Source organism: Aquarana catesbeiana, linkage group LG02 (genome assembly GCF_042186555.1).
Source record: "Aquarana catesbeiana isolate 2022-GZ linkage group LG02, ASM4218655v1, whole genome shotgun sequence".
NCBI classification, from domain to species: domain Eukaryota; kingdom Metazoa; phylum Chordata; class Amphibia; order Anura; family Ranidae; genus Aquarana; species Aquarana catesbeiana.
The window spans coordinates 429466179-429538267 of record NC_133325.1 but is presented as its reverse complement, the minus strand read 5'-3'; the positions used below and the strand labels follow the sequence as shown (position 1 = coordinate 429538267).

Here is a 72089-nt window from a genome sequence, read left to right as displayed (position 1 = left end):
TGGAGGTTCTCATTAGATTGAAGGAGGCCTGGGACCTTGCTACATGACATAGCTAAAAATGTATATTTACAAGCAGAAAATTTGTGTTAAAAAATACCTTACTGACCTTTGAAAAAATAAAAAAAAACGAAATCTCCTCCTCGCCGCTTAGCGTGCACGCATGACGTTGGCGGGTATTTCAGCCGGGAGGGAGCCGTGGGCCACTCATAGGCTACCACCATCTTTGGGACAATCTTTATCCCCATTCCGCTAGACCCAGGTATGTGAGGGTTTTTCTAGGACTTTACATTCATACACATATGCTTACCAACCTACACATACAGACACTCACATACATACACACATTCACATATACTATACATACTTACATTCATTTTCACATACACTCCATACATACATGTTACCATTCATCCATTCTTACATACACATTACATTTATTCACATTCATTTGGTTCTCCTCTGTATGCATTGCAGGATCCCTATGGACACTCCATTCCTGGATATGCCCACTATTTAGTTACCCTACCATATCCTGGGTCCCCTACTTTTCACTTCGGTCCCCCTATGTGTAGTCCATCGTTCCTGTCCCCGGCTGGCTGGCCCCTCCACCCCCCACCTAGCCTGCCCACTCATTCTGGGCGTGATGATGGGGGGATTGCACTGGGCTGGGTTTCCCCGCCTCAACCCCGGAGGAGACTAACATATCCAGGCTATGTGCATCCAAATACAGTAGCAATGGGTATACACCCATTGGATACTCTATAGGTTAGTACCATCACTATATTTTATCTTTTTCCTAACTAGAGAGCCTATTGTACTTTATAGATATCTGACGTAGGTCAATTTACTCATTTATTTATTTATTTTCTATTTTTACTTACTTTTTAGCATCCTACTCCTGATGATTGGCTTTAAACGCCATGAAACGCGTTGAGTCCATACTCAAGGGTGCCAGGTTTACAGCATGTTTTATTATCAACTCATCTTACCATGTTGTTTATATTTATTATTACTAATTATGTACATTATCTCTTTATTATTGTTGTTTGTACCAATCATGTCCTTCTATGTATAAACATTAATTATGTGACTATTGTGCATCGAATATGATTATATCGTGCCTATATTGTACACAAGGAATATATTGTTTTGTTCATTTTAGGGACTACCCTTTGGGGATTGGTTGCAATCAATAGGTTAATGTTCTTTATTTGCAGAGACACAGGAGGCTTCACTTCCTGATTCCCTTACCGAAGATGGCTGCGGCAGCACCCGAGAGCCGAGGGATAGATCGACTTCGGGTGCCGACATCGCGGGCGCCCTGGACAGGTAAGTGTCCTTATTTTAAAAGCCAGCAGCTACAGTATTTGTAGCTACTGACTTTTAGAGCCCTGGGGCGGTTTGCAGGCGCTATTGCGCTAATAATAGCGCCTGCAAACCGACCCGAAAGTGCCGCTGCATGTATTCCTGTGTGAAAGCCCAGAGGGCTTTCACACTGGAGCGATGCCCTGGCAGGACGGTAAAAAAAGTCCTGCCAGCAGCATCTTCGGAGCGGTGAAGGAGCGGTGTGTATACCGCTCCTTTACCGCTCCTGCCCATTGAAATCAATGGGACAGCGCGGCTATACAGCCGGCAAAGCGCCTCTGCAGAGGCGCTTTGCGGTGGTATTTAACCCTTTCTCGGCCGCTAGCGGGGGGTAAAACCGCCCCGCTAGCGGCCGCATACCGACGGTAAAACGCAGCTAATAGTAGCGGTGTTTTACCTCCGACGCCGCCCCCTGCCCCAGTGTGAAAGGGCTCTTAAAAAAAAAAAAATTCGGCAGAATTCCACTTTAATGCACAACATAACACGAGTGATATCAGAAATAAATACAATAAAACATCTTAGGCATCAGAAACCACTCACTGATTCAGATCTAGGTCTAATCTACTTATATTTACATTTATATTGTGTCATCATTTGAAGAAGCTTGAGAAAAAACCAAGCTTACTTACCGACCAGCTCGCAGACAACCAATTAACCAGTTGCCGACCGCCGCACGACTATATACGTCGACAGAGCGGCACGGGCAGGCAAAAGGACGTACAGGTACGTCCTTGCCTGCCCGCGGGTGGGGGGTCCGATCGGACCCCCCCCCGGTGCCAGCGGCGGTCGGATCGAGGTCAGGGTCGATCAAAGGTGAGGGGGAGGCCACTCATTCGTGGCCCCCCCCTCGCGATCGCTCCTGGCCAATGACAAGCTTCCTCGGCTTCTGTGAATGTAAACAGAAGCAGAGGAAGTGATGTAATCTCTCCTCGAGTCGGTCTTTTCGTCCGGCGCCGAGGAGAGAAGACATCCAAGTAAGTGCACCAACACTACACATACAGTAGAACACGCAGGCACACTTGTCACCCCCCTGTCACCCCCCGATCACCCCCTGATCACCCCCCTGTACCCCCTGTCACTCTGACACCAATAGCAGGTTTTTTTTTTTTCTGATTTATTGCATTGGTGTCAGTTTGTGTCAGTTACAAGTGTTAGGGCAGTTAGGTTAGCCCCCTTTAGGTCTAGGGTACCCCCCTTTAGGTCCAGGGTACCCCCCTAACCCCCCTAATAAAGTTTTAACCCCGTGATCACCCCCCGTCGCCAGTGTCACTAAGCGATCGTTTTTCTGATCGCTGTATTAGTGACACAGGTGACGCTAGTTAGGGAGGTAAGTATATAGGTTCGCTGTCAGTGTTTTATAGCGACAGGGACCCCCATATACTACCTTCTAAAGGTTTTAACCCCTTGATTGCCCCCTAGTTAACCCTTTCACCAGCGATCACCATATAATTGTTACAGGTGACGCTGGTTAGTTGGTTTGTTTTTTGTAGTTTATTATAGTTTATTATAGTTTTAGGGCACCCGCCGTTTATTACCCTATAAAGGTTTAACCCCCTAATTGCCCGGCGGTGATAGAAGTTAAGTTTTTAGGGTCAGATAAGGTCTGCGTCGCCCCAGGCAGCGTCAGGTTAGCGCCAGTACCGCTAAAACCCACGCACGCAGCATACACCTCCCTTAGTGCTATAGTATCTGAACGGATCGATATCTGATCCGATCAGATCTATACTCCCCAGCAGTTTAGGGTCCCCCAAAAAAACGCAGTGTTAGCGGGATCAGCCCAGATACCTGCTAGCACCTGCGTTTTGCTCCTCGGCCCAGCCCAGCCCAGCCCACCCAAGTGCAGTATCGATCGATAACTGTCACAAAACACTAAGCACACATAACTGTAGCGTTCGCAGAGTCAGGCCTGATCCCTGCGATCGCTAACAGTTTTTTGGTAGCGGTTTGAATCAGTCGCTGACAGTCAGGAGCTTTTTTGCCTGTGAGTCTCACTAGTGTACCCCTAAATTTAGAGGCCAAAATGGCAAATCGAAGGTACACTAGTGAAGAGGCCTACACGTTTCTGAGTATGACAGATAGTGAAGAGGAAGTCACTCATCTGTCAAGTTCAGGCTCAGAATACGAACCTGTAGAGGACAGCGGCTCCATGACAGATAGCTCTGACGACGGAGTTGTGGTCCCTGCTAGGGTCAGGCGTACCAGACCCCGATCTTCTTCTTCTGTCCTTGAAGTGCAAGAACCGCAGGGCTCTCGTAGGGAGCAGAGAGGTACTAGTGCCGCTACTCCTTCTGGTGAACTGGCAAGCACCAGCGGCCTAGTACACCCTGGTCGTACATCCAGCACTGCAGTATCACGTGGTGACGTGGCGAGTCCCATAAGTGCAGTTCAAGCTGGCGAGGTGGCAAGCACAACTAGTGTCCCGCTGCCACCAATAAGACAAAGACAGGCCCGTCGTGCCCATAGTGCCCTTCCTGCTGCATTCGCCAATCCGAATTGGGTACCCACCACTTCTGCAGCACCCGTACTTCCCCCTTTCACTGGCCAACCCGGAATTCAGGTGGAAACAGTTGACTTTATGCCACTGGATTTTTATTCACTGTTTTTCACCGAAGATCTCTATAGATCTATTGTGGACCAAAGCAATTTGTACGCTGGTCAACACATCGCCGCTAATCCCCAGTCCTCCCTTGCCAGAGATTGGAGACCAATTACGGTCTCCGAATTTAAGATCTTTCTGGGCCTTTCCCTCAACATGGGCATAACCAAAAAGAGTGAGTTGCGGTCATATTGGTCCACTGACCCAATTCACCATATGCCCGTGTTCTCTGCCTCCATGACCAGGGCACGATACGAGCAGATTTTGCGGTTCATGCACTTCAACGACAATGAACTCTGTCGTCCTCGTGGAGACCCTGCATACGATCGGCTCTACAAAATTCGGCCCCTCGTAAACCACTTCAACCAACGTTTTGCAGACTTGTTTACCCCCCATCAAGTTGTCTGCGTTGATGAGTCCCTGATTAAGTTTTCTGGCCGCTTGTCCTTCAAACAGTACCTTCCCAGCAAGCGTGCCAGATACGGGGTCAAGATGTATAAGCTCTGTGACAGGGCCACAGGCTATACATGTAGATTTATGGTTTACGAGGGCAAAGATAGTCACGTAGAGCCGATCAACTGCCCTGACTACATAGGAAGCGCTGGCAAGATAGTGTGGGACTTGGTGTCACCCTTATTCGGAAAGGGGTACCACTTGTACGTGGACAATTATTATACGAGCGTGCCACTTTTTAGTCACTTGTTTGATCAGCAGATTGGAGCATGTGGCACCGTGCGACCTAATCGCCGGGGCTTTCCCCAGCGGCTTGTAGAGTCCCGTCTTAGGCTGGGGGAGAGAGCCTGCTTGAAGTATAATAATTTGCTCGCTATGAAGTGGAGGGATAAGAAGAATGTTTTCGTTCTCACCTCCCTTCATGCAGACACGACGACCCAAATTACTACGGCGACTGGTGTTGTGGAGAAACCCCTCTGTGTCCACGAATACAACCTTAATATGGGAGGGGTGGACCTCAACGACCAGTTGTTGGCGCCGTACCTAATTGCCCGTAAGGCCAGACGCTGGTACAAAAAAGTGTCTGTTTATTTATTTCAATTGGCTTTGCTGAACGCTCATGTGCTATACAGAGCTTCAGGACAGACTGGATCCTTCCTTAAATTCCAGGAAGAGATCGTCAGAGCCCTTCTGTTTCCAGACGGTGCTCCACCTCACCTTCCCAATCCAAATGCAGTAGGCCGGCTGCATGAGAGGCATTTTCCTTATGTCCTCGAGAGTACCCCTACCCAACGAGCCCCCCAAAGAAAATGTCGTGTCTGCAGAAAGCGCGGATTTAGGCGTGACACCCGGTATTATTGTCCCTCCTGTCCTGGCAATCCTGGTCTTTGCATTGGTGAATGTTTTGAACGCTACCATACACTAGTTGAGTATTAGCGTAGGGTACAGCACTGCACAGACTAGGACACACTTCCACAGGGTCTCCCAAGATGCCATCGCATTTTGAGAGACCCAAACCTGGAACCGTTACAGTTTTAAAAGTTACAGTTATAAAAAAAAAAAAAGTAAAAAAAAAAAAAAAGTAAAAAAAAAAAAAATACACAAAAAAAATATAAAATAAAAAAACCAAAAATAGTTGTCGTTTTATTGTTCTCTCTCTCTCTATTTTCTCTCTATTGTTCTGCTCTTTTTTACTGTATTCTATTCTGCATTGTTTTATTGTTATGTTTTATCATGTTTGCTTTTCAGGTATGTAATTTTTTTATACTTTGTTTTTTTTATTGTTAACCACCTTTGTGTTTTCAGGTACGCCATTCAGCTGCAGCGCGGATTTATTTATCTTGACAGCAACAGCGTTTGCTCCCACGATACATAAAGCCGTGACTCCAGCGCTGTCGGAGGTGATTTCACCACCACAGTTACATACTTCAGCATATATGCCGAAGCGTGGGGGCAGAAGTGGGTGGAGGAGCGATTTGCTCCTGCCTTTTGCGGGAGGATGCCCCCATGCTTCGGCATATATATATTTTAGGTAGGCACAGGTTGCGTTAAATGTTTTATTTTTTACTATGGTTTTTTTTTGTATTTGCTTTGCAGGTATGGTAAGTATTACTGTTATACTCTAATGTTACTTTGTTTTTTGTTAACCATCATTTGCTTAGCAGGTACGCCATTCAGTTGCAGCGCGGATTTATTTATCTTGACAGCAACAGCGTTTGCTCCCACGATACATAAAGCCGTGACTCCAGCGCTGTCGGAGGTGATTTCACCACCACAGTTACATACTTCAGCATATATGCCGAAGCGTGGGGGCAGAAGTGGGTGGAGGAGCGATTTGCTCCTGCCTTTTGCGGGAGGATGCCCCCATGCTTCGGCATATATATATTTTAGGTAGGCACAGGTTGCGTTAAATGTTTTATTTTTTACTATGGTTTTTTTTTTGTATTTGCTTTGCAGGTATGGTAAGTATTACTGTTATACTGTAATGTTACTTTGTTTTTTGTTAACCATCATTTGCTTAGCAGGTACGCCATTCAGTTGCAGCGCGGATTTATTTATCTTGACAGCAACAGCGTTTGCTCCCACGATACATAAAGCCGTGACTCCAGCGCTGTCGGAGGTGATTTCACCACCACAGTTACATACTTCAGCATATATGCCGAAGCGTGGGGGCAGTGGGTGGAGGAGCAATTTGCTCCTGCCTTTTGCGGGAGGATGCCCTCATGCTTCGGCATATATAAATGGTGCATGTATGCCCATCATTAGAAGTGGGTGGATGAAGGGAGGTATTCTAATGGTGGGCATACCCACCGATCAATATCTTTTTTTCGTTCAGCCCACAGGCTGCATGAAAAAAAAGTTTACAATATATGCCCAACAAGGACCAGCAACGTACTGGTATGTTGCTGGACTTTGAGTGGTTATACCAGAATGATGCCTGCAGGTTTAGGTATCATCTTGGTATCATTCTTTTCAGCCAGTGGTCGGCTTTCATGTAAAAGCAATCCTAGCGGCTAATTAGCCTCTAGACTGCTTTTACAAGCAGTGGGAGGAAATGCCCCCCCCCCCCCACCGTCTTCCATGTTTTTCTCTGGCTCTCCTGTCCCAACAGGGAACCTGAGAATGCAGCCAGTGATTCGGCCAGCTGACCATAGAGCTGATCAGAGACCAGAATGGCTCCAAACATCTCTATGGCCTAAGAATCCGGAAGCTACGAGCATTTCATGACTTAGATTTCGCCAGATGTAAACAGCGCCATTGGGAAATTGGGAAAGCATTTTATCACACCGATCTTGGTGTGGTCAGATGCTTTGAGGGCAGAGGAGAGATCTAGGGTCTAATAGACCCCAATTTTTTCAAAAAAGAGTACCTGTCACTACCTATTGCTATCATAGGGGATATTTACATTCCCTGAGATAACAATAAAAATGATTTAAAAAAAATAAAAATGAAAGGAACAGTTTAAAAATAAGATAAAAAATCAAAAAATTAATTAAAAAAAAAAAAAAAAAAAAAGCACCCCTGTCCCCCCCTGCTCTCGCGCAAAGGCGAACGCAAGCGTTGGTCTGGCGTCAAATGTAAACAGCAATTGCACCATGCATGTGAGGTATCACCGCGAAGGTCAGATCGAGGGCAGTAATTTTAGCAGTAGACCTCCTCTGTAAATCTAAAGTGGTAACCTGTAAAGGCTTTTAAAGGCTTTTAAAAATGTATTTAGTTTGTCGCCACTGCACGTTTGTGCGCAATTTTAAAACATGTCATGTTTGGTATCCATGTACTCGGCCTAAGATCATCTTTTTTATTTCATCAAACATTTGGGCAATATAGTGTGTTTTAGTGCATTAAAATTTAAAAAAGTGTGTTTTTTCCCCAAAAAATGCGTTTGAAAAATCGCTGCGGAAATATTGTGTGAAAAAAAAAAATGAAACACCCACCATTTTAATCTGTAGGGCATTTGCTTTAAAAAAATATATAATGTTTGGGGGTTCAAAGTAATTTTCTTGCAAAAAAAAATAATTTTTTCATGTAAACAAAAAGTGTCAGAAAGGGCTTTGTCTTCCAGTGGTTAGAAGAGTGGGTGATGTGTGACATAAGCTTCTAAATGTTCTGCATAAAATGCCAGGACAGTTCAAAACCCCCCCAAATGACCCCATTTTGGAAAGTAGACACCCCAAGCTATTTGCTGAGAGGCATGTCGAGTCCATGGAATATTTTATATTGTGACACAAGTTGCGGGAAAAAGACAAATTATTATTTTTTTTTTTTTTTTTTGCACAAAGTTGTCACTAAATGATATATTGCTCAAACATGCCATGGGAATATGTGAAATTACACCCCAAAATACATTCTGTTGCCTCTCCTGAGTACGGGGATACCACATGTGTGAGACTTTTTGGGAGCCTATCCGCATAGGGGACCCCGAAAACCAAGCACCGCCTTCAGGCTTTCTAAGGGCGTAAATTTTTGATTTCACTCTTCACTGCCTATCACAGTTTCGGAGGCCATGTAATGCCCAGATGGCACAAACCCCCCCCAAATGACCCCATTTTGGAAAATAGACACCCAAAGCTATTTGCTGAGAGGTATAGTGAGTATTTTGCAGACCTCACTTTTTGTCACAAACTTTTGAAAATTGAAAAAAGAAAAAAAAAAATACGTTTTTCTTGTCTTTCTTCATTTTCAAAAACAAATGAGAGCTGCAAAATACTCACCATGCCTCTCAGCAAATAGCTTGGGGTGTCTACTTTCCAAAATGGGGTCATTTTGGGGCGGTTTTGTGCTATCTTGGCATTTTATGGCCTTCAAAACTGTGATGGGTAGTAAGGAGTGAAATCAAAAATTAACGCTCTTAGAAATCCTGAAGGCGGTGATTGGATTTCGGGGCCCCGTATGAAGCTAGGCTCCCAAAAAGTGCCACTCATGTGGTATCCCCGTACTCAGGAGAAGCAGCAGAATGTATTTTGGGGTGTAATTCCACATATGCCCATGGCATGTTTGAGCAATATATCATTTAGTGACAACTTTGTGCAAAAAAAAAAAAAAAAAAAAAAAAATTGTCACTTTCCCGCAACTTGTGTCAAAATATAAAATATTCCATGTACTCATCATGCCTCTCAGCAAATAGCTTGGGGTGTCTTCTTTCCAAAATGGGGTCATTTGGGGGGGTTTTGTGCCATCTGGGCATTTTATGGCCTTCAAAAATGTGATAGGTAGTGAGGAGTGAAATCACAACTTTACGCCCTTAGAAATCCTGAAGGCGGTGCTGGGTTTTCGGGGCCCCGTACGCGGCTAGGCTCCCAAAAAGTCCCACACATGTGGTATCCCCATACTCAGGAGAATCAGCAGAATGTATTTTGGGGTGCAATTCCACATAAGCCCATAGCCTGTGTGAGCAATATATCATTTAGTGACAACTTTGTGCAAAAAAAAAAAAAAAATTGTCACTTTTCCGCAACTTGTGTCAAAAATTAAATATTCCATGGACTCAACATGCCTCTCAGCAAATAGCTTGGGGTGTCTACTTTCCAAAATGGGGTCATTTGGGGGGGGTTTGTGCCATCTTGGCATTTTATGGCCTTCAAAACTGTGATAGGTAGTGAGGAGTAAAATCAAAAATTTATGCCCTTAGAAATCCTGAAGGCGGTGCTTGGTTTTTGGGGCCCCGTACGCGGCTAGGCTCCCAAAAAGTCCCACACATGTGGTATCCCCGTACTCAGGAGAAGCAGCAGAATGTATTTTGGGGTGTAATTCCACATATGCCCATGGCATGTTTGAGCAGTATATCATTTAGTGACAACTTTGTGCAAAAAAAAAAAAAAAAAAATTGTCACTTTCCTGCAACTTGTGTCCAAATATAAAATATTCCATGGACTCAACATGCCTCTCAGCAAATAGCTTGGGGTGTCTACTTTCCAAAATGGGGTCATTTGGGGGGGGTTTGTGCCATCTTGGCATTTTATGGCCTTCAAAACTGTGATAGGTAGTGGGGAGTAAAATCAAAAATGTATGCCCTTTGAAATCCTGAAGGCGGTGCTTGGTTTTCGGGGCCCCGTACGCGGCTAGGCTCCCAAAAAGTCCCACACATGTGATATCCCCGTACTCAGGAGAAGCAGCAGAATGTATTTTGGGGTGTAATTCCACATATGCCCATGGCATGTTTGAGCAATATATCATTTAGTGACAACTTTGTGAAAAAAAAAAAAAAATTGTCACTTTCCCGCAACTTGTGTCCAAATATAAAATATTCCATGGACTTAACATGCCTCTCAGCAAATAGCTTGGGGTGTCTACTTTCCAAAATGGGGTCATTTGGGGGGGGTTTGTGCCATCCTGGCATTTTATGGCCTTCAAAACTGTGATAGGTAGTGAGGAGTAAAATCAAAAATGTATGCCCTTTGAAATCCTGAAGGCGGTGCTTGGTTTTCGGGGCCCCGTACGCGGCTGGGCTCCCAAAAAGTCCCACACATTTGGTATCCCCGTACTCAGGAGAAGCAGCTGAATGTATTTTGGGGTGCAATTCCACATATGCCCATGGCCTGTGTGAGCAATATATCATTTAGTGACAACTTTTTGTAATTTTTTTTTTTTTTTTTTGTCATTATTCAATCACTTGGGACAAAAAAAAAAAATATTCAATGGGTTCAACATGCCTCTCAGCAATTTCCTTGGGGTGTCTACTTTCCAAAATGGGGTCATTTGGGGGGGTTTTGTACTGCCCTGCCATTTTAGCACCTCATGAAATGACATAGACAGTCATAAACTAAAAGCTGTGTAAATTCCAGAAAATGTACCCTAGTTTGTAGGCGCTATAACTTTTGCGCAAACCAATAAATATACGCTTATTGACATTTTTTTTACCAAAGACATGTGGCCGAATACATTTTGGCCTAAATGTATGACTAAAATTGATTTTAATGGATTTTTTTTATAACAAAAAGTAGAAAATATCATTTTTTTTCAAAATTTTCGGTCTTTTTCCGTTTATAGCGCAAAAAATAAAAGCGGCAGAGGTGATCAAATACCATCAAAATAAAGCTCTATTTGTGGGAAGAAAAGGACGCAAATTTCGTTTGGGTACAGCATTGCATGACCGCGCAATTAGCAGTTAAAGCGACGCAGTGCCAAATTGTAAAAAGTGCTCTGGTCAGGAAGGGGGTAAATCCTTCCGGGGCTGAAGTGGTTAAACCTAACAGTATGCGTTAAAAATGGGGGTTTAGTCCACACGCATTTGCAAATGCATGCGTAAGCCACAGTGCCTCGCCACGGCACCCTAGTATCTGAGGTACCTAACACTAACCATGTGCCTCCACTGTGGGGACACTCATAAGTTAGTGTGGACGAGGGAGGGCTTGGTATGGATGTGTGGACGAGGGAAGGCTAGGTATGGATGTGTGGACGAAGGAGGGCTTGGTAAGGATGTGTGGACGAGGGAGGGCTTGGTATGGATTTGTGGACAAGGGAGGGCTTTTTATGGATGTGTGGACGAAGGAGGGCTTGTTATGGATCTGTGGACGAGGGAGGGCTTTTTATGGATGTGTGGATCAGGGAGGGCTTGTTATGGATGTGTGGATGAGGGAGGGCTTGGTATGGATGTGTGGATGAGGGAGGGCTTTTTATGGATGTGTGGATGGGGTAGGGCTTGTTATGGATGTGTGGACGAGGGAGGGCTTGGTATGGATGTGTGGACGAGGGAGGGCTAGGTATGGATGTGTGGACGAGTGAGGGCTTGGTATGGATGTGTGGATGAGGGAGGGCTTTTTATGGATGTGTGGACGAGGGAGGGCTTGTTATGGATGTGTGGACGAGGGAGGGCTTTTTATGGATGTTTGGATGAGGGAGGGCTTGTTATGGATGTGTGGACGAGGGAGGGCTTTTTATGGATGTGTGGATGAGGGAGGGCTTGTTATGGATGTGTGGATGAGGGGGGACTTGGTATGGATGTGTGGATGAGGGAGGGCTTTTTATTGATGTGTGGATGAGGGAGGGCTTGTTATGGATGTGTGGATGAGGGAGGGCTTGTTATGGATGTGTGGATGAGGGAGGGCTTTTTATGGATGTGTGGATGAGGGAGGGCTTTTTATGGATGTGTGGATGAGGGAGGGCTTTTTATGGATGTGTGGATGAGGGAGGGCTTGTTATGGATGTGTGGACGAGGGAGGGCTTTTTATGGATGTGTGGATGAGGGAGGGCTTGTTATGGATGTGTGGACGAGGGAGGGCTTTTTATGGATGTGTGGATGAGGGAGGGCTTGGTATAGATGTGTGGATGAGGGAGGGCTTGGTATGGATGTGTGGACGAAGGAGGGCTTACTATGCATGTGAGGATTTGTGGACAAGGGAGGGCTTACTATAGATGTGTGGACGTGAGGATCTGTGTACAAGCAATTCCACCCTCGTTCTTGTGATGATGGTGGTGCTTTCAATGTCCTGCGCTAACTTATGCTGCTTCTTTTGGCTTGACTTTGCAGAAGCTGTAGTTCGCCTACAGCATAGCTCCCAACTGTCCCTGATTTGAAACAAAGTCCCTCTTTCCTCCTAATTTGTCCCTCATTTTCGTCTGATCTATATACTTGCATAAAAAAGTATGCTTTTTATCTTTCAAAAAGTGTTTCCCAGTGCTAAACCATTCATCCAATTTCTAAATGACTGCATTTGTAAGGGAAGAGTAGTGGTAAAAAAAAAGACTTGTGGGTTTAACTACGGTAATCCATTTTTTTTTATTTTATAACACTCCTTAAGCCTAGGTTCACATTGGAGCGATTTGTCATGCGATTTAGTCGCAGCCTATTGGTGGCAATGGCACTGTTCCAAACGTTGCGACACCGACTTTGGGGCCGATTTGCAAAAGTAGCAAGGTCAGCGCGATTGCAGCTGCTACTTGATAGACATCTGGGTGTGGCTTCATCACAGATGTCTATTGAAGTCGCATCTGAAATCGGCAAAAGTAGTGCAGGAATTACTTTTGCAAATCGGTGTGGTGCCGCAAAATGGTTGTCGCACCAATTGGAACAGTGCCATTGCCTCCACTAGGCTGATCTCTCAAATTCCACGACAAATCGCTCCAATGTGAACCTAGGCTTAAGCATTCACGATAGGGTGTGTATCCTGTACCTACATACTTTTGCTAATAGGTGTCCCTCATTCTCATAAAGTTGGGAGGTATGTATTTTCAGATCATTTCCTTAGACTGCACAATGATTTGTAAAGTACTGGGTCCCCTTGACTGCTCTGTAAAGTTTAGTAAAAAAATGAACGTCTTTTTTTTTTTTTTTTATCTGACAGTCACTTCGTTCTTTGTACTTGCTCAAATATCCCCACATTTCATGCATTTTTCTGTAGCCGCAGCCCTGTGCTGCCAGCCGCTCGCCAACAACAGAAGGAAGGCATCCATATATACAGAACTGTGCCTATTCGGAAAGACCGCCCCCAACAGGCAGCAGCGAGAGGCTCAGCGTGTGGAACGCAGATGAACGGCGCAAGCTGACTTACTGACGTCACGCGCTGCGACGGAAGTATCGGAAGAAGTGAGGCTGTGCTTCTTCCATGCTGGTTGGTGATTGTAAGTGGATAGGGAGCACAGCAAGGCAAAATGTCTGCAGCTTTCAGGAAAGCGTTGAAGTCCCGGCAAAAGAACCATAAAGAGAGATCTCAGGTAAGATTGAAGAGAGGGTTCTGATGAGAAGGGAAGCTGTCTTTCCATTGCCTGCCAGCAGATCAGCACTGGCGTGAGAAATAGGACAGCCTCTCCCTGTTTATAGTCAGTACTGTTTCCTGAAATATCCCTCTGCAGTCACCTTCCAGTCCTCAATGTAATACAGGTCATATAATGTTTGGGAGTCCTTCCTTTTGCAGGGGACAGTCCTTGGTGTTGCAGAGAACAGGGCAGACTTAGAGCTCATTCACACCTTTTGTGTTTGATTTCTATGGGGGTGAATGAACCACAACAAACCAATGATCACACCCATATTTTTATTAGTACGCCACAAGTCATAATGGTTCAATGCTCCACACTTCAGTGCAGATACGTTGTGAACATGCATTGGGGTGTCATTCACAATGAATGGCATTATAGCACCCTGACATATGTTGTGTTACTGCATTGTGCAAGTATGAACAAGTTCTTGGTGTGAGTGCTGTTTTCTGAGCATTTTAGTGTAACGTCCTGGGCTCACAGGAAGTAGGTTGTATAATGCTTGCCCTCATTCTACCTGGAAGAAGAGCTGGGCTAAGACACTATCTGCTGGGGACAGTGCTGGAGAGAGGGTGAGTATAGCAGCAAAAGATGATTTTTATCTTTTTTTTTTTTTTTTTTTTTTTCATTTTTGGATGTGTATGACTTTACTTATTCTGTTATGTAAGGCCCCTTTCACACTATCGGACTGATTGGGTCCACTTGTCAGTTTTTCAGGCCCTCCAGTCTCCTCCATGGAGTTGTGGGTGTCAATGAACATGTATCCGTTGTCACACGCCAACATCCAATCCGTCTGGCGGGTGTAAATGGACAGGTGGCCCGTTTACATCTCACTGCCCATATAGTGGTCACCCAGTGGCTGAAGAGGATGCCTGGGGATCCTGGATGTAGCAGGGGAGAGGGAGTGCATCACCCAGCGCTGGAGAAGAGCTAATTTGTAAGGTAAGTGTTCCATACTGTGCCCTTTTTTTCAATGACAGCTTTCTAGGGATTTCCCTGTGGAAAGGGATCCTCTCATTTCCTGAGTCTACAGGGCAGGAACTGATAGGAAATCATAATAAGACATAAATGGTAATATGAAACTGATGCAGTTTTAACCTTACACTCCTCTATCCAAAATGGGGAAAAATGTTTTGCCTTATATATAGACTATAAAGGGTTAGTTCACACTTAAGGACATTTTCCACAAAACCCCCATTAACTGTAGCATAAAGTCCATGCACCCAAGAACATTACAGTCCACTCTTCAGCTTTTAAAAAAGTGCTTCTTTGACATTTCAAACCTGTAGGCTATACTCAGCCTGTCCACAAAAACTCTCAGTAGGCCACCTACCCAAATAGGATATTACAAGTGTGCTCCCAACACTGAAGTATCAAGTGCTTTAACTTGTTCAAAGATCTTGCACTGTGCATGCGTGGCCTTTGAACAAGGTGGTACACTCAATCCTTTGGTGTTGGGAGCACACTTGTAATGTCTTCCATTTAGGAAGGACCGAGTTGGGGGGCGTCATCCATTTGGAGTTTCTGCGGACTGGATTTGTAGGGCTTTATAGAATGACAAAGGAGCACTTTTTTTTTAAGAGCTGAATAGGGGTTTGTAATTTTTCTGGGATGCTGAAATGCATGGGGGAGGGAAATGCATCATGTGATCAGCATGCAAGTGAGGGGACCTTTTCAGGAGGAGAGGTTTAGCAAGTGTAACCTATGTGTATGTATATAATACATATGCATGTTAGGTGTGTATACTTTTATTCAGCTTGCTTTTGGGTTTACTCCTCTCACTATAGAAAGGAAATGATCCTAGTAATAATGATGTCTACGAGGCCACTTTATAAAACAGTGGTATAGCTTTATTGCAACCATACTGATGCTTAAATGTTCGTTCACACTGCGTGCAAACAGCCATCGGTTTTCACTGTGTTCAGGGGATGGTATGAAGCACTTTTCCTTTTTTTTTTTTAAATGCACAAATTGACACTTCATGTCTCGGCACAGCAGCGTTGTGACATGCGCTGTCATCCAGTGCGCCACAAAAATGCGGTATGTCTGCTTTTTGTTTTTATGAACTGCACCACAATGCACATGACACCAGCACTGTGGTGTAAACATGCCACATAGAAAACAATTTTCTATGTGCCCTTACAGTGATTGGCGTTCATCCAGTGCGGAACACTGCCAGTCATCGTAGATGGTATGAGCAAGCACCAAAAAATATATCCCAGCATACTTATAAAGGACGGTGCTATTCTTTAAAAATGTGCTTTCGCTTCACTTGATTTGGGACGCTAAAGCAAGCAAATCCCTATTCGTGTTAATAAATAGGGAAATAAATACAGGCAGTCCCCGAGTTATGAACACAATAGGGACTATAGGTTTGTTCATAAGTCGACGTTGTTCATAAGTCGACGTTGTTCATAAGTCGCAACACTACATTTGTAAGTGTAACTTCCGGTCAGAACACTGCATTCGTAAGTGTAACTGCCGCCTGTGCAAAGATGTGGGATGTTCCGAGCGCTTGTTATGTTATCTGTGGCATAGTACGGCAGTGTGGGATGTGTTCGGAAGTGCTCGAAAGGTATCCAGGACCCGCATGGAGCACAGGTGGCTGGCATTTGAGGCCGTTCGTAACTCGGGTGTTCGTAACCTGGGGACTGCCTGTAAAAGTGCCAGTAGGAGAAACCCAGTCACATGACCTGTCATCATGTGGCTTGCCTGTTCTCTGTATAGTACTGCAGAACATTTCTTGATAGAACACCCTGTGGCACACGTCCACACTATGGCCCGCATTTTATAAATGACTAGTGAAATAAACACTTACATGTTCCATTGTTATACACTCTCTGTTTTATATAGGGTCCTCCTTTAATTGTTTTCTTTATAATTATTTTAGCCTGGTTTCCGCAGAAATTTGGGGCTTTTGGAGAAGAAGAAAGATTACAAGCTCCGTGCTGAGTAAGTACATTGTTTTGGCTTATAGTAATTGTGCAGTAAGAAAATTTGTTTTAAAAAATGTTAGTAATTTGCTTCGTCCTGGTATTTTCAGGTGGGGAAATAAAAACAGAGGGCTGTCACACAGAGTGGTTTAAAAGGACTTACAGAATTACTCCCAAATGAAACTACATTCAATGAATGAACAGTCTGTGTTGCAGTGATTTCGACAATTTTGTAGTTTAGTTGCGAATGATTTACTTTTGCAAACCTAGCTACAGAATTGCCAACTTCAGTAGTTTATCCTGATTTCCTATACAGTGCCTAATGACCATGGCACACCAGTGTTTTGCAGTTGCATGGAATTATAGCCAATTACAGTATAGCAGAAACTCTGTAAACAGCCTCCAATAGTTTAAAGGGGTTGTTAAGCTATGCTTTTTAATTTTTTTTTTTTTTAAATTACAAACATATCATACTTACCTCCACTGTGCAGCTCGTCTTGCACAAAGTGGCCCCGAATCTTGTCTTCTGGGGTCCCCCGGCAGCTCTCACGGCTCCTCCCCACATCAGATAACCCCCTAGGAGAAGCGCTCTTCCGGGGGGGTTACCTTGCGTGTGCGCTCCCGAGTCCAGCATTTGCGTCCATAGACACGAATGCTGGACTTGACCCTGCCCCCCCAGCGCCTGCATCATTGGATTTGATTGACAGCAGCGGGAGCCAATGGCTGCGCTGCTATCAATCCAATCAAGAGCCGGGACCCTGTGGAGACAGCACGTCACAACCAAGGGAAATTCGGGGCTCAGATAAGTAAAAAGGGGGGGCTGGGGGGGGGCGGTCACTGCAAGGTGTTTTTTCAACTTAATGCATAGGATGCATTAAAGTGGAGTTCCACCTAAAAATGGAACTTCCACTTTTTGGAATCCCCCCCCCCCCCGGTGTCACATTTGGCATCTTTCAGGGGGGAGGAGGGAGCAGATACCTGTCTAATACAGGTATTTGCTCCCACTTCCTGGCATAGATCACCACGGCGTTCGCGGTGATCTACGCCACATCCGTTGCCTACTCTGTCCTCCCCCGCTGTCTTCTGGGAGACAGAAGACCGCAGGGACCAGTGAGGATGCGCAGCGCGACTCGCGCATGCCCAGTAGGCAACCAGGAAGTGAAGTCGCACGGCTTCACTTCCTGATTCCCTTACTGAGGATGGCAGCGGCAGCAGCCGAGAGCCAATGGACAGATCGGCTTCGGGTGCCGACATCGCGGGCTTCCTGGACAGGTAAGTGTCCACATATTAAAAGTCAGCAGCTGCAGTAAGTCAGCAGCTGCAGCTGATCGCGGCCGTTTACCATGTGATCGCTCCGTCAAATGACGGAGCGATCACATGTAAACAAACCGGCGTCATGTCATGACGCCAGTTCCTCCCTCCCCTCTCTGTACCGATTGGTACAGTGCGAGGGGAGAGGGGGAGGGATCGGATGGCAGCACCGCTGTGGGCTGCATGTGCAGTGCTCACAGCGGAGCTCAGTGACCAATAGTCACATCCATCCATCCCTCCATGCTCAGCCATCCCTGCAATACACTCTGCAATATTACCCTGCAATAATACCCTGCAGCAACACCCCGCACTAGTCTGCAACACCCCGCACTAGTCTGCAACACCCCGCACTAGTCTGCAACACCCCGCACTAGTCTGCAACACCCCGCACTAGTCTGCAACACCCCGCACTAGTCTGCAACACCCCGCACTACACCGCAATTTTTAACCAGTTCCCGCCCGCCGTCATATGACGTCCTTGACTTTGTGTGGGGATATCTGAATGATGCCTGCAGCTACAGGCATCATTCAGATATCAGCTTTTTCAGCCAGCGATTCCCTACACCATAAGAATGATCATAACGGCTGTTCCACTGCTTGATCGTTCTTATAAGAGGCGAGAGGGGATGCCCCCCCCCCCCCCTTCCCGCCCCCCTCCGGTGCTTCTACCGACTCCGCTACGATCGAAACCAGGATCGTTTTTTTTTTATTTCAGGCTTCCCAGCCTAGAGGTGAGATGTGGAGTCTTATTGACCCCATATCTCACTGTAAAGAGTACCTGTCATGCCATATTACTATTACAAGGGATGTTTACATTCCTTGTAATAGGAATAAAAGTGATCAAAAAAATTTTTTTTTGGGAAAAAAGTGTCAAACTAAAATAAATAAAGTAAAATGAACAATAAAAAAAAAAAAAAAAATTTAAACGCCCCTGTCCGTGTGCTCGCATGCAGAAGTGAACGCATACGTAAGTCCCGCCCACATATGAAAACGGTGTTCAAACCACACATGTGAGGTATCGCTGCGAACGTTGGAGCAAGAGCAATAATTTTGGCCCTGGACCTCCTCTGTAACTCAAAACATGTAACCAGTAAAAAATTTGAAAGCGTCAACTATGGAGATTTTTAAGTAGCAAAGTTTGGCACTATTCCACGAGCGTGTGCAATTTTGAAGGGTGACATGTTATGTATCTATTTACTCAGCGTAACTTTATCTTTCACATTATGCAAAAACATTGGGCTAACTTTACTATTTATTTATTTTTTTTTTTAAAGCACAAAACAGTTTTTTTTCCAAAAACAACGCGTTCGAAAAATTGCTGCGCAAATACCGCGCAAGATAAAAAGTTGCAACAACCGCCATTGTATTCTCTAGGGTCTTTGCTAAAAAAAATATATATATATATAATATTTTGGGGTTCTATGTAATTTTCTAGCAAATAAATTATTATTTTTACATGTAGGAGAGAAATATAAGAATTGGCCTGGGTGCTCCAGAACGCCTGAAGGTGCTCCCTGCATGTTGGGCCTCAAAATGTGGCCACGCTGTGTAAAAGTCTCACACATGTGGTATTGCCATACTCAGGAGGAATAGCAGAATGTGTTTTGGGGTGTAATTTGTGGTATGCATATGCTGTGTGTGAGAAATAACCTTCTAATATGACAATTTTGTGAAAAAAAAAAAAAAAGTAAAAAAAAATCTTGATTTTGCAAAGAATTGTGGGAAAAAATGACAATTTCAAAAAAACTCACCATGCATCTTTTCAAATACCTTGGAATGTCTTATTTCCAAAAAGGGGTCATTTGGTGGTTAATTGTACTTTTCTGGCATGTTAGGGTCTCAAGGAATTAGATAGGCCGTCAGTACTTCAGGTGTGATCAATTTTCAGATATTGGCACCATAGCTTTTGGACTCTCTAACATTCGCAAAGAACAAATAATATACACCAAGTTGTACTTATTTTTACCAAAGATATGTAGCAGTATAAATTTTGGCCAAAATTTACAAAGAAAAATTACTAATTTGCTAAATTTTATAACAGAAACAAATAAAAATTCATTTTTTTACCAAATTTTCAGTCTTTTTTTCTTTTATAGCGCAAAAAATAAAAAACCCAACGGTGATTAAATACCACCAAAAGAAAGCTCTATTTGTGTGAAAAAAAGGACAAAAATTTCATATGGGTACAGTGTTGTATGACTGAGTAATTGTCATTCAAAATGTGAGAGCACCGAAAGCTGAAAATTGGTCTGGTTAGGAAGGGGGTTTAAGTGCCCAGTGGTCAAGTGGTTAAACACTAAACCTTTTCTGACATTTGTTGTTTTCGAGTTAAAATCATTATTTATTTTTTTTTGCTAGAAAATTACTTAGAACCCCCATTATTTTATAATATTTTTTTTTTTTTTTTTTAAGTAGAGACCTTAGAGAATAAAATGGTGGTTGTTGCAATATTTTATGTCGCACTGTATTTTTGCAACGGTCTTTCAAGTGCAATTTTTTTGGAAAAAATTACTTTAATGAATTAAAAAAAAAAAAAAAAAAAAAAACAGTAAAGTTAGCCCAATTTTTTATTTTTTTTTGTGTAATGTGAAAGATTTTACCTCGTGAGAATCGTGATCTTTATTCTAAGCAAAAAGATTGCGATTCTCGTTTTGGCCAGAATCATGCAGCTCTACTTATTTGTGTTGGAGTACTGGCTGTCAGAACTGACCTCCCGTTTGGTTTTAGAAGTCTGCTGCATGTATGCGCAGGCACATCATACCTGTGACCTTTTTTGGGGCTAATTTAAATGATTTTATCTAGTGTTAGGGGGCTCTATACTCAATCACCATTCTAACATGTTAAAATAGGATTCCTTGTTATGCTGTAGTGTTGTGACAGTGACCACACATATTTTAGATGTCTGCATCAAAGAAGCTGGTTATTAGTTGCAAGTATCTGTAGGGTGCAGTTTATTTTCCCTAACTGTGGATGGCACCACTCAGCATATAGCTATGGTGGGTCTGTTATGTTACTTTTATACATTTATGTTACCGTTTTCAGGGATTTTAAGAAGAAAAGAAACACACTCAATGCCTTACGCAAGAAAGCCCTTGAAAAGAATCCAGATGAATTCTACTTTAAAATGACATCCTCACAATTGAAGGTAAATTATAATTGTTTAACATAACACTAGTGTACAGAAAAATTAAGTGCAGCAGCTGAACTGACTATATGTTATGATCTTGGTTTGGTTTCGGTAAAGCAGCTTTGCACTCTGTCTATAGTTTAGGAGAGAATCTTCTAAATCAGTGGTTCTCAACTCCTGTCCTCAGGACCCACTAACAGGCCAGGTTTGCAAGATAACTGAAATACATCACAGGTGATATAATTTGCTGCTCAGTGATTGCAGCATTCTAGTCTGCATCTCCCCAAGGTAATACTTAACTTCTGGCCTGTTAGTGGGTCCTGAGGACCGGAGTTGAGAACCACTGATCTAAACTATGTTTATTCAAGTGGAAAAGAGGACTGAACTACTTAGGCAAACCATGCATGGCTTGAATTTCAGCTAATTCCTACTGGATTGTCCAAATTTACCCTGCAGGGCTGAACAGATCTTAATGTCTATGGCTAACCTTACTCCTTAAGAAGTGGCATGTCTTTGAGGGGCTGCATTTTCCAACTGCTAAACATGTTCAAGAGGAAGTAAACCCCCCCCCTTGTTGGCTTGTACCTATAGGCAAGCCTATAATAAGGCTTACCTACAGGTACTGTAAATATCTCCTAAACTTGCACAGTTTAAGAGATATTTACTGGATACTGTGACGATTACGTCATCAGTGCATGCGCTCTGAAGGAATGGCCGTCCGTGCCGTTTCTTCAAGGCCTGTGCCGTGACTGTCATCGCAGCTCCGGCCAGTCACACACAGTGCCTGAGCCCACGAACCCGGAAGAAGCACCGGTCAGCGGCGTGTGTTTCATAATCAGCTGGTATACAATGCATACTAGCTCATTATGCCTTTGTGTTGCAGGTTTCTTTTTTGTTTTTTTCACGTGGATTTACAACCTCTTTAAAGCAGATGGTAAAAAAAGACATACAAGATGCACTGATATGTAATGAGATTATTTAACATCTACTAACCTATTGTAGATCTTAAAATATATTATCTTGCAAACTATTTTTAACCTTTGTAAATATAATATGCTTTTTTAAGCTAGGCTAAAAAGTACCAATTTCTGATTTTTCACAGCTCTCACTGAAAGTATGTGATTTAGCATTTTGATTTCATTATTTATTGAAGCATTTGTTTCTGACATGCCCTCAGATATGGATGTAGAGAAAGGTTTGCTTGTTCAAATTATGTCAGGACAGATTTTGAAATCTCATTGTTCTCTTCTAAGGATGGGGCCCATGTGATAAAACAGAAGTCAGAAGAAGTCACTGATGAACAGCTTAAAATTATGAGGACGCAGGACATTAAGTATGTTGAGATGAAAAGAGTATCAGAAGCGAAGGTGAGTCTCCTAAGCTTTAAAGCTGTTTTTACACTGACAGGGGTGCTTACAAGAGTCAGCTTTTATTCATATAAAAACCTTTTATACCAAAAGGAAAAAAAAGTTATGGCAACTGTTAAAATGTTAGCTGGAGTTTGGTTTTATTTTTTTAGTCACTTATGTAAAGTTCATTTCATTTTGGTAGTGCATCTAACAATACCTGCCAGAACCATACGTTTTCAGAAAGCACAGGACCAACAGAATAAACGGTGCTACTGAGTTTGTAGTGCCCATGACAATGTTTATCTAATATTTTTCCATTAGTGCACACAAACACACCATAACTTACAACAGATAAAACTGTATTGAGTAATAAATATTAGTAAATTTACCATTTATACTTTTTGGAAAATGACAAAAATTAAAGGTACACAGAACTGTAAATAAGAAACTTGTGCTAAAAATACTAAGCTGGCTTCGAACCTATGTGGTGTGGTAACACTATGTGCTTCATTGGTGTGTGTTTATAAAGGCAAACACTTTATCAGAAAACAGTGCTTTGCACAGCGTGGCAATGTGCTGTCATGCTTAGCGTTTAAATATTTAAAAAAGTGAAAAAAAAAAAGCACTGCCATGCATTGTAACAATGCACTGCAGTACATGTGTACAATACACAACAATGCTGCTGATTTTGTGCACCATAATGCGTGCCTGCTGGTGTGAAGGGGCCCTTAATGTGTTGGTGCACCAACACCCAACACATGTACTATGGATTACAATAGTGTGTAATATGTGTGTATGGGTGTTTTAGACCTTATTAACATGGTTGCAAATGGCTGTAGAGCATCAGGAAGGAACATGTTTCTACACCTGTGAGTCACAGATGTTTGCGAACAGCCTCAGGCAGCAGTCTGTACAGATTAGCTGTAACCGCACATCTGAAAGTTTACATGCATACAGGGATGGATGAGGGGCCCTGGATGTAGACAATTCGCCTAGGGTTTTTTTTTTGGGGGGGGGGGGGGGATTAGAGGTCTAAACAGACCAAATAGTAATGCAATTGAAAAATGTTGTGTTTTTTTTTTTACGTGCAATATTCATTACAATATTTGATGCCTGCCATGAAGGTTCTTGCTCAGGCCCCTGTTATATGGGGTGACAACTGTTAAAAAGAAGTAGAAGGGATGATATTAAAGCACCACTTCCTATATAGTGCTTGAGCAAACTAAACACAAGGCAAATTTTTGTGTTTGCAGAAAATTGAGCGTTTGAAGTCTGAGCTCCATCTGCTGGATGCTGTAGGAAAACCTTTAAACAAACATACATTCTTTTTGGACACCAAGAAAGAAGGTAAGATATATTTAATGTGGTTACTTAATGCTTGTGTTTTAGGGCCAGTTCTTTTATGCTAACCGGTAACTGGCTTCTGTTTGTGTTTTAGTGCGAAACTTTGACTTGGCAGCTCAACTAAACACAGCTCCTGAATTGGTGAACAGAGTTTATAACAGACCAACGCTGGAAACGTTACGCAAGCAGACAGTGAAGGGACTTGAAAACTCCAAACAGTTAAAGGTAAGAATGTTTGCCACTTAAATGTGTTGATTGATAGGCTTAATTTGCTTGCATGTAATAAAATTGTGTGGTAATTGCTTGCATCCTTTAAAAGTGACTAAATTTACTGACCACCTTGAAATACCAGATCTTTGGCTTCAGTATTTTGAGCTACTGATTTTAAAAAACTTTGTTCAGTCCAGTGACTTGGGAGCAGTTGACGTTTAAGCGAGGTACGCAATAGAAAGCTCTCTCAAGACAGGTTTCCTGCAGGATTAAATTCCTTCTGGCTATATGTTCAAGCGCTAATAGTCTCTACAGGACACAGTGGTGAAATAGGAATTGGCTGAGGGAACCAACCCAGGCAGTGGGCGAATGTGCAAAACATTTTCAGCATATTAGTCTCTGCAACAAAGCAGATTAGCCTTTTTCTTTAGAGACTGGGCTTTTTAAAATCACTTATACATTTTGACAGTTGTTTTACCTCCATCACTGTAGCCAGCCAAGCCAGAGGGTAATGCACATATTCTGGCTGCTCGACCTCAGAGGAGTAAAGGAATGCTGGTGTGTAAACTGGCTAGCAAGTGCTGTGTACTATAGGGGCCGTCTACCTACTTGCATGGATATGGGAAAATGAGCTTTGTGCTTTGGGAAGGATACTGAGACGCAACCAGGGTATATCCTGGATGTAATATTTTGGTGGTTTAACATGCTCCGCTAGCTACTCAGTACTTGAAGCAGAATCCTAGAGCAGTGAAACAAGAAGTTGCAGATATATAGGTTACAAATACAAAAGTTGTATGTCCAAGATATTTCCAGAACTGTTTTGTTATCTAAATTTTTTTCTTTTTCGTACATCACGGGAAACAGAGCTGCATAGTAATAGCTATGTGGGTTATAGGCCTACCTTCAGGTGATGGACACTAGCACACCCAAGACAGGAAGTCCCCTCCCCTATATAACCCCTCCCATGCCGGGAGTACCTCCGTTTTTTCGCCAGTGTCTAAGGTGTTGGTCACGGTTAAAGAAGCTCCGCTGGAGGATCTTTCAGGATCAAGCGACCTACGCTACCGGATCCATCCAAAGTACCTTTGCGGCCAAAGTAGATGGTACCCGGGCCTCGCAGAAAGAAGAACATCATCTTGTAGAGATATAAGCTAATGGAGGGACACAGAAGCGCTGGGGGAACATAGTGGTTGATGCTGGCCTTTCCAGGGACACATTTACTTGCATCAGGCGGAACGTTGGATAGCAGCATTGATTGCTGGACTATAGTTCTGCAGTGGATGCGTTTTTTGTGTATTACCTCTGCTTTTGTGCTTAGGACTATGCCTTCCAAGAATTCAGGGACAAAGGCTGCTAAGACGGGGGCGGGTTCTGCAAAAAAGACTTCACAGTGCCATCCTCTCCAGAAAATCCAGATGTGGCTGACCAGGGTGAGTCATCGAGCCTGTCGGGTGCTCCAGCCGTCTTCCCAGGGTGGAAGGAAATGCGGTAGGTCTCCCTCTCCCGCTCCCGAGTCCTCAGGCTGCACAACAATAGTGGCCAGTAGAGGATGATTCTCCCTCAGGGGGTAAAAAAGAGGGACAGACTGAGGAATCAACTGTGGAAGAACCCTTTTCAGCCTCGCAATCTGAAAAGTTACTAGTGCAATCCCTTACAGAAATGGTTCGTGCGGCATTTAAATTGCCCTCAACAGAACCAGCGGAAAGACATGTTTCTTCCCTGGGTTCCTTAAAGGCACCGCAGGCCAGACATGCGTTTCCTGTTCATCCTCTGTTAGAACAGCCTATATATGAAGATTGGGATCATCCAGATAAGCATTTTCTTCCCCCTAAAGAAATTCTCTGCACTTTATCCCATAAAAAAGAGAAATTCACAAAAAAGTGGAGTGTGCCAGCAGTTGACGCTGCTGGCCCCTGAGCTTTCCCTCTTGACCCTGACGGCGGAGGCCGTCGTGCCTGGCTAGAGGCTGATGCCCCTGGTGCTGGAAAGGAAGCCCCTACCCCTACAAAACAAGAGTCCCAAGGCCACCTTATGAGGGGGCGCCCCCGCTTGATCGAGTGGAGGGAAGGCTTCGGCAGTTCTCAGGAACTTGGCAAGAGGAGATCCAGGACAGATGGGTCATCTCTACTGTATCTCTAGGTTACAAGCTGAAGTTGCGAGAGTTTCCACCACCTCGCTTTCTGAGATCAAGTATTCCCAAAGATCCAGTAAAGAGAAGATTTCTATTTCTGGCACTAAGCCGGTTGTTGTCTCAAGGGGTAATCGTAAAGATTCCCACGGAGGAGCATGGCTTTGGGGTTCTATTCAAATCTCTTCACGGTACCAAAGCCAAATGGAGATGTCAGACCCATCCTAGATCTCAAGGTTCTAAATCAATTCTTAAAAGTCCGCTTCTTTCGCATGGAATCAATCCGGTCGGTAGTCTCCACCCTTCGGGGGGGGGGGGGGGGAGAACTGCTTGCATCAATCGACATCAAAGACTCATATCTGCATGTGCCTATTTTCCCCGTTTACCAGAAGTTCCTGCGGTTCGAGGTGGAGCAGCACCATTATTAGTTTGTAGCCTTACCCTTTGGTCTAGCTACTGTACCTCGGGTGTTTACAAAGATTCTGGCCCCACTCCTAGCCAGGCTGAGGGCTTGGGGTATAACAGTAATGGCGTACCTGGACGATCTGCTGCTGGTAGATCAGTCGGTAGCCCGCTTGAACCAGGGTGTGCTCAGCACAGTCAAGTATCTGGAATACTTGGGTTGGATTCTCATTCTAGAGAAGTCGTCCCTATGACCAGTGAAAAGGCTGCAGTACTTAGGTCTGGTCATAGATACAGACCAGAGGAAGGTATTTTTGCCTCAGACAAAAGTCACCTCCTATAAGAGAACTGGTCCAGGTGGTCAAGACGAAAAAGGATCCCTCCATTCGCCTTTTGTATGAGGTTGTTAGGGAAGATGGTGGCTTAATTCGAAGCCGTTCTGTATGCCCAATTTCTTTCAAGACGGTTGCAAAACAGTATCCTCTCCGCCCGGAACAAGAAGATCCAAGCTCTAGACTTTCCGATGTGTCTGGCCCCAAGGGTGCGTCAAAGCCTCTGCTGGTGGTTGATGCCCAGAAATCTGCAGAAGGGGAAGTCTTTCATTCCAGTTACCTGGAAGGTGGTAACAACAAATGCCAGCCTTTTAGGTTGGGGAGCAGGTGGTCCGTAATCAAGAAGATCTTGCCCATCAACATCCTGGAAATTCAGGGGGCTTGCCTGGCCCTGAGGGCCTGGACGCTCAAGCTACAGGATCGTCCTGTCAGGATTCAATCTGACAATGCCACAGCAGTGGCCTATATCAATCACCAAGGGGCACCAGGAGTGCCCAGAGGGAGGTGAACCAGATCCTGGCCTGGGCAGAGAAGCATGTACCTTTTTGCATATCTGTGGTTTTTATTCCAGGAATAGAGAATTGGCAGGCAGACTTGTTAAGTCGCCAGCAGTTGTCTCTGGGGGAGTGGCCTCTTCATCCCGACAACTTCCTGGCCATATGCCAAAGATGGGGGACCCCGGACATAGATCTGTTGGCGTCCAGGTTTAACAAGAAAGTGAACAACTTCGTGTCACGGACAAGGGACCCACTCTCATACCGGATGGATGCGTTGATAATTCCTTGGGATCAGTTTTCACTAATTTATGCGTCCCCCCCCCCCCCCCCCCCCTCCCACAATTCAGCTGTTGTCACGGCTTCTTTGCAGGATCAAGGTGGAAGGGAAGCCGGTGATTCTTGTAGCCCCGGTGTGGCCCCGAAGGTCCTGGTACGCAGAAGTCGTAAAGATAACTATGGGGGACCCATAGACCCTTCCACCTCGTCCAGATCTGCTCTCGCAGGGCCCAATATTCCACCCTTCCTTACAAACTCTAAATTTAACGGTTTGGCTATTGAATCCCACATTCTAAGGAATCGGGGGCTTTCTGGGTCGGTAGTATCTACCCTGGTTAATGCAAGGAAGCCGGCTTCCAGAGTCATATATTATTATATTATAGAGTCTGGAAGGCATATGTGTCTTGGTGCGAGGCCAAGGGTTGGCATCCTTGTAAGTATGTCATAAGTAGAATTCTTGCCTTTCTACAATTGGGCGTGGAAATTAAGCTGGCCTTGAGTACTATCAAAGGTCAGGTCTCGGCCTTGTCGGTATTGTTTCAAAGACCGCTGGCTACGCATTCTTTGGTTTGGGCCTTTATACGGGGGGGGGGGGGGGGCTGGGGTGTAACGTGGATCAATCCGCCAGTTAAGTCACCCTTGTGTCCATGGGACTTGATTTTGGTTCTGTCGGCATTGCGAAAACAGCCCTTTGAGCCTTTACGCCATATCCCCTTCGTCCTTTTGACTAGGAAATTGTTTTTTCTGGTGGCTATATCCTCTGCTAGAATGGTATCAGAATTGGCTGCTCTTTCTTGTAAAGAGCCATATTTGATTATTCATAAGGATAAGGTGGTATTGCATCCTCATCCAACCTTTCTGCCTAAAGTAGTGTCAGGTTTTCATTTGAACCAAGATGTGGTTCTCCCTTCATTTTTTTTTTTCCAGAACCTAGTTCTGCAGAAGAGAAGTCATTACATTCTTTGGATGTAGTGGGAGCAGTTAAGGTTTATCTGAAGGCTACTGCTCAGATCCGGAAAATGGATGTTTTATTTGTGCTGCCAGAAGGGCCCAGGAAGGGGCAGGCAGCATCAAAATCTACTATTTCCAAGTGGATTCAGCAAGTTATTGTTCAGGCTTATGGTTCGAAAGGGAGAGTTCCACCTTTCCAAATTAGAGCACACTCTACCAGAGCAGTTAGTGCTTCATGGGCAGTGCATCACCAAGCCTCCATGACTCGGATCTGCAAGGCCTCAACCTGGTCTTCAGTACATACATTCACTAAATTCTATCAGTTGGATGTAAAAAGGCATGAGGATATTGCCTTAGGGCGCAGTGTGCTGCAGGCTGCAGTATAGGTCCTCACGTCTGATGGCACCCTGCTTTTATTTTGGTGTCTCCCTCCCCTCAAATGGCATTGCTTTGGGACATCCCACATAGTTATTACTATGCAGCTCTGTGTCCTGTGATGTACGAAAAAGAAAATAGGATTTTTATAACAGCTTACCTGTAAAATCCTTTTCTTCGAGTACAACACGGGACACAGAGCCTCCCGCCCCTCTTCTTGGGATACTTATTGCTTTGCTACAAAAACTGAGGTACTCCTGGAATGGGAGGGGTTATATAGGGGAGGGGACTTCCTGTCTTGGGTGTGCCAGTGTCCATTACCTGAAGGTAGGCCTATAACCCACGTAGTTATTACTATGCAGTCCTGTGTCCCATGATGTACACGAAGAAAAGGATTTTACAGGTAAGCTGTTATAAAAAAAATCCTATTTTTGTCTGACTTTACTAACTATGTAACTGCAGATAAATTGCTTGCTTTTTCTTTTGAAAAACAGAAGCTGGCTAAACAGAGGCAGCAACAGTACTCCCTACTTAACCAAAGAATAGAACGAGAAAAAAAAATGTTTGTGGTCTCTCAGAAAATACAGAGCCGGAAAGATCTGCTGGTAAGGAAATCGCATTGCTGTTCTGTACCTGTTACAGTAGTCATGAAATATGCATAGTACAATGAGAACTTATTTTTTTGTGTAATGGAGTAGTCCTCTATCTTCAGATATTTCTCATGGGATATATATTTTTTCTTTTTTTTTTATCTAGAGTGGGTGCACTCCAGTACAGGAGGTTCAGCCTGCTACTTCTACCAGTGCTGTTCTCAACCTATGCTTGTTTAGGGTCCCCAAGACTGTCAAAACCTTTCAGTAAACCCTTTCTATCCCGTTTCCTTTACAAGGGCAACCATCCATCCAATGCAGGCTATCAGTCAAACTTTACCTGTTTGAGGAGAACTTTGTTAAAAGGTTGTAAGCTCTAATGAGCAGGTCCCTCTGATTCCTCCTGTATTGATTTGTGTTGTAAGTGTACTGTCTGCCGGCATGTTGTAAAGCGCTGTGTAAACTGTTGGCGCTATATAATTCCTGTTTAATAATAATATTAATAATAAAAGGTGGGCTGCCCTTGCTGTGTACCTAGCATATCCACGCCTTTAAAGTTTGTTTGTTTGTTTGTTTTTTTGTTTTATTTATATCTATACAAAATATTTTGCTTTTTCATTTCACTTTTAAACTGAATAGGTTGTTTTACACAGTGATTGTTTACAATCACTTTAAGCCTGTTGAGGGGGAACATGTGTAAGGTTTGCAGACATTTGGACAGCCAGCATTTCGGATGCTTGGGAGACAGAGGTTGTTTACAGTGAGCTACAAGCTAGAATTCCATTCTCAGCCCTCTCATTTATGTCTTCCAAAATGCCTGTGTTACTAGATACGTAAAAGATCTCCATGCAGCCCTTGCTGATCTTCTGGAATAAGGGATCATTGCCCCAGTAACTGTGGAGGATTGTTTTTAGGGGTTTTACAATCTGTTCAGTCTTTTAGATCCAAAGGGGGCATCTGCCCTATCACTGATCTCAAGGCACTAAATGTCTTCATTCAGGCCCATAAATTCGACATGGAATCCGCCAGGTCTGTCATGTTCTCTGTGGACATCAAGGATGTATGTCCCCTTTTTACCAGCGCATGAGCAGTTCCTTCGTGGCCCTACCACTTGGCTTTTTTTTTTTTTTTGTGCCTGTTTATCAAATCTCGGGGCCTAGGGCCTTTTGCTTGCCCTGCTTCACTCCCAGGGCATCTTTTGTGATATAGTGAAGGAACAGTTGTAAAAAGTTCTGGCTGACAATATGACTCAAAGTTCAGACCTTGTGAAGGTTTGGCTGGGTCCTGAGCCTTCAAACCCACCTTCAAGGAAAGGAAAAATACTCCCTTGTAGTGGGGTTGCCCCAAAGGTTAAATGCTCATTTTGGTTTAAGGGGCTGCTAAAATCTGTTTTTACTTACCTGATCCTCCACCCCCCAACAAATTGACTCATCATTTGGAGTATCTGGGTCTTCTAGACACTGGAGATATTCACTTCTCCCAGACTGAGACTATTTATCCCAGGAGTCACCTGGCTCTTCCCCTCTGCAGGGAGTTCTGGGACTGATGATTGCCTCCTTCAAGGCAGTCCTATTTGCCCAGTTCAACTCCAGGCCCCTATAACTTAACATCCTGTCATTGTGGGACAAGTCAATTCAGTCCTTTGACAGACTGAGTTGCCTCGCACTGAAGACTGGGTTGTCCCTGTTTTAGTGTCTCAGGGTTCCTATTCTGAAGTTGGGTAATCCCTTTCTTTTGATCTCTTGAAACATCCTCACGTGGATGTCATCCTGTTGGGATGGGGCGAAGTCCTAGACACCCAATTAACACTCTGGAACTTCTTGCAGTTTGGTTTTACCTGCAATGCTGCACACCCTGACTGGATGGCCATCCAATCAGGATTCAGTCCAACATTGCCACACGAGTGGTGTACATTAGCCATTGGGAAAGAACCAGATGTCTGGCCACGCTATGAAAGGTAGTAATGATTTTGTCCTGAGCAGAACTACTTCCAGTCTTGTCTGCTGTTTACATTGTAGGCATGGAGAATTGGAAGACGTACATCCTTAGCCAACAGCTAATGGACCTAGGTGAATGGCCCCTACATCCAAAGGTGTCCAGGACCTCGAAAGGTGGGGACATCGAATGTGGACCTCCTAGCTTTCAGGCTCAACCACAACTGGACAGAATTTATTTATTTTTTTCAGGTTCCAGATGTAGTACTCTGACGTGATCAGACTCCTGGTAGATGCTCTGTGGGCTCTTCCAGTTCATTTTGATCTTCTGTCCCAGGGACTGGTTTACCATCTTCCCTCATGGACACATTCTTACGATGGTAAAGGCTAGGGAGTCTACTTCCCACAAGATTTACAATCTTGCTTGGAAGGCATATGTTGCTTGGTACAAGGAAAGAAACTTTTATCTTAGAAAGTTCTCTGTGGGATGAATCCTGGCCTTTTTTTGTATATGGTCCTTCATCAGCATTTGGTCATGTGAATCATCAAAGGGCGATCCTGTTCCAGAGATTGCTGACTTCACACTCCTTAATTAAATCATCTGCACAGGATATCTCTCATGGTTTCCCCTGTAAGCCAGCCTGTGACATCGATCTGAATTCGGTTCTTCTGTGCTCCAAAAACCACTCTTTGTACCTATTGGGGATATTTCCCTTTTCAACTCTCAATCCTAAGGTTGTGTTCCTTGTTGCCATTACCCCGTGTGTCTGAGCTGACAGCTTTGTCCTTTAAAAAACCCTTTCTGGTCCTACACAGGGGCAAAGTTGGTATTGAGAGCCGCCTTCTTTTTTATATTGTTGTTTTAGCTTTTCACATCAACCAGAACATTGTGCTTCCGGCCCTCTTTCCTGCTCCAACTAATCGGAAAGCTTTACCTCCATTGCCTGGATGTAGTTCACGCTGTGCGTGTCTATCTCGCAGCCACTCCTTCCATTAGAAAGACTGACTTTCTTTTTCATCCCATATAGTCTCTGTAAAAGGGCACCAGCTTTCTAGTTCCATTTCAAGGTGGCTCAGACAGATGATCATTCTGGCTTTTGGTCTTCCGGCCTTACCTGTTAAGGCACCCGCAATTAGATTTGTGATTTGCTTTTTGACATCCGGCTGTTTCCCATATTTGCAAGGCTGCTTTCAGGTTTTACTGGGTGGGTGTTTAGGCCTTATTTTATGGCAGCTTTGGGCATAAGGTCTCTGTTTTTTAAAACTGCAGGAGATCCCCCAGTTTTCTTTTGGCCTGTTAGTCTTTTGTTCAGTTGGACATCCCAACAATCACTGAATTCTTGTGTCCCTCAAACGAGAGAGAAATTGAATTTTTGTACTTGCCATAAAATCTTTCTTGGACTCCATTGAGGGACACATCTGTGTCTTATGAGCAGGCTTTTGGTACCGGTTTCCACCAAATTGAGGCATGCTGGGACTACGATGGGTTATACGGGACTGTCCACTGTTTTTTTGTTTTATTTTTTGCCTGTGTTAAAATCCTCGTATAGGTGGTCGTATATCCCAGCAATCTCCAAATTCATGTGTCCCTAATAAACGAGTAATGGATGTTATGGTAAGTGCAAAAATCACATTTCAGTACATCTCCGTAATACAAGCGCAATTCCTCATATGACACTGATGTTCCTGTATATCCAAAGGTGATCTTCTTGAAATAATACGTGTGTGTGTGTGTGTGTGTGTGTGTGTGTGTGTGTGTTAAAGGGTTAGTTCACATTTACAGAAAAAATGTAAAGGTGAAGTAACACTGGACAACACCTCCTATGCCCCCCCCCATTAGACTGCGGACACGGTACAGGAGATGGTCAGAGACTGCGGACACGGTACAGGAGATGGCCAGAGACTGTGGACACAGTACAGGAGATGGTCAGAGACTGCAGCTTCACCAGTGCCAGTCAGATGCAGCCAGCCTGTGTCCCCAGTAGTGCAGCCAGCCTGTGTCCCCAGTAGTGCAGCCAGCCTGTGTCCCCAGTAGTGGCCTCTGGCCCCAGTAGTGCAGCCAGCCTGTGTCCCCAGTAGTGGCCTCTGGCCCCAGTAGTGCAGCCAGCCTGTGTCCCCAGTAGTGGCCTCTGGCCCCAGTAGAGCAGCCAGCCTGTGTCCCCAGTAGTACAGCCAGCCTGTGCAGGGGAAGAGAGAGGAGAGCTGCCGCCTGGTTGATTATAGCGCCGGGAACATCACAACTTTCATTTCAATAGCTGTGTTCCCCGCCACACATACAGCCCCTCCCCCTTGTCCGGGCACTTTGATAGACAGATCAGCCGTCAAATCCTGGGTCGGGTGATCTGTCTATCAAAGTTCCCCGGACAAGGGGGAGGAGCTGTATGTGACGGCGCACGGAAGGGAACACACAGCTATTAAAATTAAAGCAGTGATCTTCCCGACGCTCTAATCAAGCAGGCAGCGGAGGCTCTCCTCTCTTCTGCGCTATAGGACACCCCCTATAGGACCTCCTATAGACCTGGAAATGAAGCAATGCGTTCTAGGCTTGGTAGAAGGAGAGGGAAACCCAGGAAACACCCAAAGTCCCAACTCTGAGATGCCTATTTCAAGCAAGGAAGCTGATTGCCCAGAGATGGCAAGCGGCTCTACCTCTGTCCAGTATGGAATGGGAACATGGTGTGAATGAGATAATCCTGAAGGGAAAAAGCGATATATGTTGGGCAAGGTAGATTAAAGAAATAATAAGATCTGGAAACCTTGGTGGGATGCAAGAGGTATTAACATTTAAGTAAAGGGGAGTGTAAAAGTATAGAGAAGATGTGAAGTAATCTAATGAGATGTAAGACGAGTATAAATGAGTGTAAGGGGATAGATGAGATGAATGGCTGTGATAGTGAGAGGCGGCTGGATCAGTATAGAGAAGAGTTGTGGGTAATAGAATGGGATGTATGAATGATAAACCCCCATCCTGGAAACACTTGTGGCACTAGCTTCTAATAGATTTTTTTTTTTTACCCTTAGTGGTGGGGGGGGATTAAGAGGGGGGGGGGGTTGGAAATTGGGTCATGAATGTAATTTTGTATAATGAAAATGTTTCTATAAAGATTAAAGACTCTCATAGTTGAATTTGTTTTATTTAGGACAAAAGACATAAAGTGAAAGTGAAGAAAGAAACTGTAAATTCTGCAGCAATATACAAGTTTAAAAAGCAGAGAAAACGATAACAAGATCAAGAAAGAACACTGTTTGCTATTGAAGAGATGAATGAAGTCTTTATAGGAATGCATGTTTCTTTTCATTTGTGTCCAAAAATATTGTTATCATCTGTACAGGAGATATATACAATAAAAGATCATAGGTAAATTTACAGCATAGCATGTACATGGGTTTTTTTGATTTTTGTACTGTAAAAGTCGATTCACAAAATATCACAGGTTATCTTTCATTAAAGCTGAATTCTGGGCTTGTACACCTCTATTTTCATCTTTTCACTGTAGTAAGCAAAAGGAGTTCTTCAGGCCAACCTATGTCTCCTCGTATCTTCCATAAAGCTACCATTATACAGGCCATTCTTTTGATTGTCTAGCAGTAATGATCTGAGTAGTTCTGTAGCTGAGGACTGGAATTGTAAATGTCCCTTTTTATTAATCTGCAATTAAAAGTCGCCCCAAAAAAGATGTCTGTGGTAAACGCGAAATAAGGCATGACGCTGGTGTGTTCTTGGTTTGTTTTTGTTTTTTTTGTCACTCCTGTCCTGGCCAACTTGGCCTCTACCACAAGGATTGCTTCCGTCACTACCACACGCTAGTGAACTATTTAGTGTAGTGTACAGCATGACACAAAAATCAGCTGCCGCACTGATCCGTGTATTCTGACAGCAGCAGGGTGTTGCTCTCAGAATACATACATCAGTGCCTGCAGTGCTGCAGGGGGAGATTTCTCCATGCATTGGAAAAAAAAACATGTATGCCCAGCATTAGAAGCGTGGGGTGGTCAGCAGGCGGTAGCTCTTATGCTTTGGCATATACTTTTTTTGGCAAAGATTTCTTCAGCCACATTGATCGATGTGAATGGAGGAATCTGTTATGTTCTTGAAAGAATGCCCAAAATTAGAGTGGGGACATTCCATGGCTAAACTTCGAATCAACTTCAATTTCCCCACACTACTTACAAGGTTTATTATGGTCCAACCTAAACTCTTATCATAAAATCCTTAAATTAAACAACATTGTAGCCCATTCTTTCCAAATGTGGCTCAAAGTAAATAAAACCTTTAAACTATCATCAGACACCCCCTCTAGCATCCTTTCTAGGTAATTCTAGATTATCACAAAACCGTAACAATAACAACTCATTCCCTCACTGGCGAAAACAACAATCTGACCACTCTGAGATCACTGAACTCAAACAAGATGTTCCCTTCCTTTCCCTCCCTGCAATTTAAATACAATTTTCCCTCCTCTGAACTCCCAATTTACCTCCAGATCAAAAACTCCTACCCAGAGTATTACTCATTAGTCATCCAATCCCAAACAAGTTTATTTGAGCACATTTGTATATATCCCTTGAGAGACACGGGCTTGATTTCCCTGCTTTATGGATATCTTAATAATCTTACGATGCCTGAAAAATCTAGCCCAATGCTACACTGGGAAGCAGATGTAGACAGTCCTATCCCCATAGAAACTTGGAACACTATGATAGATAATCTTCGCAAGTGTAATCTAGCAGCTTCTTTTAGAGAATCTCCAATGACACTATTCTCCAGACTATATTTGACCCCCTTGAAAATCCACTCCTTTTATCCAGCGGCCTCTCCATGCTGTTTCAGGGGCTGCGCTGAACCTGGCACATATCTTTATCTTTTGGAGCTGTAAACACCTTGAACCGATGTGGAGAGCTGCTGCTAGGAAGATAGAATTCGTTTGTAAAAAAGAACATCAACCTCTCACCACAAATATGCATATTGTATGCAACAATTCCTGATATACCACCTTCTTGTATTAGACTGATTCACTCCTTATTCGGTTCTATTCAATGGATGATAGCCCTTAATTGGAAATCCAACAACTTACCATTGACTCGGGTCCTGTTCAGGATGGAATTGCTTACAAAAATCTGAGAGAATTCACCACACTTTGCATGATAGTATGCATACTTTCAACAAAAAATGTATTTACTGGATTTGATCATTTAAACTCCATACTGTTATGATTTGCTTATCCCATACCAACTCTTAGATACTTTTGCCAATACTTTCATTACCCTCCCATGGCTTTACTTTTCATCTCTACCCAGCATTACGATGTATGAGGTTATGTTTTCTCTTTCTCGCAACTGGCTATATATTTTGTATACCTGTAAAATATCAAAACATTACTGTTTACGGTTTCTGTTGTACATTACTATATATTTAAAGGATATTGACCGCAATGTTTTGTAACCTTTTCTTAAATCTCCCAAATAAAACTTTTGTAAACAAAATTAGAGTGGGTGGCTATATGGCAGAAGCTTCTAATTTTGAGCATACCATACATTTTTTCAGGCTGAACAAAAAAAAGAACATTACATGTATGCTCAACATTAGGAGTGAGGCAGAAACTCTTAATGCTGACCATGCACGTAATGTTTTTAGAGGCCCTAAAATGCCAGGACAGCTCAACCCCCCCCCCCCCAAGTGACCCCTTTTTGGAAAGTAGACACCCCGAGGTATTTACTGAGAGGCATGTTGAGTCCATGGAAGATTTTATTTTTTGACACAAGTTTTTAGAAAATGAGGAAAAAAAATAAAATTATGTATTTACACAGAGTTGTTTTACTGAGATTTTTCTCACACATGTCATGGGTATATGTGACATTACACCCCAAAACACATCCTTCAACTTCTGAGTATGGGAATACCACATGCATGTATTTTTTTTTTTTTTGGGGGAGCCTAGAGCCCCAACACCCAATGAGCACCATCATGCTTTCAAAGGGCATAACTTGTGCATTTAATTTCCTGACTACTCATCACAGTTTTGGAGGCCCTAAAATACCAGGATAGCAACCCCCCCAAAAAAGTAACCCCTTTTTGGAAAGTAGACACCAAGGTATTTGCTAAGAGGCATTATTGCATCTACTCCTTGAGTCTACAAGAGATTAATGATATTTAGATCCTGATCAATCTAAACATAATTTATCCCTGGAGGAAGTCGAGGTCCTTCAGAGAGATTTAAGTTTTTGTCCATTATATAATCTTGATGAATTTTAAAGTTCTCAAGGATCTTCAACTATTTGGACATAGGTTACTTTTGAAAACCTTTATATGGTTCTAAAACAAATTCATCAAGTGAAGTCTCTGGATCAGAATGCACTTGAGAACCTCGTAAGTTTGTTAGACAACAATGAACCACCTGAACTTATTGATAATTTAGACCTTGAATACCTCCTTAATGAAACCAATGTAACTCCAGTAATCAAATCAACTCTCAGAAAAAATCAGACATTTATCCTGCCCCTAGTACAAATTCAAATCTAGCAGCTATTCTCAAATTGACAAGTAGAGAGATTCAAGCCCTCAAAGTGAAACCCCAGGATGACATCAGTGAAAAGAAAGGCTCTGACTAACCAGATGGAAATTACTGTGAAACCATCCGACAAGGGTGGTAACATAGTAATTATGGACAATGCATACTAATGTGCATGAATATCTTGTGCAGTTGGGATTGGTATTGTCCAATTCCTCCTTTTGTAAATAAATGTAATATCAAGTTTTACGAGATAGTGGATTTGGCATACCTCAATAACAATTCCCAAACACATTTGAGAATTTGTACGTACCACCTTTCCTGTGGTCCCTACCTTTTTATGCCATTCCGTGCATAAAAACAAGAATAATCCACCCGGTAGACCTTTAACAAAGAACCTAAGTCGATATGTGGATGAATATCTCAGACCATATGTTCTTGGTCTTCCAAGTTACATTAGTGATACTCCACATCTGCTCCAGGTTATTGATGGGCTTCATATCTCTGAAAATGCTCTGCTTGTCTCGGTCGATGTTGAGGTTCTTTACTGCTCCATCCTGCATGACAGGGGCATATCTATTATCTGACATCTTTTCCAGCAGACCAATCAGACGGAATGGAGGCCTAATGAGTTCATAGTGACAGCCCTTGAATTCATACTCAACATATTTTTGTTTCAGGGCTCCCATTTCCTCCAGGTGCAGGGAGTGGCTATGGGCACCTGTTGTGCCCCCTCCTATGCCAATCTTTACCAGGGGGAATGGAAGTGAAACTTCCTGGCCTTCGATGATCTGGAATTTTCTAGCCATATTAGTTTATGGTATAGGTATATTGACGATGTCCTTTACAATAAGTTACATTTCTACTTCCATACCCTTTTTTGGACATCTTAATTACAAAGGGTACTGATGGAGCACTATCAAGTAGCTTTTTTCGCACACCTACAACAGGTAACACCATTTTACATTTCTCCAGATTTCATCCTAGACCCTTCAATCCCCTATAGTCAATATCTACGAGTATGTAGGAATTGCTCCAGCGACAGCTCCTTTAAAATGGAAGCGGATGCTTTACGTGATAGACTTTTGGCAAGGGGATATTCTAAAACCTGTCTAAGAAAAGCCTACAAATGTGCTACTGTTCCGTCTGGACAGACCTTGTTATATGCCTGAAAAATGTCTAAAGCCTTTACCACTATTTGATTAATAACCCATTACTGTGGCCAACATCACCAGATCAAACGGATTATGGACAAATATTGGCATTTATTAGGCATGGACCCCGAAATCAGTCCCCTTGTCTCTGAGAAACCTGCTATTACTAATAGAAGGGCAAAATCACTGAAAGACAAGTTGGTCAATAGGGAATTCAAGGGGGCTGCTAGAAAGGATCCATGTTAATATCCTGGGACCTTTCGATGCGGGGGTTGCAATTATTGCCAGTTCATGTGAACGGAAAAACAAGCTCGCTTGCCCAATGGTAGAATTTTCAAGCATTGCCACTATGCTAAATGCAAGACGATGGGAGTTGTATACCTGCTGACTTGCAAGTGTGCTTTTACGTAGGTAAAACGATACAGGAATTCTGGAAACGAGCATACAGACACAACTTAAGTATGAAATCCTGCAATCCAGATCTACTGTGGGGCCGCCATGTGACGGCTGTCCATAATGGCAGATTCCCTTGCATCCAATTTCTTATTCTACATTGCATACTTCCCCCTCTTCGAGGTGGCGACTGGAATAAGAAGTTACTTCAATGCGAACGCCGCTGGATTTTTAAATTAGGGGCTACATCTCCCCCTGGGATGAATGAGGCTACTAATTGTAAGCCCTTCCTAGAGGGATTTACCTCGGAAGGATGGGAGACATAGAAGAAAATACTGTATTCATAATACACTCAGTATGTGAATACATGCTTTTTTGTTAACTGTTTTTGTGTCTGCTGCTCCATATGTGAGTTTCCTGCTGTACTGCGTATATATATTTATTTTTGTTTTCCAAATATGACCTACTTCATGCTACTATAGCTGGGGACTATATTAATTATGGCGATTTAATAATAATGTCTGTATTCTGTTTTTGAATATAATATCATGGATATAAAAAACTTTATAATGTGAGATGGCTTTCTGTCAAGATGATTTCAATGTATTTCAATATCTGTGCCACTTAATGTTGAGGGTCTTACTGTGTGATGTTTCTTTGCACTATGTATATATGTGTATATTTTTGTACTACAGTTTATAATGATGTTGTTCCATGTTCCAGCCCTTCCATCCAGAAGTGTCTCCATGCCATTCTGCTTTCTTGCTGCTGATTTCCAATGCTGCCCACCCGGCACACGTAGGCCACCCATGCGGCTGCAGAGGGTGGCATGCTTTCCAACTTGGGCGCTCTCCTCTGGGTTGCTTAGCAGCCTGGGGTTGTGGCTATGCCAGGCCGTGGCTCCGCCCACTGATGTGTCGGTGGGTGCGGGATGTCGTCGCGCCCTATCTCGCGGACTGGGTGGAACGCTCGTCATCCTGGCAAGGGGGAAGAACGCCGCCGCGAGGTGGGCGTTCCTGGTGGCCGTGGCATTTTAGGAGCCTCTTAGCCCATATACCTGTCATCCATTCTCCTGAACCTAGGGTGTGTGGCTGTACCACCCTGTCTCAGGGATACACAGCACCAGCAGAGAATTCGGGTTAGTACTAGTGGGTTTTTATTTGCAATATGCTATTTTTTTTGCTATATGTGGAGATTGATGACCAATGCCAGGTCCGCGCCCCCTCTCCCCCTTCCTTTTGGAGAGAAGGGGGAGAGACAGGGTAATGGTGTTATAGGAATGTGTATATGTGTGTGTGTGTATATATATATATATATATATATATATATATATTTATTACTTGTATCATTATTTTTTTTTTTTTTTTCATTAGGTCTAGTTTGCAGCATACCAATACATTTTGGAATATTTTGCTCGGCTTTTATGTGTGTGTGTGTGTACAACCCTAGTACTCCTTTCCAGACTTAGTGTATGTAGCACACTCAATCCTGGACCAAAAAAAAGATGACAAGTGTCAAGCCGCTGCGGTGGCCAGGCTGTGTGTACAACCCCAGTACTCCTTTCCAGACTTAGGGTATGCAGCACACTCAATCCTGGACCAAAAAAAAAGGGTGACAAGTGTCAAGCCGCTGCAGTGGCCAGGCTGTGTGTACAACCCTAGTACTTCTTTCCAGACTTAGGGTATGCAGCACACTCAATCCTGGGCCAAAAAAGATGATGAGTGTCAGCGCCGCTGCGGTGTGTACAAACCCAGTACTCCTTTCCAGACTTGGGGTATGTAGCACACTCAATCCTGGACTAAAAAAAAAAAAAAAAGGTTGACAAGTGTCAAGCTGCTGCGGTGCCAAGGCTGTGTGTACAACCCCAGTACTCCTTTCCAGACTTAGGGTATGCAGCACACTCAGTCCTGGACCAAAAAAAAAGGGTGACAATGTCAAGCCGCTGCAGTGGCCAGGCTGTGTGTACAACCCTAGTACTTTCCAGACTTAGGGTATGCAGCACACTCAATCCTGGATCAAAAAAAAAATGACGAGTGTCAGCGCCGCTGCGGTGTGTACAAACCCAGTACTCCTTTCCAGATTTATGGTATGTAGCACACTCAATCAAAGAAAAAAAAAAAAAAGGATGACAAGTGTCAAGCCACTGCGGTGGACAGGCTGTGTGTACAACCCCAGTACTCCTTTCCAGACTTGGGGTATGTAGCACACTCAATCCTGGACCAAAAAAAAAAAGGTTGACAAGTGTCAAGCCGCTGCGGTGCCAAGGCTGTGTGTACAACCCCAGTACTCCTTTCCAGATTTATGGTATGTAGCACACTCAATCAAAGAAAAAAAAAAAGGATGACAAGTGTCAAGCCGCTGCGGTGGCCAGGCTGTGTGTACAACCCCAGTACTCCTTTCCAGACTTGGGGTATGTAGCACACTCAATCCTGGACCAAAAAAAAAAAGGTTGACAAGTGTCAAGCTGCTGCGGTGCCAAGGTTGTGTGTACAACCCCAGTACTCCTTTCCAGACTTAGGGTATGCAGCACACTCAATCCTGGACCAAAAAATAAGGGTGACAATGTCAAGCCGCTGCAGTGGCCAGGCTGTGTGTACAACCCTAGTACTTTCCAGACTTAGGGTATGCAGCACACTCAATCCTGGATCAAAAAAAAAATGACGAGTGTCAGCGCCGCTGCGGTGTGTACAAACCCAGTACTCCTTTCCAGATTTATGGTATGTAGCACACTCAATCAAAGAAAAAAAAAAAAAAAGGATGACAAGTGTCAAGCGTCTGCAGTGGCCAGGCTGTGTGTACAACCCCAGTACTCCTTTCCAGACTTGGGGTATGTAGCACACTCAATCCTGGACCAAAAAAAAAAAAAAAGGTTGACAAGCGTCAAGCTGCTGCGGTGCCAAGGTTGTGTGTACAACCCCAGTACTCCTTTCCAGACTTAGGGTATGCAGCACACTCAATCCTGGACCAATAAAAAAAGGGTGACAATGTCAAGCCGCTGCAGTGGCCAGGCTGTGTGTACAACCCTAGTACTTTCCAGACTTAGGGTATGCAGCACACTCAATCCTGGATCAAAAAAAAAATGACGAGTGTCAGCGCCGCTGCGGTGTGTACAAACCCAGTACTCCTTTCCAGATTTATGGTATGTAGCACACTCAATCAAAGAAAAAAAAAAAAAAGGATGACAAGTGTCAAGCGTCTGCAGTGGCCAGGCTGGGTGTACAACCCCAGTGCTCCTTTCCAGACTTAGGGTATGTAGCACTCAATCCTGGACCAAAAAAAAAAAAAAAAGGATGACAAGTGTCAAGCCGCTGCGGTGGCCAGGCTGTGTGTACAACCCCAGTACTCCTTTCCAGACTTGGGGTATGTAGCACACTCAATCCTGGACCAAAAAAAAAAAAAAGGTTGACAAGTGTCAAGCCGCTGCGGTGCCAAGACTGTGTGTACAACCCCAGTACTCCTTTCCAGACTTGGGGTATATAGCACACTCAGTCCTGGGCCAAAAAAAAAAGATGACAAGTGTCAAGCCGCTGCGGTGTGTACAACCCCAGTACTCGTTTCCAGATTTAGCACACTCAATCCTGGACCAAAGAAAAAAAAGATGACGTGTCAAGCCGCTGCGGTGGCCACCCTGTGTGAACAAACCCATTACTCCTTTCCAGACTTAGGGTATGTAGCACACTCAATCCTGGACCAAAAAAAAAAAAAAAAAAGGTTGACAAGCGTCAAGCTGCTGCGGTGCCAAGGTTGTGTGTACAACCCCAGTACTCCTTTCCAGACTTAGGGTATGCAGCACACTCAATCCTGGACCAAAAAAAAAAGGGTGACAATGTCAAGCCGCTGCAGTGGCCAGGCTGTGTGTACAACCCTAGTACTTTCCAGACTTAGGGTATGCAGCACACTCAATCCTGGATCAAAAAAAAAATGACGAGTGTCAGCGCCGCTGCGGTGTGTACAAACCCAGTACTCCTTTCCAGATTTATGGTATGTAGCACACTCAATCAAAGAAAAAAAAAAAAAGGATGACAAGTGTCAAGCGTCTGCAGTGGCCAGGCTGGGTGTACAACCCCAGTACTCCTTTCCAGACTTAGGGTATGTAGCACTCAATCCTGGACCAAAAAAAAAAAAAAAAGGATGACAAGTGTCAAGCCGCTGCGGTGGCCAGGCTGTGTGTACAACCCCAGTACTCCTTTCCAGACTTGGGGTATGTAGCACACTCAATCCTGGACCAAAAAAAAAAAAAAGGTTGACAAGTGTCAAGCCGCTGCGGTGCCAAGACTGTGTGTACAACCCCAGTACTCCTTTCCAGACTTGGGGTATATAGCACACTCAGTCCTGGGCCAAAAAAAAAAGATGACAAGTGTCAAGCCGCTGCGGTGTGTACAACCCCAGTACTCGTTTCCAGATTTAGCACACTCAATCCTGGACCAAAGAAAAAAAAGATGACGTGTCAAGCCGCTGCGGTGGCCACCCTGTGTGAACAAACCCATTACTCCTTTCCAGACTTAGGGTATGTAGCACACTCAATCCTGGACCAAAAAAAAAGGATGACAAGTATCAAGCCGCTGCGGTGGCCAGGCTGTGTGTACAACCCAAGTACTCCTTTCCAGACTTAGGGTATGTAGCACACTCAATCCTGGGCCAAAAAAAAAGATGACAAGTGTGAAGCCGCTGCAGTGACCAGGCTGTGTGTACAACCCCAGTACTCCTTTCCAGACATAGGGTATGCAGCACACTCAATCCTGGACCAAAAACAATAAAAAAAAGATGACAAGTGGCAAGACACTGCGGTGGCCAGGCAGTGTGTACAACCCCAGTACTCCTTTCCAGACTTAGCGTATGTAGCACACTCATTCCTGGACCAAAAAAAAAAAAGACGGCAAGTGTCAAGCCACTGCTGTGGCCAGGCGTTGTGTACAACCCCAGTACTCCTTTCCAGACTTAGCGTATGTAGCACACTCAATCCTGGATCAAAAAAAGGATGAGAAGTGTCAAGCCGCTGCGGTGGCCAGGCTGTGTGTACAACCCCAGTACTCCCTACCAGACTTAGGGTATGCAGCACACTCAATCCTGGACCAAAAAAAAGGATGACAAGTGTAAAACCCCTGCTGTGGCGAGGCTGTGTGTACAGCCCCAGTACTCCTTTCCAGACTTAGGATATGTAGCACACTCAATCCGGGACCAAAAAAAAAAAGATGACAAGTATAAAGCCCCTGTGGTGGCCAGGCTGTGTGTACAACCCCAGTACTCCTTTCCAGACTTAGGGTATGTAGCACACTCAATCCTGGGCCAAAAAAAAAAAAAAGAGATGACAAGTGTCAAGCCGCTGCATTGACCAGGCTGTGTGTACAACCCCAGTACTCCTTTCCAGACTTAGCGTATGTAGCACACTCATTCCTGGACCAAAAAAAGGATGACAAGTGTAAAACCCCTGCAGTGGCCAGGCTGCGTGTACAACCCCAGTACTCCTTTCCAGACTTAGGGTATGTAGCACACTCAATCCTGGGCCAAAAAAAAAAAAAAAAGATGACAAGTATACAACCCCTGTGGTGGCCAGGCTGTGTGTACAACCCCAGTACTCCTTTCCAGACTTAGGGTATGTAGCACACTCAATCCTGGACCAAAAAAAAAGGATGACAAGTATCAAGCCGCTGCGGTGGCCAGGCTGTGTGTACAACCCAAGTACTCCTTTCCAGACTTAGGGTATGTAGCACACTCAATCCTGGGCCAAAAAAAAAGATGACAAGTGTGAAGCCGCTGCAGTGACCAGGCTGTGTGTACAACCCCAGTACTCCTTTCCAGACATAGGGTATGCAGCACACTCAATCCTGGACCAAAAACAATAAAAAAAAAGATGACAAGTGGCAAGACACTGCGGTGGCCAGGCAGTGTGTACAACCCCAGTACTCCTTTCCAGACTTAGCGTATGTAGCACACTCATTCCTGGACCAAAAAAAAAAAAGACGGCAAGTGTCAAGCCACTGCAGTGGCCAGGCGTTGTGTACAACCCCAGTACTCCTTTCCAGACTTAGCGTATGTAGCACACTCAATCCTGGATCAAAAAAAGGATGAGAAGTGTCAAGCCGCTGCGGTGGCCAGGCTGTGTGTACAACCCCAGTACTCCCTACCAGACTTAGGGTATGCAGCACACTCAATCCTGGACCAAAAAAAAGGATGACAAGTGTAAAACCCCTGCTGTGGCGAGGCTGTGTGTACAGCCCCAGTACTCCTTTCCACACTTAGGGTATGTAGCACACTCAATCCTGGGCCAAAAAAAAAAAAAAAGATGACAAGTGTCAAGCCGCTGCATTGACCAGGCTGTGTGTACAACCCCAGTACTCCTTTCCAGACTTAGCGTGTGTAGCACACTCCTTCCTGGACCAAAAAAAGGATGACAAGTGTAAAACCCCTGCAGTGGCCAGGCTGCGTGTACAACCCCAGTACTCCTTTCCAGACTTAGGGTATGTAGCACACTCAATCCTGGACCAAAAAAAATAAAAAAAGTTGACAAGTGTCAAGCTGCTGCGGTGTGTACAACCCCAGTACTTCTTTCCAGATTTAGGGTATGTAGCACACTCAATCCTGGACCAAAAAAAAAAAAAAAAAGACGACAAGTCTAAAGTCGCTGCGGTGGCGAGGCGTTGTGTACAACCCCAGTACTCCTTTCCAGACTTAGCGTATGTAGCACACTCAATCCTGGATCAAAAAAAATAGGGATGACAAGTGTCAAGCCGCTGTGGTGGCCAGGCTGTTACAACCCCAGTACTCCTTTCCAAACTTAGGTATGTAGCACACTCAATCCTAGACCAAAAAAAGACAAGTGTCAAGCCGCTGGAGTGTGTACAACCCCAATACTCCTTTCCAGATTTAGGGTATGTAGCACACTCGATCCTGGAGCAAAAAAAGGATAAGTGTAAAACTCCTGCAGTGGCCAGGCTGTATGTACAACCCCAGTACTCCTTTCCAGACTTAGGGTATGTAGCACACTCAATCCTGGACCAAAAAAAATAAAAAAAAGTTGACAAGTGTCAAGCCGCTGCGGTGTGTACAACCCCAATACTTCTTTCCAGATTTAGGGTATGTAGCACACTCAATCCTGGACCAAAAAAAATAAAAAAAAAAAAGATGACAAGTGTCAAGCCGCTGCAGTGTGTACAACCCCAGTACTCCTTTCCAGACTTAGGGTATGTAGCACACTCAATCCTGGACCAAAAAAGAAAAAAAGACGACAAGTGTCAAGCCGCTGCAGTGGCCAGGCATTGTGTACAACCCCAGTACTCCTTTCCAGACTTAGCGTATGTAGCACACTCAATCCTGGATCAAAAAAAATAGGGATGACAAGTGTCAAGCCGCTGTGGTGTGTACAACCCCAGTACTCCTTTCCAGACTTAGGGTATGTAGCACACTCAATCCTGGACCAAAAAAGAAAAAAAGACGACAAGTGTCAAGCCGCTGCAGTGGCCAGGCATTGTGTACAACCCCAGTACTCCTTTCCAGACTTAGCGTATGTAGCACACTCAATCCTGGATCAAAAAAAATAGGGATGACAAGTGTCAAGCCGCTGTGGTGTGTACAACCCCAGTACTCCTTTCCAGACTTAGGGTATGTAGCACACTCAATCCTGGACCAAAAAAGAAAAAAAGACGACAAGTGTCAAGCCGCTGCAGTGGCCAGGGATTGTGTACAACCCCAGTACTCCTTTCCAGACTTAGGGTATGTAGCACACTCAATCCTGGACCAAAAAAAATTAAAAAAAAAAAGATGACAAGTGTCAAGCCGCTGCAGTGTGTACAACCCCAGTACTCCTTTCCAGACTTAGGGTATGTAGCACACTCAATCCTGGACCAAAAAAGAAAAAAAGACGACAAGTGTCAAGCCGCTGCAGTGGCCAGGCATTGTGTACAACCCCAGTACTCCTTTCCAGACTTAGCGTATGTAGCACACTCAATCCTGGATCAAAAAAAATAGGGATGACAAGTGTCAAGCCGCTGTGGTGTGTACAACCCCAGTACTCCTTTCCAGACTTAGGGTATGTAGCACACTCAATCCTAGACCAAAAAAAGACAAGTGTCAAGCCGCTGGAGTGTGTACAACCCCAATACTCCTTTCCAGATTTAGGGTATGTAGCACACTCGATCCTGGACCAAAAGAATAAAAAAAAAGACACGTCTCAAGACACTGCAGTGGCCAGGCAGTGTGTACAACCCCAGTACTCTTTTTCAGACTATGACTTTAGATTATGTAGCACACTCAATCCTGGACCAAAAAAAATAGGGATGACAAGTGTCAAGCCGCTGTGGTAGCCAGGCTGTGTACAACCCCAGTACTCCTTTCCAGACTTAGGGTATGTAGCACACTCAATCCTGGATCAAAAAAAGGATGACAAGTATCAAGCCGCTGTGGTGGCCAGGCTGTGTGTACAACCCCAGTACTCCTTTCCAGACTTAGGGTATGTAGCACACTCAATCCTGGATCAAAAAAAGGATGACAAGTATCAAGCCGCTGTGGTGGCCAGGCTGTGTGTACAACCCTAGTACTCCTTTCCAGACTTATGCCGCGTACACACGTGCGGAATGTCCGACAGAAGAAGTCAGACGGAAGCTTTTCATCGTATATTCCGATTGTGTGTATGCCTCATCGGACTTTTTTTTCGAAAATTCTGATGGACCTAGAAATGGAACATGTTTTAAATATTTCCGATGGAACCAATTCCTATTGGGAAAACCGCTCGTCTGTATGCTGTTCCGAAGGACCAAAAATGACGCATGCTCTGAAGCAAGTACGAGACGGAAGCTATTGGCTACTGAACTTGAACTTCCTTTTTCTAGTCCCGTCGTACGTGCTGTACCTCACAGCATTCTTGACGATCGTACTTTGGTGTGATCGTGTGTATGCAAGACAGTTTCAGCAGAACTCCGTCGGAGAAACCTTCAGAGTTTATTGCGACGGGAAAACCGGTCGTGTGTACGCGGCATTAGGGTATGTAGCACACTCAGTCCTGGATCAAAAAAAAAGGATGACAAGTGTCAAGCCTCTGCGGTGGCCAGGCTGTGTGTACAACCCCAGTACTCCTTTCCAGATTAAGGGTATGTAGCACACTCATTCCTGGACCAAAAAAAAAAAAAAGACGGCAAGTGTCAAGCCACTGCGGTGGCCAGGCGTTGTGTACAACCCCAGTACTCCTTTCCAGACTTAGCGTATGTAGCACACTCAATCCTGGATCAAAAAAAGGATGAGAAGTGTCAAGCCGCTGCGGTGGCCAGGCTGTGTGTACAACCCCAGTACTCCCTACCAGACTTAGGGTATGCAGCACACTCAATCCTGGACCAAAAAAAAGGATGACAAGTGTAAAACCCCTGCTGTGGCGAGGCTGTGTGTACAGCCCCAGTACTCCTTTCCACACTTAGGGTATGTAGCACACTCAATCCTGGGCCAAAAAAAAAAAAAAAGATGACAAGTGTCAAGCCGCTGCATTGACCAGGCTGTGTGTACAACCCCAGTACTCCTTTCCAGACTTAGCGTGTGTAGCACACTCCTTCCTGGACCAAAAAAAGGATGACAAGTGTAAAACCCCTGCAGTGGCCAGGCTGCGTGTACAACCCCAGTACTCCTTTCCAGACTTAGGGTATGTAGCACACTCAATCCTGGACCAAAAAAAATAAAAAAAGTTGACAAGTGTCAAGCTGCTGCGGTGTGTACAACCCCAGTACTTCTTTCCAGATTTAGGGTATGTAGCACACTCAATCCTGGACCAAAAAAAAAAAAAAAAAGACGACAAGTCTAAAGTCGCTGCGGTGGCGAGGCGTTGTGTACAACCCCAGTACTCCTTTCCAGACTTAGCGTATGTAGCACACTCAATCCTGGATCAAAAAAAATAGGGATGACAAGTGTCAAGCCGCTGTGGTGGCCAGGCTGTTACAACCCCAGTACTCCTTTCCAAACTTAGGTATGTAGCACACTCAATCCTAGACCAAAAAAAGACAAGTGTCAAGCCGCTGGAGTGTGTACAACCCCAATACTCCTTTCCAGATTTAGGGTATGTAGCACACTCGATCCTGGAGCAAAAAAAGGATGACAAGTGTAAAACTCCTGCAGTGGCCAGGCTGTGTGTACAACCCCAGTACTCCTTTCCAGACTTAGGGTATGTAGCACACTCAATCCTGGACCAAAAAAAATAAAAAAAAGTTGACAAGTGTCAAGCCGCTGCGGTGTGTACAACCCCAATACTTCTTTCCAGATTTAGGGTATGTAGCACACTCAATCCTGGACCAAAAAAAATTTAAAAAAAAAAGATGACAAGTGTCAAGCCGCTGCAGTGTGTACAACCCCAGTACTCCTTTCCAGACTTAGGGTATGTAGCACACTCAATCCTGGACCAAAAAAGAAAAAAAGACGACAAGTGTCAAGCCGCTGCAGTGGCCAGGCATTGTGTACAACCCCAGTACTCCTTTCCAGACTTAGCGTATGTAGCACACTCAATCCTGGATCAAAAAAAATAGGGATGACAAGTGTCAAGCCGCTGTGGTGTGTACAACCCCAGTACTCCTTTCCAGACTTAGGGTATGTAGCACACTCAATCCTGGACCAAAAAAGAAAAAAAGACGACAAGTGTCAAGCCGCTGCAGTGGCCAGGCATTGTGTACAACCCCAGTACTCCTTTCCAGACTTAGCGTATGTAGCACACTCAATCCTGGATCAAAAAAAATAGGGATGACAAGTGTCAAGCCGCTGTGGTGTGTACAACCCCAGTACTCCTTTCCAGACTTAGGGTATGTAGCACACTCAATCCTGGACCAAAAAAGAAAAAAAGACGACAAGTGTCAAGCCGCTGCAGTGGCCAGGGATTGTGTACAACCCCAGTACTCCTTTCCAGACTTAGGGTATGTAGCACACTCAATCCTGGACCAAAAAAAATTTAAAAAAAAAAGATGACAAGTGTCAAGCCGCTGCAGTGTGTACAACCCCAGTACTCCTTTCCAGACTTAGGGTATGTAGCACACTCAATCCTGGACCAAAAAAGAAAAAAAGACGACAAGTGTCAAGCCGCTGCAGTGGCCAGGCATTGTGTACAACCCCAGTACTCCTTTCCAGACTTAGCGTATGTAGCACACTCAATCCTGGATCAAAAAAAATAGGGATGACAAGTGTCAAGCCGCTGTGGTGTGTACAACCCCAGTACTCCTTTCCAGACTTAGGGTATGTAGCACACTCAATCCTGGACCAAAAAAGAAAAAAAGACGACAAGTGTCAAGCCGCTGCAGTGGCCAGGGATTGTGTACAACCCCAGTACTCCTTTCCAGACTTAGGGTATGTAGCACACTCAATCCTGGACCAAAAAAAATTAAAAAAAAAAAGATGACAAGTGTCAAGCCGCTGCAGTGTGTACAACCCCAGTACTCCTTTCCAGACTTAGGGTATGTAGCACACTCAATCCTGGACCAAAAAAGAAAAAAAGACGACAAGTGTCAAGCCGCTGCAGTGGCCAGGCATTGTGTACAACCCCAGTACTCCTTTCCAGACTTAGCGTATGTAGCACACTCAATCCTGGATCAAAAAAAATAGGGATGACAAGTGTCAAGCCGCTGTGGTGTGTACAACCCCAGTACTCCTTTCCAGACTTAGGGTATGTAGCACACTCAATCCTAGACCAAAAAAAGACAAGTGTCAAGCCGCTGGAGTGTGTACAACCCCAATACTCCTTTCCAGATTTAGGGTATGTAGCACACTCGATCCTGGACCAAAAGAATAAAAAAAAAGACACGTCTCAAGACACTGCAGTGGCCAGGCAGTGTGTACAACCCCAGTACTCTTTTTCAGACTTAGATTATGTAGCACACTCAATCCTGGACCAAAAAAAATAGGGATGACAAGTGTCAAGCCGCTGTGGTAGCCAGGCTGTGTACAACCCCAGTACTCCTTTCCAGACTTAGGGTATGTAGCACACTCAATCCTGGATCAAAAAAAGGATGACAAGTATCAAGCCGCTGTGGTGGCCAGGCTGTGTGTACAACCCCAGTACTCCTTTCCAGACTTAGGGTATGTAGCACACTCAATCCTGGATCAAAAAAAGGATGACAAGTATCAAGCCGCTGTGGTGGCCAGGCTGTGTGTACAACCCTAGTACTCCTTTCCAGACTTATGCCGCGTACACACGTGCGGAATGTCCGACAGAAGAAGTCAGACGGAAGCTTTTCATCGTATATTCCGATTGTGTGTATGCCTCATCGGACTTTTTTTTCGAAAATTCTGATGGACCTAGAAATGGAACATGTTTTAAATATTTCCGACGGAACCAATTCCTATTGGGAAAACCGCTCGTCTGTATGCTGTTCCGAAGGACCAAAAATGACGCATGCTCTGAAGCAAGTACGAGACGGAAGCTATTGGCTACTGAACTTGAACTTCCTTTTTCTAGTCCCGTCGTACGTGCTGTACCTCACAGCATTCTTGACGATCGTACTTTGGTGTGATCGTGTGTATGCAAGACAGTTTCAGCAGAACTCCGTCGGAGAAACCTTCAGAGTTTATTGCGACGGGAAAACCGGTCGTGTGTACGCGGCATTAGGGTATGTAGCACACTCAGTCCTGGATCAAAAAAAAAGGATGACAAGTGTCAAGCCTCTGCGGTGGCCAGGCTGTGTGTACAACCCCAGTACTCCTTTCCAGATTAAGGGTATGTAGCACACTCAATCCTGGACCAAAAAAAAGAATGACAAGTGTCAAGTCACTGCGGTGGCCAGGCTGTGTGCAACCCCAATACTCCTTTCCATACTTAGGGTATGTAGCACACTCAATCCTGGACCAAAAAAGGATGACAAGTGTCAAGCTGCTGCGGTGGCCAGGCTTTGTGTACAACCCCAGTACTCCTTTCCAGACTTAGGGTATGTAGCACACTCAATCCTGGGCCAAAAAAAAAGGATGACAAGTGTCAAGCCGTTGCGGTGGCCAGGCTGTGTGTACAACCCCAGTACTCCTTTCCAGACTTAGGGTATGTAGTACACTCAATCCTGTACCAAAAAAAAAAAAAAAAGATGACAAGTGTCAAACCCCAGTACTCCTTTCCAGACTAATATACCCCAGATAATATAATATAATATACCCCAGATCTCTCAGTAAAGAGTACCTGTTATTGCTTATTGTTATCACAAGGGATGTCACATTCTTTGTGATAGCAATAACAATGATCATTTTTTTTTTTAAAGAGAAAGTGTAAAAAAAAAAAAAGTATTTTAAAGCGTCCCTTACCCTCATGCTTACGGGCAAACGCATACATAAGTCGAGCGTGCATATGTAAATGGTGTTTGCACCACATATGTGAGGTATCGCCATAAACGTTATAGCAAAAACAATAATTCTAGTACAAGACCTCCTGTGGTAACCAGGAAGGGCCGGTAATCGGCTTTCCTCGGTTTGCAATGACAGGGAGAGCCAATTGGCGGCTCCCCTGAAAAATGGGTGGGGGGGGTCATCGCATCCCCCATCAGAGGTGCACACCACAGATGCTACTCAGTGCCCATCAGTAACACCTGTCAGTGCCCATCACAGATGCCAATCAGTGCCCCCAGTAATGATGGTCAGTGTCATCAATGCTGTATATCAGTGCCTAAAATGTTATAACAAACAGGAAGAAAAACTTTTTTTCTCAAAAATTTCGGTCTTTGTTTAGCAAAAAAATAAAAACCCCAGAGGTGATCAAATACTACCAAAACAAAGCTCTATTTGTGGGAAGAAAATGATAAAAATTTAGTTTGAGTACAGAGTTACATGACCGCGCACTTGTCATTCAAAGTGTGACATCGCTGAAAACTGAAAATTGGCCTGGGCAGGAAGGGGGTAAAAGTGCCCTGTATTGAAGTGGTTAAAGCTACCTTGTCAAGTAAAAAAAAAAAAAAAAAATTTGGGGGGAGTTTTTATTGAATTGTTCCTCTGTTTAACTCCTTATTAACCCTTAATTTACACTAATCAGCCTTATTAACTCATTCTTCTTCTCCATTTATTATTTTCCTGCAGATTTTTTTTTGTTTTTTTTTTATTTACTTCTATTTTATAAACTATTAATAAATAAAACTTTTTTTTGTTTATTATTATTTTTACATCTTTAACATATACCGTGTTTACACGTTTTAGATTGAAAAAAACATTTTATTTGCAAAATAACTTTTCAATGCTTTGTACTATGGCTAACAAGTGAAGTGTAAACAAAACAGTTGCGGTAGGTATTGGTAATTGGTATCAGCGAGTAGTTAAGAAGAAAGAAGACCTTAACAGCTTGCCGACCAGCGCACGACGATATACGTCGACACAATGGCGCGGCTGCGCAAATGGGCGTACAGGTACGTCCCCTTCAAATCATGGCATTGTGGGGATGCGCCCGCTGCGTACTCTGTGACAGTGCCCGCGGGACCCGCGGACTCGATGTCCTCCGGTGTCCCTTGATCGTGTCACGGAGAGGCAGAACGGGGAGATGCCTTTGTAAACAAGGCAATTCGCTATTCTGCCTAGTGACAGGACAGCGATCTACTGCTCTCTGTGATCGGGAGCAGTGATCGCTGTCATGTCACTTGTAGCCCAGCCCTCCCACAGTTAGAATCACTCCCTAGGACACACTTAACCCCTTCCTCGCCCCCTAGTGTTTAACCCCTTCCCTGCCCGTGTCATTTACACAGTAATCAGTGCATTTTTGCAGCACTGATTGCTGTATAAATGACAATGGTCCCGATGTGTCTGCCATAATGTCACAGTCCTGATAAAAATCGCAGATCGCTGCCATTAATAGTAAAAAAAAAATAATAATAATAATAAAAATGGCATAAATTTTGTAGACGCTATAACTTTTGTGCAAACCAATCAATATACGCTTATTGTGTTTTTTTTTACCTAAAATATGTAGAGGAATAAGTATCAGCCTAAACTGAGGAAAAAATTCATTTGTGATCGGGAGCAGTGATCGCTGTCATGTCACTTGTAGCCCAGCCCTCCCACAGTTAGAATCACTCCCTAGGACACACTTAACCCCTTCCTCGCCCCCTAGTGTTTAACCCCTTCCCTGCCCGTGTCATTTACACAGTAATCAGTGCATTTTTGCAGCACTGATTGCTGTATAAATGACAATGGTCCCGATGTGTCTGCCATAATGTTGCAGTCCTGATAAAAATCGCAGATCGCTGCCATTAGTAGTAAAAAAATATATGTAGAGGAATAAGTATTGGCCTAAACTGAGGAAAAAATTCATTTTTTGGGGATATTTATTATAGCAAAAAGTAAAAAATATTGCTTTTTTTTCAAAATTGTCGCTTTTTTTGTTTATAGCGCAAAAAATAAAAAATCGCAGAGATGATCAAATACCACCAAAAGAAAGCTCTATTTGTGGGGAAAAAAGGACGTCAATTTTGTTTAGATACAACGTCGCACGGCCGCGCAAATAAATAAATAAAACTTTTTTTTGTTTATTATTATTTTTACATCTTTAAAGTGGTGTTCCGGCCGAAATTATACTTTTTAAATAAATATACCTCTATAATACACAAGCTTAATGTATTCTAATAAAGTTAGTCTGTAAACTAAGGTCTGTTTTGTTAGTTTATAGCAGTAGTTTGTTATTTTATAAACTTACAGCAGGCCATGGCCATCTTAAGTGTGGGCATCTGAAGCCAGACTGTATTTCTTCCTGGATCTCATCCTTGCAGATCTTGCACATGCTCAGTGCAGCACAAGCAGTGTAATAGGTTTCAGGTCAGTTTTCCATAGCAACGGCAGTTTTTAGAGGAAGTTGCCGCCCTTTCCCAGAAGGCATTGCAAACAGGAAATGATGCGATGGGCCGCGGCCAGGGAGGAGGAAGTGAAAAATGAATACAGCAGATATACAGTAGGTGCTGAGAAAAAAAATAAAAAAATATCCAATTTGTTTACAGTGCACAGTTTAGTGAGGGATGCTGCAGAGTTGTAAAAGTGGGTGGAACTCCACTTTAACATATACCGTGTTTACACGTTTTAGATTGAAAAAAACAAAAAACAAAAGAAACAAAAAGGTATTTTATTTGCGAAATAACTTTTCATTGCTTTGTACTATGGCTAACAAGTGAAGTGTAAACAAAACAGTTGCGGTAGGTATTGGTAATTGGTATCAGCGAGTAGTTAAGAAGAAAGAAGACCTTAACCGCTTGCCGACCAGCGCACGACGATATACGTCGGCACAATGGCACGGCTGTGCAAATGGGCGTACAGGTACGTCCCCTTCAAATCACGGCATTATGGGGATGCGCCGCCACGTACTCCGTGACAGTGCCCGCGAGACCCGCGGACTCGATGTCCCTTGATCGTGTCACGGAGAGGCAGAACGGGGAGATGCCTTTGTAAACAAGGCAATTCCCTATTCTGCCTTGTGACAGGACAGCGATCTACTGCTCTCTGTGATCGGGAGCAGTGATCGCTGTCATGTCACTTGTAGCCCAGCCCTCCCACAGTTAGAATCACTCCCTAGGACACACTTAACCCCTTCCTCGCCCCCTAGTGTTTAACCCCTTCCCTGCCAGTGTCATTTACACAGTAATCAGTGCATTTTTGCAACACTGATTGCTGTATAAATGACAATGGTCCCGATGTGTCTGCCATAATGTCACAGTCCTGATAAAAATCGCAGATCGCTGCCATTAATAGTAAAAAAAAAAAAAATAATAATAATAAAAATGGCATAAAACTATCCCCTATTTTGTAGACGCTATAACTTTTGTGCAAACCAATCAATATACGCTTATTGTGTTTTTTTTTACCTAAAATATGTAGAGGAATAAGTATCGGCCTAAACTGAGGAAAAAATTCATTTTTGGGGATATTTATTATAGCAAAAAGTAAAAAATATTGCTTTTTTTTCCAAATTGTCGCTCCTTTTTTGTTTATAGCGCAAAAAATAAAAAATCGCAGAGATGATCAAATACCGCCAAAAGAAAGCTCTATTTGTGGGGAAAAAAGGACATCAATTTTGTTTGGATACAACGTCGCACGACCGTGCAATTGTCAGTTAAAGCGAAGCAGTTCCGAATCGCAAAAAGTGCTCTGGTCAGGAAGGAGGTAAATTCTTTCAGGGCTGAAGTGGTTAATATCACTTAAATGGTCATTTTTTTATATTACATTACATTTCTTTAAATTTGATTGAAGCAAAGAGTATTATGTCTTATTTTATCGCCATCTTGTTTGATAAACTAATGTGATCTTTTATTCTAAGCAAAAAAAAAAAAAAAAATGTGATTCTCATTTTATCCAGAATTGTGCAGCTCTACAGCTTACCAGTCCTTGGATGTCGTAGCTGCATTCGTTTTCTTTTTTCAGGCTTTTTTTTTCACCCGGTGATCCTGTGACAATATTCATCTACCATACTGTATCTATAGAGAAGCAGGGTTGTCACAGTAGGCTGCTCTGCTGATTTTGACTACAAAAACCTCCTCCCTCTTCATTTTAATAACATAAGGTGAAGTTGTTGTGTAGTTCACTGAAGACTGGAAAGCTGATGGCATTGTTTGAGATTTCAGTTCAGTGAAAAAAAAGGTACACACTGGATATCTTGTAAGATCAATAGGTATTTTTCAGTACTTGCAGAAAAAAACAAACATCTGGCTGAATTTGATAAAACTAAGACTACATTCAGACAGCTGAATGAAGGCCCCGCACTAAGGAAAGGGACCCCTGACTGCTGGATGCTTGGCAACCAAGCGGGGCGTCAACCTAATCAGGGAGTCAGAGCGGCTCCGCTGGGATTGGCTACAATGGGACGAGGTGATGGGGTGGAGCCTAAACTCTAGAAAAAGCTAGGCAGGGGCACGTCCCACTACTTCCGGAGAATTTGAAGTCACAAGAGTTGGCCTCCCCTGCGTTCCTGCAGAACTTGCCATGGACACCGACGCCTTGATTGAGAGGGTCAGGGATCTGCTCGAAAGGGACCAGGCGGATTGGCTTCTGCCTTTACTCTCCGGTGAGTCTTCTTCTCTGGCCCTCATCTCCCCACCCGTGGGTGCTGCCGAGGCTGGCATACTGACAGCTCCAAGGGCCCACAGGGCCACCCGTCCACCCTTCAGGCTGAGCCCCAGCCCCCCTAGGACCGTATCTCGTGCTTCTAGGGAGGATAGGGGAGCCACTGGCACTGATGGTGCTGGCTCCTCTGCTCACCCCCAGCCCCGAACTTCTCGTGGATCCTGGCATACTCCCAGCCCCGGCTGTGGCTCTCCTGGGCCTCACCAGGCAGCTCAGCGGCGTCTCCCCTGCTCTAGGAGCCCCACTGAAATCTGCCTGTCACCGTCGGGTAGCCACTCGGGCTCGCACCGCACCCCCTCCAGAGACTGTAATGCCCTGTACACACAGTTGGATTTTCCGACAGAAAAAGTGCGATCGGATTGTGTTGTCAGAAATTCCGATCGTGTGTGGGCTCCATCGGACTTTTTCTGTCAGAATTTCCGACACACAAAGTTTGAGAGCAAGATATAAAATTTTCTGACAACAAAATCCGATTGTTTAAATACCGATCGTGTGTACACAAATCCGACGCACAAAGTGCCACGCATGCTCAGAATAAATTAAAAGACGAAAGCTATTGGCTACTGCCCCATTTATAGTCCCGACGTACGTGTTTTACCTCACCGCGTTCAGAACGATTGGATTTTCTGACAACTTTGTGTGACCGTGTGTATGCAAGACAAGTTTGGCCCAAAATCCGTCAGAAAAAATCAGACGGATTCGACGGATCTGATTGTCCGATCAATGTCCAATCGTGTGTACAGGGCATAACAGGTGCTCAGTTCTCGGCGCCCGGCAGGGCGGGAGCTGCTGCTTGTCTCCCCTCTGACAATGCTGTGCGGCGCGTAGGCGCCATTATCGATGCCGGGGCTCGCCCCTCCTCACGGCGGGAAATATATGCTGCATAACATCTGGCTGAATTTTATAGAACTAAGACTACATTCAGACAGCTGAATGCGTGCAGCTGCTGACAAGGATCAGTAGATTCTTGCTGGTGGTTGTAAATGTTGCAGCAGCTGTCAGTTTCTCATTCTGTACAACTCAAGGGCCACGCTGTTGCTTTTCGCAGTCCTCTAGACCCCAGAGGTCTCCATAAAAAGGACCTCTCATGCCTTATTTCTATTATAAGGGATGTTTACCTGTTTTGTTGTGATAGGAATAAAAGTAATAAAAAAAAATGTAAGTGCCCTCGTCCTGGCACACAGAACTGAACGCAAATGTAGGTCGCACAAAAACATGTAAATGGTGTTTGCACCATACATGTGAGATATTGCAGCAAACGTTATAGTGAGAGCAATAATTCTAGCTCCAGACCTCCTCTTTAACACTAAACTGGTAACCTGTAAACACTTTTAGGCTTCACCTATGGAGATTTCACTGTAGTATGGTGCCATTTCAGAAGCGTGGCATGTTAGGTATCTATTTACTCAGTGTAACATCATCTTTATACTGTACCAAAAAAAAACCAAAATTGGTTATTGTGTTTTTTTGGATTAAAATTAATTAAAAGGATTCTAACGTCTTGGTTTTTTTCCCTTTAAAAATAACAAACATGTCATACTTACCCGCTCTGTGCAATGGTTTTGCACAGAGTAGCCCAGATCCTCCTCTTCTAGAGTCCCTCCCTCATGCCCCCACCACAGCAAGCAGCTTGCTATGGGGACTAGACATGTGCAATTTGTTTCGTTCCGAATTCAGCTAACGAATTTCGACAAATTCGTTAATTCAAAAATATCCAAATTAACGAAAACCTGTTTAACAAATTTTTCCGAATATTCGAAAAATTTGTAAATTCGTAAATTTGTACATTTGCACATTTGTAAATTTGTACATTCGCACATACGTAAATTCGTTCATTCGTAAATTCACACATTCGTATATTAGTACATTCGCACATTCGGAAATTCGGAAATCTGAAATAATAATTACCTCATAATAACTTAACTATTACTAACTATTAAATTATAGGTATTGTAATTTCCTTTCAAATTTGGCTGTTAGTGAACGTAACAAATACAAAATTTATCCGAAGTTACGTATTATCCGAAATAACGAATGCCGTATCTAAACGAATGGAATGTGATGAATTAATAATAATAATAATAATAATAATAATAATAATAATAATAATAAATAAAAACTTTTTATTATTATTAATTTGTTCTGTTCCATTTGTTTAGATGCGGCGTTCGTTATTTCGGATAATTCGTAACTTCAGATAAATTTGTATTCGTTACGTTCACTAACAGCCAAATTTGAAAGGAAATTACAATACCTATACCTAATTTAATAGTTAGTTACTATTTCAGATTTTCGAATTTTCGAATTTCAAAATTTCCAAATTTTCTGTACGAATTTACAAATGTATGAATGCATGAATTTATGAATTGTTATCATAACAAATTACCCGAAAAACGAAAAAAAAAACCCCAAAAAACGAATGAAACGAAAACGAACAAATTTTTTGGCAGTGCACATGTCTAATGGGGATACCCGAGCCGTGCCGCAGATCTGTATGTCAATTCAGACATGGAGTTGTGGTTCGGCTCCGCCCCCTCTCTCTCCTGATTGGCTGACTTTGACAGCAGTGGGAGCCAATGGCGCTTTGCTGCTGTCTCAGCCAATCAGTAGGGAGAGTCTCGGACAGCCGCGTTTCTTGTGCAACATCGCTGGATAGAGATGGGGCTCAGGTAAGTATTAGGGGGGCTGAAGGAGTCTGCTGCACACAAAAGGCTTTTTATCTTAATGCATAGAATGCATTAGGAAAAAAACCTTCTGCCTTTACAACCACTTAGGCTCAGTTCACACTGCTGCGATGCAGGAAACCCTGCGAATCCAGTGCATTGCACCTGATTCGCAGGCAGTTCACACTGCCCTCTGTGAATTGCTGCGGGTGTCAATACAAAAAAGTTAATGACACCCCCAAATTGGTTCGCAGTTCCCAGTGTGAACTGAATTCAGACAGGAATGGGATTGCATGGGTGTGAACTCCCATGCAATCCGATTCTGGTGTGGATAAAAAAAAAAAGAAGGGTCCTGCACGAGTTTGGTCTGAATGTGATGCAAATTCAGCCATACAGTTTGTATGGCTGAATTCACATCGCACAGACATCGCATGTGATCTGCACAGCAATGTGGTGTGAATCACATGCGATGTCTGGCATCCCACCAGTGTGACCGGCCCTTAACCACTTCAGCCCCAGAAGGTTTTACCCCCTTCCTGACCAGGCCATTTTTTTTGGTGATACGGCACTGCATTACTTTAACTGACAATTGCGCGGTTGAGTAAAGTGCAGCGCAAAGGATGCAAAAAGCAAATTTGCAAAAGTAAATGATATAAATGTGACTTAAACATAAATATATAAAAGAAACAGAGTTTCATACATGGTGAAATGTGAATCAAACAAAGAAAAAGTGAAATTTCTGAAAAAAATGCTAGTATGGTGACTATACCAAAAGTAAAGTGAGAGATAGAAATTAGGGTGTTAATGTTGAACAGAAACACATCAAATAAACAAGGATTAACACATAATGAATGTGAGTCCAAACTCTGGTCCTAGATCTGTATCAATCAATCAACCTTGGACTGTCACCGAATAGTGACTTGAAGGCTCCAATCATCGTGAGGAGGGTGGAAGGTAAATGCCAGGAGGGATGTATCATGCAATAAAAAGATGGGCTAACATAGGGTGATACCGTATAAAAAACCCTGGGTGGACCTCCTGTTTGCATCGCTCTTTGCTATATACATGTGTTTTTCTACTCTTCCAAATGTGAGTGTTTTATTCTATTTTTAATAAATTGCCTTTTTTATACGATATCACCCTATGTTAGGCCATCTTTTTATTGCATGATACATCCCTCCTGGCATTTACCTTCCACCCTCCTCACGATGATTGGAGCCTTCAAGTCACTATTCAGTGATAGTCCAAGGTCAATTGATTGATACAGATCTAGGACCAGTTGTTTCCAACAGATGTGTTCAACCTAATAAGCTCTGCAGACTTGGGTGGTGTAAGCCCCGCCAAGTCAATAAGATCTGGTAAGCCTCCCCCTGTTTACGGTGGTGGTACTTCTGTTTTTTCCCTTCACAGTTCATACCGGTGATTGGAATCCCCATTATGTCTAACGGGACTGCACATCTAATTGGATATCTTTGGACTTTATAATTCACCATTTTTGCTTTTTGGACTATTTTTATAGTGCAGTTATTATACTAGCACATTATTATACTAGCACATTATTATACTAGCACATTTTTCAGAAATTACTCTCATTTTTTCTGAGTTTGGACTCGCATTCATTATGTGTTAATCCTTGTTTATTTGATGTGTTTCTGTTCAACATTAACACCCTAATTTCTATCTCTCACTTTACTTTTGATGTAGTTGCCATACTAGCACATTTCTCACCATACTAGCATTTTTTTCAGAAATTTCACTTTTTTTCTTTGTTTGATTCATATTTCACCATGTATGAATCTCTGTTTATTTGATATATTTATGTTTAAGTCACATTTATATCATTATATATGCTATAAACAAAAAAAAAGACTAATTTTGAAAAAAAAAAACAATATTTTTTATTTTCTTCTGTAAAATATACCCAATAAAAAGTCTTAACTGCTTGCCAACCGCTGCACGACTATATACGTCGGCAGAATGGCACGGCTGCGCATATGGACGTACCTGTACGACCCCTTTAAATCACGTGCCCGCCGCGATCTCCGTGAGTGTGACCGCGGGTCCCTTGGACTCATTGTCCGCCGGGTGCCCGCGATCGTGTCACGGAGCTGCAGAACAGGACACTGATCTACTGCTCCCTGTAGTCGGGAGCAGTGATCAGTGTTGTGTCACTGGTAGCCCACCCCCCCCCCCACAGTTAGAATCACTCCCTAGGAAACACTTAACCCCTTCAGCGCCCCTACTGGTTAACCCCTTCGCTGCCAGTGTCATTTACACAGTAATCAGTGCATTTATATAGCACTGATCGTTGTATAAATGACAATGGTCCCAAAATAGCGTCAAAAGTGTCCGATGTGTCCGCCATAATGTCGTAGTCACAATAAAAATTGCAGATTGCCGCTATTACTAATAAAAAAAATTATAATAAAAATGCTATAATTCTATCCCCTATTTTGTAGACGCTATAACTTTTGCGCAAACCAATCAATATACGCTTATTGCGTTTTTTTTACCAAAAATATGTAGAAGAATACATATCGGCCTAAACTTTGGAAAAATATATTTTTTTATATATTCTTGGGGGATATTTATTATAGCAAAAAGTAAAAAAATATTGCTTTTTTTTTTTCAAAATTGTCGCTCTTTAAATAAAAACAGCAGAAGTGATCAAATACCACCAAAAGAAAGCTCTATTTGTAGGAAAAAAAGGACGGCAATTTTGTTTGGGTACCACGTTGCACGACCGCACAATTGTCAGTTAAAGCGACGCAGTCGAAAAAAGTGGCCTTGTGTTTCAAATACTGTGTGACATCAAAAATTGCAATGACTTCTTTTTTATTCTCTGGGTGTCTGCAAAAAAAAAATACAGGTTTTTACTTGTGAGAAGTGTCAGAATTGACCTGGGTGGGAAGTAGTTAAAGTGGAGTTCCGCTTTAAGGGAAAGTGACCCCCTGACATGCCACATTTGGCATGTCTTTTTGTGGGGGGGGGTGGAAACCTATTTTTTAGAGGGTTCCAGCTCCCACCGTGGCACTGGAAGGAAGTTCACCTTTCCCCCCTCCCTCTCGGCAATCATCTGGGACATGTCACAGGTCCCATATGATTGCCCAGCCAGTCACAGTGCGCAGCGTGGCTCATGCATGCGCAGTGCGTGTCTGGCTGTGAAGCCACAGCCGGGTGCCCACAGTGACAATGCCGGCAACTGTGGAGATCAGGGGGAGAGGAGCGGGGCTTCGTTCCCCTGCATTGCTGGACCGTTTGACAGGTGAGTGTCTGATTATTAAAATCAGCAGCTGCAGTATTTGTACCTGCTAACTTTTCTTTCTCTTTTTTTTTTAGTCGGAACTCCGCTTTAAAACAGTAAATTGTACCACACTGCTAGTCACAGGACAAGCTTTGGTCACTCTCAGGCCCTGGCGGGTCAGCAGATTTCCAAGTCAGGTCTAGATGTTGAAGATTAGACCCTGAAGACAGATGTACATGGTGAAGACATCACAGTACATGGCCCTGATATAGGCGTGCGCACAGGGTGTGCTGGATGTGCCTGGGCACACCCTAATCACCTTGTGCACATTATCACTCTGTGTGCTGGTAGGGAGATGGAAAAGATCTCCCTTATCGGTTTATGTATTTCTCTTTCACTATGCCGGCAGGGAGATCAATGTGCCGAGGTCACATATATGTAGACACACACGTGTGTTTGAGTTTTGGGATGCACACCCTAATCATACAATAGGCTGGGCACACCAATGGGCACAGATATGGGAATTACACTCAGTACTGTCTTTATATGCCCATAAAATGGCAGAAATCCTATAGAGGATACAGTACCTTTAACACAGTCCAGGCACCAACTCACCCCCTCCTCATTCTTATCCCCACAGAACAGAGCGAACACCGACCTCCCCCGGTAAGTCTCCACCTCCCTACAGTACTCCTCATAGCCGTACACCTTCACCTCCGTGTGGGCAGCCATAGCTGTACTGTGCTGACTGGGAACTATTCTATCACAGATCCGCTGGAAGCCACTTCCTACCACTGTGACTCCCTACACCTATATGGGCGGGGCCATCACTGATCACGTGTAGATATCTTTTTATCACAACAAACCATCAAATAAACAGCTTTACCTGATTTTTGCACGATAGCAGCTAAAGCATGTGTCTAATTATTATATATTTGTAAAGCTATACTAACTGAATGAAACACAGACGGCAATCTTTAGTTAGGTACACCATAAGTTGATACTGTAGTTGAAAGTGTACTAAAATCACCTGACGCGTGACCCATTTAGCCAGCCTTTTTCCAGGTCAGCGGTCACCTTGCGCATGTGCAGAGGCGTTACAGTGGCTAACGCAGTAACATGCCCTTAGGTGGCGCACAGGCAGCCATCTTTATTTAGGGACGTATTGGTGGTTCTGTTTATTAGCGTTAAACTAAACAAGAATATCTGTGTTTCTATTTCCAGGTTCAGTTGAAAAAATACACTACTGCGTTTTGTGTCTCTTGTCTTGTAAGAAAGCGATCCCTTCTGATTGGACAGTCCTGGTATTCCCGCCTCAGGACGATTCCCAGCAGGTTTGGTCCATTGGTTGCCCTGTAGTGGCTGCCAGTTGTCATGACGCTGGATGTAGCAGTTGACTGAGGTGAGGAAGATGGTGTGGAGGTGACACATGGGGGGGGGGGGACTGAGCTTCTAAATGGCACTACTGAAGTCACAGCTTTGTGATGGAGGACTGTACTGTGATATCTCCCCCTGGGTCCCTCTATCTCTTCCCTCCACTCATCTGTATTTGCTTTGAACATTCTGTAAAAAGGATCTCCTATGAGGGGTGCAGTGCACACAAGTACAACATTGGATGTATGATGCTTCAGTTTTCTACTCCTCTACACTCCACCTAACAGTGGTAGTAAACTCAAGTTTATAATAAAGCTTACCTATAGGTAAAATTAATATTGCCTAAACCTGTGGTCGGTAACCCGTCCATCACAGCTATGTGACAGGTAGACCGTGACCCGACATGCCCACCAGCTCCTGCCACCTGTGTGATCTTCATGTGAAGCTGAGCCGCAGAGTGGTGCCAAGTGTGCTTCTCTGCCTGACACCAGTCTACATAGAATACAGAGAGGGGGAAAAAGTATTTGATCCCTACTGATTTTGTACATTTGCCCACTTACAAAGAAATGATCAGTCTATAATTTTAATGGTAGGTTTATTTTAACAGTGAGAGACAGAATAACAACAAAAATATCCAGAAAAAAAGCATTTAAAAAAAGTTATAAACTGATTTGCATTTTAACCACTTCCCGCCCGCCACATAGTAATATGACGGGCGCAAGGTGGCTCTCTCGTTCTGGGATGGCGTCACTCGCCACGTTTGTGGTCCCTGGGATCTCGGTAAAATGCCAATGGCTAGCCTCTTTACCCATGTGATCAGCTTTGTCCAATCACGGCTGATCACATGTAAACAAGGAAATGCCGGTTACCAGCTTATGCAGAGTGTGCAGAGAGGAGAGCCGATCAGCAGCATTTCATTACAGGGGAGACCTGTGCTGATGCCTGTCAGTGCCCCTTAGTGATCCCAATTGGTACCCATCAGTGATGTCAATTAGTGCACATCAGTGATGCCAGTCAGTGCTGTCTTTCAGTGCCTGCTGATCAGTGTCGCCCATCAGTGCCCATGAGTGCTGCATATCAGTGCCCATCAGTGCAGCCCCATCAGAGCACATCAGTAAAGGAGAAGATTTACTTACAGGCAGTCCCACGGTTGCTGGAACGCATAGTTGCTGAAATGCACAGTTGCTGAGGATACATGTTTTTACATGTTCACATAAATGTTATACGTTTGCATAAAGATACATGGTCATGTTTGCACAAGGATGCATGTTTATTCATGTTTGTTCATGTTTGCATAAATGTACATGGTTTTACATGTTTGCATAAAAGATACATGATCATGGTTGCACAGAATGCATAGTTGCACAGAGGGTACATGGTTTTACATGAATGATTGCATAAAGACGCATGTTTAGGGCATGCTTGCCCTTTGATCATGAATAAACATGATTATTCATGATCACATTAAGATACGTGATCGCTTAAGGTGATATAATCACATAAAGATACGTGATCGCATAAAGATGCATGTTTATACATGTTTGCTTGGATATACATGATTATACATGATCACATAAAGGATACATGGTCGCATAATGATGCATGGTTGCATAAAGATGCATGTTTGTTTGTATAGATTTACATGGTTTTCATGGTCGCATAAGACACATGGTCGCATAAATATACATGCTTAAACATGTTTGCTTAAATATACATGATCGCATAAAGAGGTTTGATCGCATAAAGCTGCTTGATCGCATAAAGATGCTTGATCGCATAAAGTCACTTGATCGCATAAAGATGCTTCACCGCATAAAGATGGTTGATCACATAAAGATACATGATTGCGTAAGGTTACATGGTTGCGTAAAGATACATGTTAATACATGTTTGGTTAAGTATACATGGTCATTCTTGATCACATAAAGATACATGGTTGCATAAAGATGCATGTTTAGACATGTCTGTGTAGATACGTGTTGCGTAATGTTGCATAAACTGCATGCTTGCTTATTGCGAAGATGCTTGTTTCCATGGGCATATGTTACATAAGTGCGTGTGTACAGCGCACACTTTCATATTTTTGCCTAAGTGCATATTTGCATGAACACATGCTTCCATAAACGCTTGTTTTCTTAGAGGCATATTGCTTAAACACATGCTGGCATGTTTTTCGTTTGTGCTGCATACATGCGGTTATTTACATTAAGCTGTATACATATGTACTTGTTTTTCTGGGACTATTTACCTATGTGCTTACTTGCATAGGACTACATGCATATGGGCCTGGGTGCTTGTTTGCCTGAGGGTACATGCGTATGAGATTATTGACCCTGTACTGCATACATGAATGCATGAATGGCAAGAATACTTGTATACCTGCATGCTTGCATACCCAGGTACTTGCATACCTAAGGGGTTGCATAGAGATAAACCAACATTATTTTAGGCCTGCATCCTTGCAGGACTGTTTATTAGGTTGGATAATATAGTCGCTGCATTATTTACCTGTTATAAAACGCTTCCAGAAAAGAGAGGCAGCCAGGGTCCACATCCCCCGATGGACAGTGGTTTTGAGTGCATCTAAACCACTGTGATGTTTGGCTTTGCAGGGTGTCCTGGCACATTTACTGTTTCAGACTGCAGCCACATCACCTTGTTCATGCCTAATCTCGGTTGATCGAAGCCTAAGCAGGATCTAGCCTGGTTAGTATATAAATGGGAGACTGCCCGAGGATACCAGATGCTGTAAGCTTTCCCCACTGGGGTGAGGGAGGCATCTGAGGCTGCTGGGCTTTGAGAGTATCTCAGGCCAGTAAAACTTAGGGCAGTCTCTAAGTGTTCCAGCTTTAACAGGCAGAAACCTGGTAGGTTAAGTGCTCCTCTTGGGACTGTCTGGGTCTGTCACAGAGTCGACAGTCTTTTGCCTTGCATATGCTCTTGGAGCAAAAGTTATGGGCTAATTATTGTGAGACAATTCAATGGTAGCCATTCCAAAGCCAAACAGGGACATGAGGTCTATCTTAAGAAGCTCAAGCCACTGAACATCCTTCTGTTTTCAGAGAGACTAGACTGTTCAGTGATGACCTCTCTGCAAGAAGTAAATTTCGGGGCCCTAGGGGGGCTTTCCATAAGCGTGTGTAAACACACATTTTAATGGGGCGCTTTGATTCCAGGCTCATCAAAGATTTCAGTGATAGCAGTGGAAAGCCTTTTTTGTGTGAATCTCCCCTTTTGGGTTGACCACAGCTCTGGAGGGTTCTCGACGCATCTAGCCCCAGTGCTGGGCTTGCTGAAGACACCTCAAAAATCTTTGCTCAAGAAGCAGTTAATTCCAGGGGTTCCTTTGATGTATTACTACAGGACGAAGCTGTGTTTAGGTCAAAGCACCTTCTCTACATACAGCCCTATTCCAGGTCTTGGTAGGTTCATTCTCGGTCTAGAACTTGAAGATCTAGACATTGCATTGCTGGAAGGCTCTGCTTCTGTGGGAATACAGAGCAAAAAATTGGTGCTTTCTTTTTCAGGAATTTGGAAAATAATAACCACTGATGTCAGTCTCTCTAAGTTGACTTGAGGCTGGCTATAGTTCAGTGATCGTGGTCTCCACAGGAGAGAATATTGTCCAATAGCTTAGAATTTTTGGCCAGTACGCCTTGCTCTAGATTATAGGAGAAACCTGTTATAGGTCCAATCTGGAAATGCCTATGCAGGCATATGTATGTGTGTGTCATGTGACCCAGGGAGATGTACCACATTCTGTCTGGGACAGTGTAAGAACTGTCTCTATCACCAATACATACAGTATTCCAGGTATAGGATCGTGGCTAGGGGGACTCTGTAGGGGAATGTCCTAGATTCCAAATTCTGCAACAGTTTGGGACAGGTGTGTCCGGGACAAGAGTTCCACTGCCAATAAGGGTACATGTACTATTTTTTTCCCCGTTTTGGATTCTGTCACATCCATTGCGAAGAATCCGTTAGGTGGAACACTGATATTAGTGTTGACCAAATTAGCCCAAGGGGGCTTGGTACACAGGCATAATGGGTCCTGCGGGAGTTGCTCCTTTGGACACTCCCAGTCCAGTGGGACCACCTGATGGTCTTGAGACCTGTATCTTAGCACTGTTGAGCCCCTGGAAGCCAGCTTTGGGGAACTTCAATTACAGGACTTAAAAAAAAATTTTTTTGCCTGGTGTGAAGCTAGGAAATGGCACCTGCAGGAATATGTGGGTGGGAGATTTTCAGTTTTCCTTCTCCAATCAGTAAAGGAAAGGGGTTTGGCCTTAAGTACCGTTAAAGGTCAGAGTTTGTCCCTATCAAGGGGCCATTGTTTCTCACTCCTTGTACCTCAAACAGCATGTAACTTGGACAGTCCCGCCTGTCAGGCCATTTTTGTGTCCTTGGGACTTGAATTGATTTTGACTGTCCTTTATAGAGGCCGTTTTTTTGGAACCAATCAGGAGATTCTATCCTTTTTTTATCTCAGAAGGGGGCTTCTGTGGTTGCTATCGCTTCACGAAGTGTCAGAGGAGTGGAGTGTCAGAGTTGGCGGCTCTTTCATGCAAGGAGCCAGTCTTGGTCTCGCATTATAAGGTGATGTTGCGTCCTCATCCATTTTTTGCCTAAAAGTGGTTTCTAGTTTTTCACTTGAATCAGGACAGTGTCTTGCCCTTTATCGCTACCTGCTCTAGAGGTACTTCAGGCGCTCAGGGTCTACTTAGGCTGTCGGCACAGGTCAGGATTCCTGGTTGTGCTACCAGAAGTGCCCAGGAAGGGCAGGCAGCATCCGGGTCAAATATTTAGCAGTGAATCTGCTATGTTATCAATGATGCCAATGGTTTAAATGGCAGAAAAAAAATACTTTTTTTCTGGGGAGAGATTCTCACCATAAAAATTTTTATTTTATCAAATAAGAACATGACAATTAAAGTTGTTGCAAATGGTACATAACATTATAATAATAAACATTTAAAAGGCATATAAAATAGGCTTCGATCAGATCTTGATGGCCTGTTCCAGCCGACCCCTAATGTGTTCACGCTGTAGGTCTGGGGAGGTCATCACATTGAGCCGCTAGTCAGCCTGTACAACTTTAAAGTGGAGTTCCACCCACTTTTACAACTTTTCAGCATCCCTCACTAAACTGTGCACTGTAAACAAATTGGATATTTTTAAATTTTTTTTCTCAGCACTTACTGTATATCTGCTGTCTTCATTTTTCACTTCCTCCTCCCTGGCCGCAGCCCATCGCATCATTTCCTGTTTGCAATGCCTTCTGGGAAGGGGTGGCAACTTCCTCTGACACTGCAGTTGCTATGGAAACCTGACCTGAAACCTATTACACTGCTTGTGCTGCACTGAGCATGTGCGAGATCTGCAAGGATGAGATCCAGGAAGAAATACAGTCTGGCTTCAGATGCCCAGACTTAAGATGGCCACGGCCTGCTGTAAGTTTATAAAAAAACTACTGCTATACACTAACAAAACAGACCTTAGTTTACAGACTAACTTTACTAGAATACATTAATCTTGTGTATTATAGGGGTATTTTTTTTAAAAAGTATTATTTCGGCCGGAACACCACTTTAAGTAGGGGAATCAATTGGGAAGGGGGAGGGTAACAAAAAAGGTAAAGCAGAAAATAGAGGGCAACATAAGTAATGTTCTACGTCCGCATATTACTTAATTAAGTGAACAAATTATTTCAGGCTGTGGGGTAAGTTAGAGTTTGCATCCTTTTAAATAATTGGAAGCTCTAAGGTGGGATATCCAAGTCTTCCAATTTCTACTAAATGTGGTAATGGAGTGTTTTTTTTAAGCAAGCATTAAATTCAAATTGTGCTTGGGTATTCAATCTGTTTATAACAGTAATAGATAGGATGGGTGCTTCTTTAAATTTCCAGAGGTTAGCTATTGTAAGTCTTGAAAACACAAACAGAGAAAAGGTGCCTCTACGTGCAGAAGTAAATATATTTTAATATCCCAACGGGGTTACCCACTTACAAGATATGAAGACAAATAAGGCACATCGTAGGAGTATGTGGGTGAATGCGTTCTGCAGCATTGGAAAGGGTCGCGGCGGGAGGAAGTCCTCAAGCTTGTTCGTGTATGACACACCGCGGATCAGTCACCGTCAGCAGCAGAGTGAGGCGCTGGAGCGCCGATGGAACTGGCGTAATCCGAGGAGAGAAGGAGAAGACCCGGAAGTGATGTCAATGCTGAGAGACAGCAAACCAGCCTGGACCGCAGCGCAGAGCGGAGCAGATGAGGTCAAAAGAAAGGGACATGTTTCGGAACTCTGGATGATTCCTTTATCAACCTATGACCATAGGAATAACTATACACAATTTATATTCAATGGGATGGCCATGGACGGGAACAATAATAAGGAAACAGGAAATGGATAATATAAATAGCGTTCTAACAAAGAAAAATTGTTTATGGAAAAATGTGTGTATAGAAAATGTATGTATAAAAATGTATTTAGCATTTTATAAAAAGGAATATAAAATGTTTAAAATTGTTGGAAGATTAAAAAACACATATATATGGAGAAGACCAACAGCAATCAATAATAAGCTATAAATGTGTGTGAAAACCAATGTGTTGTGCAGGCTTGTAGGTGCTGTACATTGTGTTCTAAAAGTAAGCATGTGAGCCTATGTGTACACACACATATATACAGATACATGCACATATACACTGTAGTATTACATATCATAAGTAAGTGCATACTCTAAATGTAATAAACGTATGATGACACACAATAACAAAATCATGAAATAACGCTAGAAAAGAAAATGAAAAGTGTGGGGTATATAAAATCTCAGAGTATAGCACTGACTTCAAAGTCCTCATTTAACCCTCCAGGGGCCAAAACATTTAATAGAAAAATCCAGTACATTTCCCTATGACAAAGTCTTCTGTAGCGCCCAGCTGGAGGAAGGTCCCTAGGCAAACATGTTTACTTCTGCACTTAAAGGCACCCTTTCTCTGTTTGTGTTTTTATAGATATTGCTTCATTCTGTAAAGCTGCAGCCATTAGTGCTGAATAGGGATGAGCCGAACACCCCCCGGTTCGGTTCGCACCAGAACCCGCGAACGGACCGAAAGTTCGCACGAACGTTAGAACCCCATTGACGTCTATGGGACTCGAACGTTCGAAATCAAAAGTGCTCATTTTAAAGGCTAATTTGCATGGTATTGTCCTAAAAAGGGTTTGGGGACCCGGGTCCTACCCCAGGGGACATGTATCAATGCAAAAAAAACTTTTAAAAACGGCCGTTTTTTCGGGAGCAGTGATTTTAATGATGCTTAAAGTAAAAAAAAAAAAAGTGAAATATTCCTTTAAATATCGTACCTGGGG

The 72089-nt window shown here is 43.6% G+C and overlaps 1 protein-coding gene across 1 annotated transcript; it reads left to right on the top strand.

Annotated features, from left to right (window-relative positions):
* Window positions 1-13382: 13382 nt before the first annotated feature.
* On the top strand, window positions 13383-34729 carry UTP11 (UTP11 small subunit processome component). Its single transcript, XM_073615505.1, has 8 exons — window positions 13383-13564; window positions 16494-16555; window positions 20890-20992; window positions 22228-22341; window positions 23577-23670; window positions 23762-23892; window positions 29333-29443; window positions 34503-34729. Exons 1-8 carry the CDS (start codon window positions 13502-13504, stop codon window positions 34584-34586), a joined length of 762 nt encoding a protein of 253 aa, XP_073471606.1. The 5' UTR covers window positions 13383-13501; the 3' UTR covers window positions 34587-34729.
* Window positions 34730-72089: the final 37360 nt, after the last annotated feature.

Coding starts and splice junctions, on each gene's coding strand:
- UTP11 (XM_073615505.1), top strand. CDS start 13,502: ATGTCTGCAGCTTTCAGGAAAGCGTTGAAGTCCCGGCAAAAGAACCAT. Junction 20,993..22,227: donor TGACATCCTCACAATTGAAG/GTAAATTATAAT, acceptor TTCTCTTCTAAG/GATGGGGCCCATGTGATAAA. Junction 23,671..23,761: donor TTTGGACACCAAGAAAGAAG/GTAAGATATATT, acceptor TTTGTGTTTTAG/TGCGAAACTTTGACTTGGCA.